Source organism: Nicotiana tabacum, chromosome 11, assembly GCF_000715075.1.
Source record: "Nicotiana tabacum cultivar K326 chromosome 11, ASM71507v2, whole genome shotgun sequence".
Lineage (NCBI taxonomy): Eukaryota > Viridiplantae > Streptophyta > Magnoliopsida > Solanales > Solanaceae > Nicotiana > Nicotiana tabacum.
This window is the reverse complement of record NC_134090.1, coordinates 107146697-107218785: the sequence shown is the minus strand read 5'-3', so window position 1 is coordinate 107218785 and position 72089 is coordinate 107146697. Positions and strand designations below refer to the sequence as shown.

General features: G+C 38.8%; 1 protein-coding gene and 2 long non-coding RNA genes across 8 annotated transcripts; 2 read left to right on the top strand and 1 right to left on the bottom strand.

Annotated features, from left to right (window-relative positions):
- Nucleotides 1-17124: 17124 nt before the first annotated feature.
- On the bottom strand, nt 17125-20083 carry LOC107804057 (uncharacterized). 2 transcript variants are annotated; one of them, XR_001652160.2, is made up of 4 exons: nt 19545-20083; nt 19393-19470; nt 18322-18584; nt 17125-17690 (listed from the first exon to the last, which is right to left on the bottom strand). It is a non-coding gene; the product is annotated as an uncharacterized LOC107804057 (long non-coding RNA). The 2 variants fall into 2 exon arrangements; XR_001652159.2 differs by having other exon boundaries at nt 17125-18584; nt 19545-20070.
- A 16674-nt stretch (nt 20084-36757) lies between these two features.
- On the top strand, nt 36758-49584 carry LOC107804059 (uncharacterized). Of its 2 annotated transcripts, XR_001652161.2 has the most exons (4): nt 36758-37189; nt 41835-44325; nt 48212-48279; nt 49326-49584. It is a non-coding gene; the product is annotated as an uncharacterized LOC107804059 (long non-coding RNA). The 2 variants fall into 2 exon arrangements; XR_012696673.1 differs by having other exon boundaries at nt 41835-48279.
- Nucleotides 49585-56058: 6474 nt separating this feature from the next.
- LOC107804058 (VIN3-like protein 1) lies at nt 56059-69578 on the top strand. Of its 4 annotated transcripts, none has more exons than XM_016627879.2 (8): nt 56059-56363; nt 62839-62893; nt 64403-64443; nt 64532-64572; nt 64667-64812; nt 66556-67173; nt 67745-68055; nt 68158-69578. In XM_016627879.2, exons 6-8 carry the CDS (start codon nt 66716-66718, stop codon nt 69333-69335), a joined length of 1947 nt encoding a protein of 648 aa, XP_016483365.1. In that variant the 5' UTR covers nt 56059-56363; nt 62839-62893; nt 64403-64443; nt 64532-64572; nt 64667-64812; nt 66556-66715; the 3' UTR covers nt 69336-69578. The 4 variants fall into 4 exon arrangements, with proteins under 4 accessions (XP_016483365.1, XP_075081456.1, XP_075081454.1 ...); XM_075225353.1 differs by lacking the exon at nt 56059-56363 and adding an exon at nt 62718-62740; XM_075225355.1 differs by lacking the exons at nt 62839-62893; nt 64403-64443; nt 64532-64572; nt 64667-64812 and having other exon boundaries at nt 56259-56363.
- Nucleotides 69579-72089: the final 2511 nt, after the last annotated feature.

The window sequence follows — 72089 nt, the reverse complement described above, 5'->3', positions numbered from 1 at the left end:
CTTTCAATTCCCATTCCTTTTCCCCCTTATATGTATTCTGAGCTTGAGACCTTGGTCTGGCAGTGTCCTAATCACTGCCCAGACCATAGTCTGACCTTCAATAGGTCTGTGCTCTTATTTGTTGGCTGAACAGGCTTGGTCAGGGGTGTGCCAGCCTACCTCGTGGCTAGGCATGACCACCAGCCTGCCATGGCATTCCCCAACCCCCTCTCTTGCACTTACACTCATTCTTAGAACCTAAGTTCTGCCCCTCTCTTGTGACTTGGACACCTCAGGGCTGGCTCTTCCACACTGCACTGTAACTCTTTCTAATTAACATCTTGGGCGTAAGCACTGCCTGGAGTTCCTGAAACTCCTTGGATCTCTGAAACACCCTAGCTAAGAGAAGGCTTTGGAAATCTGGATCTCGAAAGTGGTTCAATCTCATATTGTTAGATACTAAGTCTGCATTAGGTTGCTCGGATGTAGCTGTAATTTCTGATGTATTTTTAATTTCTGTCTTATTTTTTACTGGTCTGTAATAATTTGTATAAACTCATGGGATTTTAGTGATAAGGGGAGGGGTTACCATTCATGCACAAAAGGGTAGAAATCATGTCTATAGGTTTAATTTCGATACTGCGCAATTTCACACGTAGAGACCATGCCTATAGGATTTAACTTCTAAACTTTCTGCAACTATGCATATAGATACCGTGCTCATAGGGGTTTACATTTCTGCACATAATGATACCATTAGGCAAACTGTAGGCTTAATTATAAAGTTGCATATAGATACCATGTTTGTATATGCAACCATATAGAAAGCATGCTTATAGGAACTTCGAGTCGGAACTGTCTCATTTGTTCAGAACAGCACCAACCGTTTAAATTAATATATACTTTGGTAAAACTGGCAGTCTTCTGTGATTTTTTGAACCTCGTAAGTTAACAAACATTTTTTAAACCAAACTGGCATTTTCTGAAACTCACTTTTTTCTAATAAGGTTCGTGAAACTCTTTTTTTTTCCAACTAGTCTGCATGTCTTCTGAAGCTCCTTTCTTTTCTTTTAAATCTTTTTCAAAACAGTACATTCTTTTTTCTGAAACTCGTTTCACTTTGATAAAAAACTGGTAACTCTTCATAACCAGTTCGCTTTTCGAAATCGTTAGTTCTATCCAACACATAGCTGAAAGTAGACTAGTCCTTAAGAACTGCATTCGAGCGAGCCTAATGCGGACTTCCTGTCTAAAAGTAAGTGTTGAACTAGTCCGCTTATCGCTTTTATTTTAAAGACCAAACCAGTACATGCAAGACATGCTAAACTCTATGGCTTATCTGACTTAAGGAGGTTTACTTGAGCCTTACTTGCTTATCTGCTTCCCCTTTTACTTGCATTATGTGTTTTGATTGATGCCTAGTGTTTTGTTCTTTGAAAGATCTCAAAAGGCCCCAAATCCCTTTCCCTTTAGGATTAGTAGTCCTAAATGCCTCCGGGACTGATAGGATTGTGACGGGTACTAGCATGCAATAAGTAACGAAACTTTCTGCGCTTTAATACCTTAACGGGGTGGGATGGGTAGAATATGGATATGATGACCGGTGCGCTAATATCACGTGCGACCCCTCTTCTGAGTAGGACCCCTCTCCCCTTTACTTGTTAATTTTTAAATTTTCTTTTAAATTAATTTTCCAAACTCTCTACTCCTTCAACTCTTAAACTTGTTTGCAAAACTATGTGAAAAATCCTTTTCTTTTCTACTTGTTTGCTTAAAGTCACAATTGTAGCATGGCCGGAAACCACACCAGTGGATCTTGAGGGGTGCCTAACACCTTCCCCTCGAGATAATTTCTAGCCCTTACCCAACCTCTGGTCCTTCATCTCAATTCTTTCTTAAAGTATCCTAATGCACTATAATCATTAGGTGGTGACTCTTCAACTTATAAACCCAATTCTCGAAAGGGAATAGAGTTGTCCTCCCAAATGTCATATACCCGATTTCGACCCGTAGAAAAATGGGGCGTTGACATGTGGCAGTATTTGACTTAGTAAAAAATAAAGAAAGACTTTTAAAACTTGCGGTCTAAAATAAAACATAAATATTTGTGTGCCTTTAAAGTACTGAAATATCAAATCCAAAGATTTTATGTTTTATTATTTTTGTACTGAAAATAAACTTTACAACTTTACAAATCCTTACTGAAAATAATTTATCCGTATAATTCATGGTTTATTTTAGACCATAAGGGTAAAGTATAAATTTTACGGATAGATTATTTCTAAGTAAGGAAAGGTAATAATCTTTTTGAGACTGATTAAAAAGGAAAACAATACTTCATAAATTGAGACGGGTAAAATATTTATATAGTTCATGCTCCTGTTACACCCTATATTTTCGTGCGTGGAAGTACGCTATAAGTAAATTGATATAAGCTCGGAAATGAGATGTTACATTCCGTATTTTCGTAGGTTAAAGTTTCATCGTAAGCTAATCGACGTAAGTTCGGAAATGAGATTATTTTGAGATTATAAGCATTATTCTATTTCAAACAAGTGATAAGTAAATTCAGAAAGGTGAGGGTAAGCAAATCGAAGAAAGTGAATTTCGTCGAAATTTGATGTTTTGGGGTAAAATACGGTCATACCTCGTATTTATGGACTAGTGCCATACAAGGTATCACATGGCCATGATAGTGAGGTATATAAAGTGTATTAAAAGTGACTATCATTTTATGTAATTTGAGATAATTCTTAATTATGTGGATAATTGGTTAATTATTGGACTAGTGGGGGATTACTGAAGTGATTAAGGAATTAAGTGGATGACTTTGGATAAGTCTTATGACCAATTACGTGACAGCCCCCCCCCCCCTTCGATCCCTATGTATGACTCTTAAGTCATTAAAATATGTGGCAAGACTAGAACGTGAGAACTGGACAAGTCTTATAAAGTGAGTCATATATCACTTTGGAAAAAGAGAGCCATTATATGCCTTAAAGACATAAGAATCACATCTCCATTTTTAATTGACGTGAGATTTCAAGAATCTTAAGGAATTAAAAATATGATGTCCCACAACGCCTTCAACACTTTAAAACCCGAGATTTCAGAGCACCTTAATTAACGTGAGATTTTGCAATATTAAGGGAGTACGGTGCAATCTTTCTCAAGAACATCATACGGATTTTGCCCTACTTCGATCCACAGTTACGTGTTATCGAAATTGACGTGTGTTATAAGGATTGTCAAGAGAATCGACTCAAGCATGTTAAGACTATCCCTTCTTTCATTTTGGCATGATCCATACGATACAAACATAACGAGCAAATGCACAACTTCCATAAATAACTTTATTCATAGAAATACTAGAGATGCTTATGTTCTTGATTCCCCATATGTCATATTATTCTATCATTTGTTTATGGGTCTCACAAATATGTAAGTTGGTAAAGTTTATTTCATGATATTAATTAGAGGCATAATGGTATTATGACGTACTGAGAGATTTTATTAACGTATTTCATATGCATTTTATGCATTTATACATGTACATTGACCCATGACCAGATGGCGTTATATACACATATATTATATGTATATGGGATATGTATATGGGATATGGGAAAGGTTATGGCATTATTGTCACGACCCTAAATAACCCGAACGTGATGGCGCCTCTCGTGAAGACAAGTCCAGCTGACACAACTCCCAATTCATTTTAACAATTATAATAACACAATTTAAGTCATTAACATCATAATAATCCCAAAATAAGAGTGATTAATACAATTTGCGGAAACAAACACTGCCTGTCATTGGGGTGTCACCAGTCATGAGCATCTAACATAAGTCTAAGAGTTTGAAAGAGTTTATACAGTCTATTATATAACTATAAACAGAAAGCAAGATAGGAGGGAGAAACACTAGGCTGCGAACGCCGAGTAGCTACCTAGTGGACTCCAAATGGCTTGCTGGGATCAATCAACCCTCACTAGCGGGACTTGAAGCTCCTGAATCTGCACACAAGGTGCATAGAGTAAAGTGAGTATTCCAACTCAGTGAGCAATAACAATAAATGAAGACTGAGCGATAAGAAATCATGTAAAATACAACAACATGTTATAAAGAGGCAGTGTAAAACCAATAAAAATGCTATAAACAGTGAAATCTTGTAAAAACTTCTTGGTTCAGTATAAGCTTCTTTAAAACACCTTTTTAATAGTTAAACAAGTAAATGAGAAACAACTAGAACAGATAAATACATAAAATCCGCCCCTCGGTCACAATGCCAACAGAATCAGCCCGTTGGGTAATAACATTGAACAACACCAGCCCCTCAGGCTATATCTCATATCACAATAGGTATCCGCTCTCACTAGGGGTGTATAGACTCTGGGAAGGGCCCCTTACGATCCAAGCGCAATATCAAGCCATCTCGTGGCATAATTAATAGGCTCTCAGCCTCATATCAAGCCACCTTGTGGCGTACAATTCAGGCCCTCAACCTTATAATCATAATCAGCACAACACTGCTGCGACGTTAAGCCTGATCCCATAATAATCCTCACATCACAGGCCCTCCGCCCTACTTAGTCAGAAATCTCTAAAAGCCACTCGTGCATAGTAAAATATGATGCTCAGCACAAAAAGTGTTAAAATAGAGTAAACATGGCTGAGTTATGAAAATAATATAATATAGCATGACTGAGTACAGATATAAAATCAAACAATAAGGAAATAACAGTAAAAATCCCCTAAGGGTCCAAATAGTTGGCACGAGTCCCAACTATGGCATTCAGCCCAAAACAGGATGATAGCAAACAGTTTTCAATCAAATACGTGGTAAAACAATCATTCGGGTGGACTAAGTCACAATCCCCAATGGTGCACGACCCCACGCTCGTCATCTAGCGTGTGTGCCACCTCAATATAGTACAACGATGTGAAATTCAGGGTTTCATACCCTCAGGACAACATTTACAATCATTACTCACCTCAACCCGGTATGAACTCTGGCCTGCAACGCCTTTGCCCCTCGAATTACCCTTAACGCGTGTCGAATCTATTCAAAATCAGAATCACGACGTCAAAATATGCTAAGGGAACGAAGCCCATGCGAAAATAATCAATTTACAACATAAATCCTGAAATTAACCAAAACCCGACCCCCGGGCCAACGTTTCGGAATTCGATAAAATTTAAATCAATCGATTCCTTATCTCCCCACGAGTTCATACATATCAAAAGTCCCAAAATCCGACCACAAATGGCCCCTTAAATCCTCAAGTCAGGGTCTCTAATACCAAACCCTAATCCCCAATTTTTAACCCTTAATTTCAATTAATTTCAAGCCAAATAAGTGAAATAATGCCATAGGATCGATTATTAGGTTCAAAATTTTTACCTCCAGACGTTATCTCTTGAATCCCTCTTTAAAATCTCCCAAAAAGCTCCAAAACCGACTTGAAATGGTGAAGAACAACTCAAAAATCGCGAAGGACTTCTTTTATACCTTCTGGCCCAGGTTTTTCATACTTGCGACCCAAATCCTGCTCCTGCGGTCCCGCTTTTGTGGTCTATAGGACCGCACCTGCGGTTTTCACTTAAGTCCTCAATTTCCGCATATGCGATGCATAATCCGCACCTGCGCCATCGTAGATGCGGTTCCTTAACCGCTTCTGCGGTTCCTGCATTCCTTGCCTCCTTCCGCTTTTGCGATTGATCTTCAGCATCTGCGGGGGTCTCACCTATGGCCTCCCAACCACAGATACGGTTATGACAGCAGTCCTACAACTTCAGCTGCTTTTTCCAAATTCCTATCTTTTTGTCAACCATCCGAAATCACCCCGAGGCCCCTGGGACCTCAACTAAAATCACAAACAAGTCACATACCACCATCCAAACTTATACCAATCTTCAAAACACCTCAAACAACATCGAATCAACCAAAACACAACGGATTCAAGCCTAAGGTTCTCAAAATCTTCCGAATTATGCTTTTGATCAAAAAGTCTACCAAACCATGTCCGAATGACCTGAAATTTTGCACAAACATCCCAAATGACACAACGGAACTACTGCAACTCTCGGAATTCCATTCTGACCCCTATATCAAAATCTCACCTATCAACCGGAAAATGCCAAAATATCAATTTCGCCAATTCAAGCCTAAACCTACTACGGACCTCCAAAACACGTTCCACTCACACTTCTAAGTCCCAAATCACCTCCCGAAGCTATCCGAACCATCAAAATTCACATCCGAGCCCTTTTTCATATAAGTCCACATCCGATTGACTTTTACAACTTAAGCTTACTCAAAAGAGACTAAGTGTCTCAAACCTTACCAAAACCTCTTCGAACCCGAGCCAACCAACCTGATCATACATGGTACCGACAAACAAAGAAATAAGAAGCAGAAATGGGGGAAACAGAGCGGCAACTCATGAAATATATATGGAAAAAGGTTATGGCATTATATACGCACCGCCACCTGATCACCTGATATACGTTTATGATTTTCCCATAGTGACCGAGATGATATAATGGGATGCCCTCAGAGGCTGATGATGTTATAAAATATGTACCTATGCACGACATGCTATTTATACGCATATGCATGGCATTATACATATTAATGATTCACAGAGCTATTCAGATATACATATTGAGTCTTTTACTCCATGTTTCACTAATGTCTATTGTTTACTAATTTTCATTTCTTACATACTCAGTACATTATTTGTACTGACATCCCTTTTGCCTGGAGACGCTGTGTTTCATGCCCGCAGGTCCCGATAGACAGGTTGAGAGTCCTCCAAGTAGGCTATCAGCGGAAGATGTTGGTGTGATCCATTTGCTCCGGAGTTGCTTATTTGATTAGTATGATTTAGACATGTATTGATAGGTATGTCGGGGCCCTGTCCTGGCCTTATGCCGTTTATGTACTCTTAGAGGCTTATAGACATATGTCATGTACGAAAATGATTGTATAGATTTGTTGGCCTATGTTTAGTGTACAAGTGATTATTTTGGTCTTATAGGCCCGTATGTCTTATGTATAAGTTGGTATTACATGTTTGGTTCTAGCTATCCTATGGCATTCCTTCCGCCTCATTTACCTATGATAGCATGTGTGATGACCTTAAAAGGTCATCACTCCTTTTTAAAGTAAATTCTGTGTTCCGAGGCCTTGAAAACCTCTTTCAGTCTCACCTTGATTTGCGTGCCAGTCTATCAGGAGTTCATCCGGTCTTCCACGTTTCTATGCTCCGGAGGTATCATGCCGACTTGTCACATGTGTTAGAAAACAGCATGCTTCAGTTATATGAGAGCCTGGGTTATGAGGAGGAGCCAGTTGCCATTGCTGATAGGCAAGTTCGCCAGTTGAGATCCAAGAGGATTTTCGCGGTAAAGGTTCAGTAGAGGGGCCAACCAGTCGAGGAGGCGACATGGGAGTCAGAGGAGGACATGCGGAGCAGATATCCACACTTATTGAGGACTCCAAGTATGATTCTGAACCTATTCGAGGACGAACGTTTGTTTAAGAGATGGAGAATGTAACGACCTGACCGGTCGTTTTGCTTTATAGAACCCCGTTCCCCTAAATAAGACTTCTCGTACGTGTTTTTACTGTTTTATGACTTGTGGGGATGGTTAGTTTGGGATTTGGAAAGGTTTGGGTTGAAATCGGAACACTTGGTTCCTTAAGGTTGGCTGAAAAGGCTAAGCTTGACTTCAATCAAAATTTGAACAAACAACCTCGAAATCAAAATTTGACAGTTCTAATAGGTCCGTATGATGATTTTAGACTTGGGCGTATATTCGGATTAGGTTTTGGATGACCCGGGAGCATTTCGGCACCTAATAGTGAAAGTTGGATTTTTGAAGGTTTTAAAGTTCTTTAAATTTGGTTTGGAGTAGGTTTTGGTGATATCGAGGTCCAAATGGGATTCCAAGATCGGGAATAGTTCTGTATGGTGATTTAAGACTTACACACAAAATTTGGTGTCATTCCGAGTATTCTAAGTATGATTCGGCGCGTTCGGAGCGATTTGGAAACTTGAAGTTCATATTTTGATTCAATTTTGTTTTGGGGTGTGATTCTTTGTTTTGTTGTTGTTTTATGCGTTTTGAGAGTTTGATAAGGTCTGTATTATGTTTATAGACTTGTTTGTGTAGTTGGATGGGGTCCCAAGGGGCTCGGGTGTGTTTCGGACTGCCAGGAGGTATGTTTAGGAAACCAGATTTTTCCAGTTCTGGTTTCCTTCTTCGCGAACGTGGAAGGGCCATCGCGTTCGCGAAGAAGTATTTGGGGACAGTGGCAATTACCCTTTGGGTTCGCGAAGCCTTGTGAACATAGGCCTACGCGTTCACGAAGCCCCTCTCTCATTCACATAGGGGAAATGGGACCGGGGAGGGACAATACACTTTGCTCTTTGCGTTCGCGTAAGAGTTGTCGTGTTCGCGATGCCTAGGCACCTTAGGCCTTCGCAAACGGGAGGCTTCTTCCTCGTTCGCGAAGAAGGGGAGTTTAGTTGGGCAGAATCCATGTGTTAAAGATGGGACTTAGACCTTTTCTTCTCATTTTTCACACACTTGGGCGATTTTGGGGCTTCAAAAAGGGGGATTTCAACCTAGCTATTAATTTCTACCTAATGTGAGTTTAATACATAGGTTATGGATAAATTTTAACATGTAAATTTGTGGAATTTATGGGTTAGATGAAAAAACTAGGTTTTTTATAAATATGGGATTTAACCACGAAATTGGTTATAGAATTGAGTGAAAATCATATATTTGAGTTTGTGAGGTTATGGGTAATGACTTTCTTCAAAAATTTCTGGATTCCGGGCACGTGGGCTTGGGGTAAATTTTAGGAATCTTAAATTTAGGGTTGGGTAATCTCTTTAATAGTTGGAATATGAAATTTTGAACATGTATTGATTAATTTATATACCATTTGATTAGTCTTGGATTGTTCGACACTGAATTGAGGGTTTGAGCACAATCTCGGATCGGAAAGTAGGCTTTGAGATGAGGTAAGTCTCTTTTCTAACCTTGTAAGAGGAAATTAACCCCATAGGTGAATTGAATTAATATGTGCTTCTATTTGTGGGGGGTTACGTACGCACGAGGTGGCGAGAGCTCGTACGTAGCTACTAATTATGCTTATGTCCGGGTAGTCTGAGGCCCAAATCATGTTATGCTTGCGATGTTTGCATCCTACTTGTTAATTTAATTGCTTAATCATGTTGGAAATTGATAAAGGAATTGTAAAAGATTAAACTTCATTTACTGGACCGTTGATGAGAATTGGTATTTCTTTGAATATTTGCCCCTTAATAAATCTTGAATTGGATGTTTTACTATATTTTTTTCTCTTCTTGTTGAGCGGGACGAATGCCTCGGTAGCAGATAGATGCATCTATGGTTCGTGTCGTTCAACCCTCGGCATTGCACAATTTAAATATTTTATGTTGGATCAGGTCGTACGACCTCGGCATAAATTGCGCGTAATAAATCTCTGGAACTAATTAAAATTAATATTGCTTCATTGGCTTGAGATATAAATTGTTAAATAATGGAAACAGACATGGGATTTATTATTTGTGAGAGGATTGCCTATTATTTTCCTGTGATTTAGCTTTCAGCTATATTTATGTAATCCATGTTAGTTATAATTTTGACATTTCATTTTTAGCACATAGTAAGTGTCAAAGTCGACCCCTCGTCACTACTTCTTCGAGGTTAGACTAGATATTTACTGGGTACATATTGTTTATGTACTCATGCTACACTTCTGCACTAAATGTGTAGGATCTGAGGCTGGTGCATCTGGATATCAGTCCGGAGCGCATTCTTGATTCCTGAGATTTTGTGGTGAGTTGCCCCTTCTAAGCCCGTTCTGTAGCAGCCGTAGTCTTTTCTTTTGCTTGTATTTTCTGTCTATTTCACTTCAGACAATTGACTAGTGTTCTTTTATATATTCTACTAGTTGCTCATACACTTGTGACATCAGGTCTTGGCACACACTAGTAGACTTGTGGTTTTGGTTTATTTCTATTGTTATGATTGCACTCAGCTGCTTTCATTTTATTTACTTTAAATCTATTATTTCTTAAATATTTAGATTAAGGAAAGTCAAATTACTTGAAAATCTATTAATAAAATAAATCACGAGATTAGTTCACTGTTGGCTTGCCTAGCGACGGCGTTGGGCGCCATAATGACCTATAATAGAATTGGGTCATGACAATTTGACTGGAGATTTTGTTGATACCTAATTTTTTTCTATATATTTTCAATATGCAAAATACCTTCAAAATACCATATGTATCCATATATAAGCATGTCCAAGGGTTTTATTATTTTTCCATAATTTTAAAGGGTTTTTAATTGATTTATTTCCCCCTTTTCATCCATAAAATCCCAATAATTATTTCCAAAATTATTATTTTTGATAATTCACCTAATGGATTTTTATATTTATTCCAAAATATGGCTAAAGTAATTTTTACATATTTTTACAATTCCATTTAGTATTTTAAAGCTAAATTGTACATAATTGCAATATTAACCCTTTTAAGGTTTAATTAGGTTTTATATTCATAAAATTGGGTCCTTTATTTTTAAATTATTAATTTATAAATCACTTTAGTACTTTCAATTTATTTTTAGAAACTATTTACTATTTTTTTAAAATAAAAAGGGAAAATGGCTATTTAACTTATAGCCAAAATTGGCTTTCAAATCTAGCCCAAATTGGACCCCAAATCCCAGCCCAATTTTAATTTTAACCTGACCCACACCCTTTTTAACCCAAGCCCAAACTGGATCCCCACCTACCCTCTCTAATATCGATCGTAGATCTCCCAGATCAACGGTTCACGTTGCCTCTTACCAAATTAAACCCAAACGACCCCCTAACCTAATTCATATCCCACCAACCCGACGTGCTTGAATCCCCTTTCCTCGCCAATTCTCTCTGCAACCTTACTCAAACCCTAGCCGCCGCCGCCCAAACTAGCTCTAACCCCCTTCGATCCTCACTCAATTTATGGACTCTCATGGCTGTTTGAGATGTGTACTCGTCTCCTACGTCTTCTAGTGGACCGCTTTTGTGATTTCGTGGAAAGATCTCAAAGAGATCTAGCCCAGGACTTGCTCAACTTCTATCCATGGTCTTCTTCCGACCATCCATGGTCGCTCGAGTTAGATCCATGGCTTTTCCGGCTAGATCGGTAACTCTTCGAAGTTTTCTCACTTTTTCTGGGTTCCCTGAAACCCTAACTTTAAAAAAAATCGATTTTCTTTCAGATCTATCTTAGATATGTGTATGTTATGAACCTTTTGGTGTTTTCCTCAAAGATCTCTCCGATTTTTCAAAGCGGCTCTCCGTCTTCAAGATTAGGGTTTCTTAAACTCTTTTAAAAGACTTCTCCTCTGATTTTTTAGAATTATCTTATGATTTTACTATATTTAAACGGTTTGTTTATGTTTTTTCTTCTACCTGATTTATCGTGTTGAAAACCCTAAGTATCTTTGGATTTATCCGGGGTCCTGGAATTGTCCTTGTTTATTTTGTATGTATACTTGTTTGACTGGGTTCTTTATGGTTAGATCATTTCCTTTGTTTGTCTTGACTGATTCTGAGTTCTTACCGTTTTTAACCCAATTTTCTAAAACCCTAATTTCTTAAAATTTTCCTCACTTGTTACTGTGAGTTTTTGAAGACTTCCTTTACTTATTTCGGTATATTGGTCTGATCTCCTCTACCTGTTGCTATGTGTTAGACTGGTTTCTTCATTTTGATTCTATGTGTGAGCCATGACTACTTGACTTTGTTGATTACCATGCTTCGAGTAGTCCTTAGAGTATTCATGTCACTTCTGAATGTTTGTATTTATCTAGTTTGCTTCTTTTTGTCAATATGTTTGACCATGCATGTCTGATACGCCTGTTGATTCTTTTCTATTTATAAGTCAAAGTGCAGAATCATGACTCCTTCTTGATTGATCTTGATTTCCTTAAGTTATGGTTTGATTTCAAGGTTTTCTTATAAACCCCTAATTTTACTCGTTTGTTTAAGTTGATTGATTCCCTCCCTTTATTTACTGTGATGTTTCACCCCTGCTGAATCCTTTCCCCAAAATTAAGTATATTCTGTACCTAGACTCAATTATATACTCTATATTTTTACTATCCCTTATATGGTAAAAAATCAATCTTTCTCGAACTGATTCTCTTTCCTTAATTATCCTTGTAGTATCCGTTTGAGCTGTAACTCCTTGATTAAGGGGAAGTACTTGTATTAATTGATTCTGATGATGATTATTTTCATATTTGTGTTAAACCTTTACTTGTTACCTTATTTTCCACTTCTTTTCAAAGCTATAAATACCCTACCCTCTCTTCTTTAAAGACATGAACAATTTAGTTCAGAACACACACTTACACACTCAAACTCTCTCTTTCTCTACTACTACTTGTGCTACTGCTTTGTCTAGCCGGCTAAAAGCCAGGACTAGACTGTGGAACTCTAATTGCTTTACTTTTTCTGCACTTTGCTTCTTCAACTGGTATGTCCCTAGTTTAAATACTGAAACTCAACTCTATGTGTTCCCTTGTTTGTCAACCCCTGTCTCTTGCACTAACTTAATGGCTCATGCTGTTAAATTGTATTTCTTGTTCACTACTTTACTTTACATGCTTAAAATTCTGCCCTCCTTTTGTTCAAATGTAATCAGCATATTTACTTGTTCTTGTTTATGTCCCTCAACCAGCATGTCTCCTAATGTACTTGATTCATGATTAATTATGTGTTTCTGATTTGGGTCCTCTATGTCCCCAACCCCTACTCCCCTGCTTGTAACTGCTAAAGTTGTACTACTCTCTGAACTTATTCTGCATATGTTGATTGTTGCTCATATCCTTTGTCCCTTTCAAAACTATTTTTTCTAAGCAACTCTTTTGTTGTTGTTGCAAATTTATTTCAAACCAATCATTTTCAAAACTGTTTTACAACTCAACTCTCTTAAAACTGTGTCAAGCACTCTCACATGCACTCTTAGATCATTAGGTTCTGCCCCTCTTGTGTGAGCCTTGCTTTGGGACCCTTGATCTCCCTCTGAACCTGGACACACAAGAGTTGGCCCTTCCACACTGCACTTACTCTTGGTTATGCAATTTGGGTGTGAGTACTGCCTGGGATCCCTTGAGGTTCTTAGGGAACTCTGACACACCTAGATATGAGAAAGGCTTTGGAACAATATTGGCATTTGAGGTGGTTTATTACATAACTCAGAGAGGAAGTCAAAATCAGGCTTCTTATAGTTGTAACTTCTTATTCTTCATTTCTTATGTAATTCTATCACATTGTCTATAATAATTTGTAAACCGGTATTGGGGTGGCTAGTGAAAAGGGATGGGTAAATATGCATGCTATAGTTGTTAAGGATAGAAAACATGTTATTAGGTTTATGTTCCTAATTGCGCAATAGAAACCATGCTTAGGGTTCATGCATGCATTAGAAATCTTGCTCTTAGGTCTTATGTTTATTGTTTCAGCATGTGCACCTTTACAACATCATGTTTTAAAATTTGTTAATAATTAGCACTTTACTACATTCCTGCCATATGCACTTAGGAATCCTGCTCTAAGGAAATTCTGCATTCCTGCCATATGCACTTAGAAATCCTGCTCTTAGGAAATTCTGCATTCCTGCCATACGCATTTAGAAATCCTGCTCTTAGGAATTGTGCATATTAGATACCATGTTCTAGGACCTTGTTTGCATTCTGTTTAAAACGCCTAGCTAATTACTGATTCATGAAAAGGTAGTAAATAATGATTTTCACATTGTGATATTTTCTGAATAAAATTGGCAACAACCTCTACAACTAGAACAACATGTTTTATGTAATAAAAATAATCTCCAAACTTCCTTAATGACTTGGAACAACTATTGCATCTCGCTTTGCACCTAGGCAAGCCTTAGGTAATAACTTAAGTAAAAGTGGATTTGCCTTTATTTAATTATCAACTGTTAAAATCAGTAGGCAAACCTGATTCGGGCTTCTTTTTTGAGTCATGTAATAAATGTGGTTCTGATGTTACCACTTAAACACCCTGCTTTAGGATTTTAAATTCAGACATTAACTGTGTATAAGTCATATTGTCTATGTGCATTATTTGTGGAGGTATCACTGAGCCTTCTGCTTGTTTTCTGTGTCTTCCCCCTTTAAATGCAGTCCTACTTGTTTTGTATGTCGCCTTAGTATTTTGCCTTTAAATCTGAGGGTCTGCCTAGAACCTCATTATAGGATAGGAGTCCTAAATTCCTCTAGGACTGATAGGAAGGGATGGGTAACAGCATGCAATAAGAGTCGAGACCAATCTTCGCTTAATTACCTTTACGGGGCGGGAAAAGGTAGATATGGATATAATGACCGGTGCACTAATAACACATGTATCCCCTCTTTTGAGGAGTGTCATACCGGATATTGCATTAATGTGATCAATATTAAAAATAAACCTAGGACACCCCTTTACATTCATAAGCATGCTTAGATTGTAACTCTTTTCAAAATCTTGCTTTCATTAGTCGCTTGTGTACTTAAACCCCCTATTATTTGAGCCCTACTTGCTAATTGCACAAATTCAGAAAAACTGTGTGACCGGGAACCACACTAGCGGATCCTGAGGGGTGCCTAACACCTCCCCCTTAGGATAATTTCAAGCCCTTACCCTATCTCTGGTTATCAAATGTAGTTGTAGATAAACCTTGTAGGTGCCCTAACGCACCTTAAAAATCGTTAGGTGGTGACTCTTCAAAAGCACAAACCTCGTTCCCAAAAGGAATGAGTTGTCCCAAAAATGTCATGAACCCTATTTTCGCGGAAGGGGAAAAAGGGGGCGCGACAGCATGGCGACTCTGCTGGGGATATTTAGTCTTTTACCATTTCATACCGTTTTTTTGTGAATTTGTACCCCTTCCCTATGTGCAATTATTTGATTAATTCCTTTAAGCGTTCAATTTCTTTTTCAAAAGCAAAACTGACATATCTTTCCTGTTTCCTTCCTTTATAACTGCTTTAAATTATGAAACTACTGTATTTATCGCTTTCTTAACGTGCAAATACATGTCAACATGCTTTTAATTATTGCATAATCATGTTCAATATCATACTCCACTCGTGCCAAACAAATACTATAGCAATGCTTGATGAGTGGTTGCGCTCTTCCTATATCATTACCCCCTAAATTCGGAAAGACATATTTGCGGTAAAACTAGTCGATCAGCGGTGCAGTCGACAGTTCCGTGCCTTCCCCCTTGAGTTGTCCGCTCAAGGGTACCAGTCTAAAACTCCATAGAAACCTTACTCTGTTTAAATTGTGCATGCATCATGGTCAAACCTAGTCGGGTCAGTTATGTTGTCCACATAATTGTCTTTTAAGATAGCATTGTCCAAATGTCCACTGGGTTTTTCTAAACCAAATGGACATCATCAAATTCTGTGCATTTATTTGGAGAACTAAATGCTTCATGCTAATTCTTGATGTTGAATAGTCGAGTCTGGTGGGGGTAGGGTCTAACCCTTTTGGTTTTGCAGAAAATGAGGTACGAAGTCCCCAGATTCGGCATGGTCACCAACATCCACCCAAGATTGCTAAACTGGTGGAGAGATTTACACTCTAGTGACCAAACCCTCGTCAGAAAATATCTGGGCAATCTACCATCCCTCCGGAAGGTCTAACCTAACAACATGATAATAGAAGCTGCTACCTTATTTTGGGATTGTGAAAGGTCTGTGTTCCGCTTTGGGGACGTCGAGATGATACCTTTGCTAGAAGAGATAAGAGTACTGGCCGGTCTAGTGTGGGAAACTCCGGGTTTGCTGATGCCTGAGAACCGCAAAGGCAAGGGTTTCCTTAAAATGATTGGGTTTGAAGAAGAATGCAGAATTAGTATGCCTAAAGGAATCATACATCTCTTTTGACTACTTGTATGAAAGGTACGGTCACAGCAAATCATACCGTACCTACCCTGACGAGTTTGCCATCACGTCTTTGGGACACATCTATCGTAGGGTTTTCGTCTTCATGTTTTGCTTCCTGGGTCTGATCGTGTTTCCGATGAAGAAAGGGAGGATCCATACTAGGCTGGCTATGGTAACCAAGACCCTAATGGAGAGGATTGGTGGGCAGGCATTCGGCATTGTGCCCATGATCATCGCAGACATATACTGAGCCTTAGAGAAGTGTGAACGAGGAGCAAAACAATTCGAAGGATGCAATCTACTACTTCAGCTTTGGCTCATGGATCATCTCCAAAAGGGTGAATACCGACAAGAGATTCAGCGGAGGTACTGGGATGATCATGTCGCTTTCCACCACCCAAAGCGAATGAATTACATCCCCGACATGTTCGCTCAGCCTGAGATAGCCAAAGGATGAGTTGAGCTCTTTGATAATCTGACTGAAGAACAGGTTCAATGGATGTTCGAGTGGTTTTCGACAGAGGAATTCATCGCCCGATCCAGAGATGCACCTTTTCTGATACTGATTGGTCTAAGAGGAACATACCCTTACGTCCCTCTTCGAGTTATGAGGCAAGCAGGTAGGAAGCAAGTCATACCCAGGGTCGACAAGATGAGCCATTTCCGAGCTGACTTCCAAAATGATGACAGTCCTTACAAGTGCCAAGCACAACACATGTGCACTACAAGAAAAAAGGTCTTTACCGGCATAAAATGTTGCCGCTAAACCATTTACCGGCAATTATTAATTTGTCGTTGAATGCAGCGTCGCTAAAGGCTTTAGCTGCAATTCTGCCGAGTGCTGGTAAATATACCAATTATTGCCGTTAAAAGTCCTTACCTTTTAGCGGCATTAATTTAGAGGCAATTAAAATGGCCATTAAAACTACGTAAGAAATGTTCTAGCTTATACATTCAACAGCCTTTATTATTGTCAGTTAAGACCAATAATATACTGGTAAAGGGGACTCATTTTAGCGGCAAATGTAATGGCTACTAAAACTACTCTTGCTTTAGTTTTTATTTATGTCTTCTCTGGCTTTTGTTATAGCTGAAAAATTTAAATGTAAATATACAAAAGTTTGTAATGAAACATGCTAGTATCCATTCTTAAAATCATAATGTACTTCATTAAATCCACAATAAACAAATACAACTTCTAATCCATCGTTACAAAGTGTGAACAACCTAAGAAAAAAAAATAAACCATTTGAATCAAATGATATTTCAAGTCTAATAAAAATCTCTCTTCGAACTCTTAAATCATATTGAGTTCTTCCACATGAAATTCCAGTTTGAAGATTCAATTGTGTGCCAGTAAGATAGGCTGAATTGTATCAGATCAAGTTGCATCCAAGAACTCATCCAACTTACAACTCAAATCTTCGCCGATATATTGTAGCTTTCAACTAACCTTTGAAGAGTCTCACCAAACTATAATCATACTTCAAAAGCAGTCAAAAAGAGCTTCACATAATGAACAAAGTCAGTGTAGAATTACTAGTTGTTCGCATTGCACAACCATTTTTGAAGCTAAAATATTCCACAAGCAGCCATAGCCCAAAGTAAAGCAACGTCCCTAGTTCTTGTTAAAGGAATAGATGCACCAGATTCTTTTATGGAATCGAAGGTAGGCATATATGCATCTTGCGTAGTGCAAGTATTTCCTTCACATCGTGAAAAATAAACTTTTTTAAGTAACTCAAACATCACTAAACAAGCAGAGTTATAAAGCAAGACAATGACTGGCTGATATGCATATATAAAGTACATCCGGAGAAGTTTTCTATAATGACGAGAAGTTAAGATAGATAGTCTTGGTATTTTTGTGTGACTTAATACTTGAAAACTAGGACAACGTGAAAGAAATAGTAACCATAAAGTGTGTACAAACTTAAAGAAATCGAAATAAACTATCAGATCAAGTCATTTAGTTAATGTAGCATGTTAAGCCTATGGTGATCATGCTAGCTTTTAGTGCTGTTAGATAGCCAAATTCTGTATGATAGATTATGATTTGCACTTAAAAAATTAATTTGAAGGATGTATATAATAGATATTGTAGTAGAATGTACGAATTACTAGACACTATTCAACATCTACATGTTTCAAATCCAGTTTAATTTTTTATCCAAAACCCCCATTCAACACATAAGAACATATAAGCTGCAGAGCACCAACAAGAAGCAATTTTATCACCACAAGAACATAACATAACCAAGTAATTGAAAATAACAAATCAGGTTCACTGTCAATTAAAGAGTGCATCTCATAAATGAGTCAAAGAAAGAAACGTACTATAGAGATTTGGAAGGCAACAACAGAGAGCGAGGCTTTGTTAACCATGTGAATGTAACCACTACACATTATACGTGTTCTTAGTGTTTGCATGAATACAAGGCATAATAGATAAAAATCTAAAAAAAATATCAAGAACTGCAAGGAAGTGCAAAATTTAATAGGAACAAACAGTTGTATGTCGATCTAACTTGACTCTAGTGATTCCAAAACTGTATCCACCTCACTCTTAAAGCTCTTAAGTTATCACCTTTGTCAAACACCTAAATAAAGAAAAGAAAACATCACAAAAACGTAGAAGTCAGAACCTAAGGCAAGAAAATATAAGGAGAAGTACCTCTTAATAAGCTAAAATATAACAAAAATGTTTGCACCTTTATTGTACCAATCAGTTTCCTATCTTTGTCTTATTTTCTCCAATTTTCACCTCTAAACCAAAAGAAGTTCACATTATCTCTGCTTATGCTATAGACGTTGCATCTCCTTTATTCTCATTATACATATATTTTATTGCATCTCTCCTTTGTACTTTTATTGCATCTCCTTTGTTCTCATTACATATTTCATTCAACCTCTATTTCTCTGTTTGGGATAACAGATATTTCAAATGAAAACATTGATGAAGAATAAAAATATAACTTAACAGCCTAATTAAACTCAGAGGTAATTCTATTATTCTTCAAAATTTAGCATGTAAAGAGAATCTACCCTAACTCATAAACAAAGGAATTAAAACTAATACGAATGTGTGAAACTGATATCTGATATTTTAAAGATTTAAAGACTACTTGTTAACAATATTGTCATTATATATAATTTGTTCAAGTGACATCACCTCTGTTGTGGCATTTTATCAAACACCAAATGGGCTTTGTCCTCTAGAATAAAATACTTTAAGTACTACCGCAAATTAGAACCAGATCAAATCATGAGTAATACAAAGAAAACAAATAAATCATCCTTATCTCCTATGATTACAAAATGAGTACAAAGAAACGCCAAAATAAATAAATTAAACTAACATATATCATTGTAAAATTGAAAAGGAAAGAACATAGAGAGTGTACTTACTCCAATGTGACGATTGACATAGAGATGGATGCAAGCCGAAGCAAGTGTCGACAAAAAAAGTATGAGGAAATAAGATACCTATTCACCCATAAGAAAAATTTAAAATATGCACACAAAAATTTTCCTTAAATTGATGGCCATTCAACCATTACCTTTACTGCGCTTTCTACAAGTACCTTGATCTTCAAAATCATGGAAGTTTCAAGTTTTAAAGGGTAATCAAAAAACAAAAGAAAGATGAATAGGAAATAAAAAAAGCTATTGGGCGCGATTAGCTAGAGAAAGAGAGGGAAATGAAAATATATAGGGTTAACTTTTGGAGGGAAGTTAAAAATGAAAATTGGCTCTTTCACTGACCATTTCCACTAATTGCTGAGAAAAATGAATTTTTCTTGGCCAAAGTATGTTTGCCGATAATATTTCATCTTAGCGGATAAATTAGTGACAATTAGCTTATCGCCACTAAATATATGCCATTAAAAGCCTCTTTTGTCGTAGTGGTGGCATTGCAAGATCGTAATGGGGAGAGACACCATCCAGCCAGACCGATATCATGCTGGTTGCACTTCTTTCTATTCAGGTTGGTTGGAAGACAATCATGATGGTCTGGGCCATCCAGGGTTCGTTCGAGGTCACAGAATTATAGATGAAAAGGCCAAGGCGCAAGTCAAGTACAACCAGCTGCGCAAAAGGATACGTGAATGCGAAAGCGAACACCGTGAGATATAAGAGTCCAACCAGAAATTGATTGATGAATGGAAGGATATGGCTATCAGTGCCAACAAAAGGCTAGGATACTTGGAGTAAGGCATAGTAGAACTGGAGAGAAAATTTCTCAAAAGGGTTGAAGGGACCGAAGGCGGACATCTAGCCAGAGCATACCTGTTGCTGGGACTTAGCGAATTGGGGAAGTTGTTCGATGGAGCAAGGCCGAGTCTGGGGAAGGTCCTTCTTGGACCAAATAGATAGGAGTTTATCTTTTTCTCTTTATGAATGTAATAAGGCCAATGGCCATTAGTAACTTTTATTTCTTGATTATTTAGTGTCATTTTGGGATTCGTCTATTTTTATCAATAAAATGAGGCATTTAGCATTAAAAGTTCTCCAAATCAATCTGTCGATAGGCTTACCTCTGGTACAAAGAGGTTCCCAAATTAGGACACGTTTTACATTCCCGCACTATGTGTTTAAATATTGTAATACTTTTTATAATTCTCACTAACTCGATTACCTTTTGTTTTTATTTTTGTTTTTTATATTTCCCTCCCCAAAGGTTAGTTTGTGCACTCTGGCATCATCATCTTATTTCACATGATCCAAGGGCCCTCCACCCACTTCTCCTCTTAGTCCTATTAAAGGCAAGAACAAAGGCAAAATGGAAGATTTAAGAAACATCAGGAAGGTGAGCACGACCGAACGGGTAGAGGCCACTAATAGCCAGGGTATTCGGGTTCCAAACGAGAATGTGTCGCAGCTTGAACAGAAACTGTTAAAGTTCCAGGAAGAGCTCAATCAGGTTCGGAATCTAGCAAACTTGTTATTTTCCCTCAGCACCCCAGATGTCAACTTCCCCAACACTTAAAACCCTACACCTCCTCAAAATATCCCAAAACAACATAATCATCCCGCTCCTCACCATCACGTTGCTCCACCAAAGAACCAATGTAACACCTGCCATACCCCAAACAACACTCCACTACTTATCCCAGAACCTCAAAACTCCACAAACGACCGTTTCCACACCCATACACCAGGCCACCATAACACTCCTATCTACGTGGAGGCCATGCCACACTCCACCCAACCTATCTCATGCACACCTGAGTCTGATGAAAAGGATCTGCTTATCAGGAACTTGGCCGAGGAACTTAAGAAATTGACCAGCCAAATTCAAGGCGTTGAGGGAAGCAAAGGAATCGAGGGGCTGAACTATGAGGATCTCTGCATACAACCTAATGTCGAACTGCCCGAGGGGTACAAACCTCCTAAGTTCAAGATGTTTGATGGTATGGGTGATCCAAGGGTCCATATGAGATATTGCGACAAGCTGGTTGGAGTAAGGAAGGATGAAAGAAATCGCATGAAGTTGTTCATGAGGAGTTTGAAAGGAGATGCATTATCTTGGTAAATCAGCCAGGATCCCAAGAAGTGGTCAAGCTGGGTAGGCATGGCATCTGACTTTATGGATAGATTCAGGTTTAATACAGAGAATGCACTAGACGTGTTATATATACAGAATTTGAAGAAGAAGCCCACGGAGACATTTCACGAGTATGCTACTCGTTGGAGGTCCAAAGTTGCTAAGGTCCGACCTGCCTTGGAAGAGGAGTAAATGAACAAGTTCTTCGTCCGGGCTCAGGACCCACAGTACTATGAGCGGCTGATGATGATCGAGAACCACAAGTTCTCCGACATTATCAAATTAGGTGAGAGGATTGAAGAAGGTATCAAAAGCGGTATGGTTACAAACTTCGAGGCCTTGCAAGCTACAAATAAGGTCTTACAGTCCAGTGGTGTGTCTAAGAAAAGGGACGTAAGGGTCGTGATGGTTGCACAAAGTACCAAGTCTCCCCTCAAATACCAAACCTACCCAACACCTCCACTCACATACCAGCCAACTCCAAATTACCAAGCACCCTCACCCTCATACCAAGCTCCACTTACCAACTTATCAGTCATCTTCACCTCCTACATATCAACCTACCTCACCCAAATACTCTCAATCCACTCATGTCGACCAAACCTATAATGCTCAACCATCCCACTATCAATCACCCCTACACGCCAAAACTTCCCTAGACCTCGACCTAATTTTGATCGCAGACCTCCAAAATAATATACAGCCATCGCTAAACCCATTGACCAGCTGTATGAGAGACTCAAAGTTGCTGGCTATGTCACCCTTATCCCTACTACAACCCCTGAGAATCCTTCCCAGTGGGTTAACCCAAACAAATCCTGTGCATACCACTCTGGCATGAAAGGGCACGCCATCGATAAATGTCGTTCCTTGAAAGACAAGATCCAGTCTTTGATTGACAACAAGATCATTATGGAGAAAGAACCCGCTCCAAATGTCTGCAACAACCCTCTGCCAGACCATAAGGGTGAAGGTATCCACATGATTGAAATAGAAGATGACTGGGATCCCGAGGGATCAATCAGGTCGATCGTAGAAGGTGATGACCCAAAGAAACCAACAATTACTCTCAATCCTATCATAGTCCAGATCCAACTGTCTGAGGACGCTGAGGTGAATATGTCTATACATCTTGAGTTTGAAGCAGTGCCATCTGCAAAGACATCGGCACCAATTGAGGTTGAATTCGTGTCTCCAGTAAATGCACCCGAACCATTTGAGGTTGCAGTCTTGCCACCCAAGGCACATGTTCCATTCGAAGTGAGGATAGTCGCGCCGATCCCAGTGGCGATGTCAACCATGCCACCATTCTATACAAATGTTGTACCATGGGACTACACAGCCGAGGCGAGAAGGAAGGGTAAGGTCAGAATTGAAGAAACTATCACAGCATAGGGTATGACGAGAACTGGTAGAGCCTATACCCCTGAGCATCTAGCTGAATCAAGCAAACAGGCCTCCAATAGGCCACCCCTCATTGAGACAGGTCCGGACGACCTTTGGAGGAAAATACATGCCAAGGAATATTCAGTCGTCGACCAGTTAAACAAGACGCCAGCACAAATATCCATTCTCTCTTTGCTGCAAAATTCTGAGGCGCACAAGAATGCTTTGTTAAAGGTGCTGAATGAGGCATACGTACCAAGTAACATCACTAGCGGGGAAGTGGCTAATATGGTAGGACAAGTTCTGGAAAGCCATAAGATCATTTTTCATGAGGACGAGCTGCCACCTGAAAGGCTGGGGCACAACAAGGCATTGTATATAGACATGTGATTTTTGACCCTCCCCAAGATTTTTCATAGTTTTGCATGTAAATGTTTAGTTTAGGCCTAACATTGCTATTTAAATTAGTTTTAACCCGTTTACTTTATTTTCTCACAAAAAATGAAAATTACAAAAAATAGTTTCATTAAGGTTTTGTAGTCATTTTTAATCTTGAAAAAATACCAAAAAATAGTTTCGTTTTAACGGTCAATCTTATTTTAATAATTATTTTTACTTAAGTAGGGCTAATTAATATTTTTAGTAATATTTCTATATGGATAGTTTTTAGTTAATTAAGCTAATTTTTAGCAAAGCTAGTCATAAAGGCCCAAGTTTATAGTCCATTCCTTGAGCCCAATGCATTCTATAATGAAGCACTAAAACCATTTAAAAGCAGTAAAACAGTGGAAAGTCAAGTAAAATCCTTTTTCAACAAGTAAACAAGTAATTAAGATAAGGCAACCAAATAGAAGTTCCCCCCTCGGGTGCAGTATCACCACATCCGCCCCTCGGGCAACATCTCAGAACAATAACAGCCCCTCGGGCTCAATCTCACATCATAATGGGTACCTGCGCTCACTGGGGTGTGCAGACTTTTGGAGGGGCCCCTTACGTCCCAAGCACAATAACAAGTCATCTCGTGGCATCAAATCTAGGCCCTCGGCCTCATATCAATCAATCCACCTCGTGGCGTATATATCTCAGTCCCTCGGCCTCAAATCAGTATCAGTGTTTCCTCACAACTAGGCTCTCGGCCTTACTCAGTCAAAAATACTCACAAGTCACTCGGGAAACAGTAAAACAGTGTTTCTCAGCCCAAACATCATTTAAAATATCATTTAAGTAATAAATACAAACTCACTTTGACCAACTTTTCCTCTATGCTAATGCGACACGACCATCACGAACGCGGTGCTTCCTCTACCGTACTCATCGCGAACGCGCTCACTCTTCTGCGAATGCGGTGCTTCCTCTACCGTACCCATCGCGAACGCGCTCACTCTTCCGCGAACGCGATGAACACTTGATCTCGAACTCATCTGCCCAAATTCCTCTACGCGATTGCGAATGCAAAGGCTTAATCCTTGCCTTCCTCAACTGCCTCTTCGCGAACGCGAAGGGTAAAATCCCAGCAACAGCTGAACAAATTTTTCTGCAATTTTCTAAACTCCAAAATGATCCGATTGACTACCCGAAACTCACCCGAGGCCCCCAGGACCTCAACCAAAGGCACCAACATATCCTAAAACCTTATTCAAACTTGTTCCAATCATCAAAACACCTCAAACAACATCAAATTACCCAAAACACACCGGATTCAAGCCTATATTCCTAAAATCTTCCGAAATACGATTTTGATCAAAAACCCAACCAAACCACGTTCGAATAACCTAAAATTTTACACACACATCCCAAATGACACAACGAAGCTACTGCAACTCTCGGAATTCCATTCCGACCCCTATATCAAAATCTCGCCTATCAACCGAAAATTGCCAAAATCTCAACTTCGCCAATTCAAGCCTAAATCTACTCCGAACCTCCAAAACCCTTTTCGGTCACGCTCCTAAGTCGTAAATCACCTCCCGAAGCTAACCGAACCATCAGAACTCACATCTGAGCCCTCTAACACATTAGTCAACATCCGGTTGACTTTTCCAACTTAAGCTCCCTCAAAAGAGACTAAATGTCTCAAACCTTACCAAATTCCTTCTGAATTCGATCCGACCAACCCGATATCACATAACACGGATAAACAAAGTATAAAGAAGCAAAAATAGGGAAAATGGAGCAGTAATTCATGGGACGACTGGCCGGGTCATCACACTTCTTCAGCACCTTAGACCCCTAGAGACAAAGGCACATCAGTCGTATAACACCAAGGGATCCCCCTCCCCCTCCGTTCTTCTTCTTCACCTCGCTAACCAAGGACCTCGGCCATTCCATCCATTAGATTTTGGTCGACCAACAATACCAACCGCCACTCCCTCACCTCTATTAATCTCTAAGTGAGCCATCACTACTGACCCACTAAACCAGCCACCAGCCTTCGCCAGAATCCGACCCCTCCAACCAGCGATGCCGCTACCAGTAGACCCGGTGAACACACAGACATCACTGTCACCATTTCGTTCGCTCACATCTACTACTAATCCGAAGTGGGCGAAATCCAGCAAAAGCATTGAGCATAAAATTCCTAGAGTTTTCCGGCACTATCGAGGTTCGATTTGAAATCGTTTGCTCTTTGTTTCCGATTTGAGGTTGAGTTTCAATTTGTTAAAAGGTCCGTTCCCTTTTTGTTAGTATCAGTGATGTTTATGGCCATGATTCAGTCATATTTTGTTAAATTGTATATTTCCTGTTAGCTTTGTTGAGTATGAATTTTATTGTAATACTTTGTGCCTATTTGTTTTGGAGAAATTTGCACGTTTTTTTGCAATTGAGGCAGAGAAAACAGCATAAACAAGAAAAAAGAAGCCATAAAGGAAGTTTGGACAGATTAGTGACTTGCTATTTCAAATAGTTTCAAAAGTCGGGTATGATTTTCTGTTGCTACATGTTTGTAGCTATTATTGCTTCCCTTAACATTTTATGTGAATTTCCAAGTTTCTTCCAAGCTCCCAGAATTCCATCCTAGCTAGGAAAAGAGAATTTACTGCTCAAGTAACATCAACATGCACTACTTGTGGTTATTTTTTGCAGAATACACTGTGAAATAACACAGACATGTATAAGCCACATCGTTAGGTCCATACTTCAATGCCTTCTGTAATCGCAAATTGGTTCAGAATAATAATTAATAAACATTCGTATTTTGCTTTAGGCACGTAATTAAATCATTGTAACTACGGGCATCGGTTTCCGTGGTGTGGTTGTGATACCTAAATTAATTAGTTGTAAAAATGAATATCCGTAGTTCACATAGTTGAATGCTTTTCCTTTAATAAAATTGAGGTGTGCCATCCAATCACCTAGTCTATGGCTCTCACATCGATATCTTAACTAGTGTAGAAAATGCCTTGAGATCTCGTAGTTTGCTTTAGGCACGTTAATTAAATAAATTATCATAGCTATGGGTATGGTTCCAGTGACGTGGTCGTGACATTTAATTTCTAAAAAAATCGAGGGTACATTTATGTGACCCGACCACAATTTAATCTTGTTGATAAAAATAAACATGTTGTAGATCGTGGGTACGGTTCCTGTGACATGATCCGCAATATGTAACACTAATTTATTAAAAGCGGTCTAAAAAGAATAAAATGCCCATAGGTTTCAAAGATGTTTTAAAATCAAATAATTAGGCCAATAATAACAGTTGAGCGAGCTAAAATCAAGGAACTCGGGAATGCCTAACACCTTCTTCCGGGTTAACAGAATTCCTTACCTGGATTTCTGTGTTCGCAGACTGTAAAACAGAGTCAACCTTTCCTCGATTCGGGATTTAAACCGGTGACTTAGGACACCATAAATTATCCCAAGTGGCAACTCTGAATTATAAATAAATAATCCCGTTTCGATTGTCACTTAAATTGGAAAAACTCCCTTATATCCTTCCGGGGTGTAAAAAAGGAGGTGTGACAGCTCTGGCGACTCTGCTGGGGACAAGAACCCAACTTCTCTGGTTTAGGGTTCAAGAATTCGAGCTTAGAATAATTGTTATATTTGTCTTTATTTATTATCTGGTTTTATTACATGTTTGGGCCTAATGTGCTAAGTGCCGATTTTTACCGCTTTGATATTATCTGAACTGTATATAAACTGCTACGAAACCCTTCTCTTCTCATCTTCGGGGATGTGCATGCTGGCGTGACTCCTCTTCTGTTAGTGTCATACCTTAAATTAGAAAGAGGCTCGGACAAGTTACAAAGCTGGATGGCCTTTTGGTTCCCGGTACATAGCCACCCCCAACTCGAGTTGTCCAATCGGGTGCACAAGTCTAGAACAACATACCCCGGTTTTGAACCTAGAAAAACACAACCTCATGCTGGATCCCTAGTAGGAACGTTTGTTTGTATCATGTGCATTTGACTTAGGGGACTCAACATAGGGGTTGGGTCCGTCTAGGACAGGTGTACCCAAAATAACAGACTATCTTGATGCATCATATGTGCTACATGTTGCATTTCTTAAGGGTAAAAGGGTCATTTGGCGAACTAATGATAGTTGAGGGCAAATGGGGAAAAAAGAAAAGGGAAAAAAAGAGGGTGAAGTGCGAAAATAAAGCAAGTAGGGCCCAGTTATGTTTTCTGTCACATTTTTGTTAAGAAAATAAAACATGAAAAATTCAAAAAAAGGATTTTGCACTTTTTCATCATTTTCCGAAAATCAAAAAATCAAAAAAAAATCCAAAAAGAGTTTACATGTTTCATCATTTTTCAAAAAAAAAAAAACAAAAAAAACATATTTTTCTCTAAATTAGTTGTTGTTTTTTTAATTCTCGCCCGTATCTAATCTGCTCAAACTACGCATACCTGATTCTCGTCTTTCGGGGTGTGATACGTAGGCAACCCACATAGGGTCCGGTCTTTCTAGTGAATATTAGGTTCTTGGCTTTGCAGGGTCTTAGCCAAATCTTGCATTTTTAGCCACCTTTAGCCACATAGGTTAGTTTTAGAAAAATAGTCAAAATCGTGTCTTGCATGTATCCAACAGGGAGTATTATTATCTCACATAGCGTTCTAGGTCTTTAACTTTATTTGGTCTTAATTTTCTCATACAGGTATTGGTCTACTTATCGGAGTTTGAGCATGACAGACACCCCGGGACCATCCAGTCAGGATCGCTTATTTAGGAGTTGTTTAAGAAGATTTTCATTTTTATTATTATGTTTTGAGTTTGTTTTTCTTTTTATGTCGTCTTTTACCTTCTAGTTTGTATAATAATGTCGAGTCTTTTGTTATTATACTTTCTATTTTGTATTTGAAAAAGTGTTTTATAACTCAAAAATCAAAAAAAAAAAAAGAGATTTTGCGCTTTTATATTTCCATTAGAAATTTTCTTTAGAATACTAATTCTAGAAATGAAAAAAATTGAGGTGATTTTTCCTTTAGGGGATTAATATCTAGAAATAAAAAAAATGCGTTTATATTTCCTTTAGTATATTAAGACTAAAAATTCAAAAAAAAGAAGAATTTTATTTTAGTACCTCTTTAAAGGTTTTCTTTAAGATATTAATTCCCAAAAATCCAAAAAGATTTTTTTTTGAGGTTCTTCTTTGTGAAATTAATGAAAAATGAATTTTAAAAAAAAGTTATTTTATTTTCATTAGAACTTTAGGATATTGTACATAGAAGAAAAAACAACACTCTTTATCTTTGGTTTATCTTTAGATTTTCTCCCTTAGGTAACAAAAACTGAAATCCAAAAAAAAAAATTACCTTTTTCATTACTTGTTTCGAAATCTTTTTTCAGGATATCCAGTGAAAATTCAAAATATTTTTCTTTGGTTCATTCTTTAGATTTCCTTCCTAAAAACAAAAGAATCAAAATAAATATTTTTTTCTTCTAGGTTTTTTTTCCTTAATAATTTGTCATAGAGTATCTGTTTCAAAAAAAAGAGAAGAAAAAAATTTGCTCATTTAAGCTTGAGTTTAGAATAGGATATAGAGCATTAAGTCTAGAAAATTCAACAAAAAAAAAGTTTTGCTTCTCTTTTCTCATCAGAATAGTCATTAAGGTAATAAAAAAGAAAAAGAAAAAGAAAAAGAGAATGTTAGTTTGTTTCCTTTATTCCCGATTTTTCCGAACTACGCAAAGATCTGATTCATGCGGCGTCATGATATGTAGGCAACTTACATAGAGTTCGATCGAATCAAATTTTTTTTATTAAAAGAAAAATAAAAAAAAAAGAAAAAAAAGAGGATGAAGTTGTGGGATGTGAGAAGTGAGAGGAATAAAAGAGTGATGATTAGAAGAAAAAGAGGAAGGAAAATGAGCAAGTCAAGAAGTGTTAGAAAAGAAAAGAGAATATTCAAATGGACAAATTGGGATGATGCCAAGTGACCTTGTGACCCTCGAAGTCCTTCTAGAACCGTTAATTGTTGCTAGGTGCATTGCACACAATGTGATATTTGCAACTGTTAAATGCCCTAACGCTAACATGGTGGCCTCATTTTGTTCCTTTTTGTTATCTCCATTGAGCAGAAGGGTGGTTGGTTTGTGGTTCTTAAGGTAACTCATCCATACAACACAAGGGCAAAGAGCAAGGTAGCCATGACTGGCAAAGAGTTGGGCACAGGGGTTATTGATCCGTCTAAGTGAATTGTTGAATCAGAATCTGAGTTGAAAGAAGAGGTCTTAAGGTTGAAAGGACAGATGGCCAAAATATACTAAGCCTGGATTAGTGGGCGTCCTCCACCATCAGTTCCCACTAACTACACTAAAAGCCTTGTTACCATTCCGCCATTGTCACAAGTCCAGGATATCTACTTGCAACCTTTTCACACTCCACCCGCCAAAACCACCTCATATCCCGCTCCTTTGACCACTCATACTTTTGTAGTTCCTCCACCAGCAACTTTTCCTCGATCCTCTAATGAAATTGTGTTCAAAATCTTCGATGCCCAACACTGTGCTCCAGAACCAATTTTCAAGGTCTCGGGTCCATACTCTTACGCTCCTCATTTTGAGCCTCCCGGTGAGATTGCAAAGCCCGCTAAGATAGTGGAGCAAGATGAGATATCCAGAAAGTTGAAAGGGTTTAAGATGTCGAAGTTTAATTTGTATGATGGGCGGGGAGATCCAGTAGCCCACCTGAGAGGTTATTGTAGTGAAATGAGAAGTGTTGGCGGGAAAGATGAGTTGTTGATGGTGTATTTCAGTGAGAGCTTGACTGGGGCAGCTTTGGAATAGCATACTCGTCAAGATGTCGGTAAGTGGCATACATGGGATGACATGGCTCAAGATTTTGTGCGACACTTTCAGTACAATATAAACATTGTCCCAGACCGCTTCTCCCTATCTCAAATGGAAAAGAAACCCAAGGAAAGTTTTAGGGAATTTTGGTTCAGATGGAATGAACAAGTTGCTCGGGACAGTCTTCCCATTGATAGAAAAGATGTTGCTGAGTCTCGCCAACGACAGGATCCAGTGAGCATTCCTGCTAAACGCTTTCAGCCTCAATACCTACCCCATGAATATCCCCGAGCTCCACATAATACACCTCAGTATTATCCTCCAAGCAATGTCCGGTCATCTGTCCAACCACCGGGTCACTCCTTATGGCGAGCGCCAGCACCGCATAATGCATTCTTGCCTTTCCAACATTTTCGAGAACCCAACAACCCTAGAAAATAGGGGCAGGGAGGGGAACAAAGGCAAAGAAATAGTTTCACGCCAATCGGGGAGTCCTACACAAGCTTGTTTGAAAAGTTAAAGCATTCTGGCCTGATTGAGCCGCTCCTCGGCTATACTCCAGACCCATATGCAAAAGGTTTTGATCCTACTGTACGGTGCGTGTACCACTCTAATGTCCAAGGGCATAGTATTAAAGATTGTCATGCTTTGAAAAGGGAAATAGAAAGAATGATTCAAGAAGGAATAATTGTGATCAAGGACAGTGACAGGGAGCATGTGAATCCTCATGGGAACTTGCTGACTGAAGTTAATGATATTGAAGTTGTTAATAGTCTTGGAAATATTGATATGGAACCCAGTGGCTAAGATGTCGTGCTTGGTAATTGGAAAGACGCTCCATTTCTTGGTTAGCCGGGGAGGAGTCTTGGTGGTTTATTTTGTTGTCATTTCTGTTGTCCGGGTTAATTTAAGGTTGTAATTCGGATATTGTCTTGTGACTCAAACCCTTCTATTCTTTTATTTTTCCTATTTCCTTTAGTCGTAATAACTAATTTAGTGTTATCTAGGTTTGTTCCAGGGTTGTACCGTAGTTTATTTTGCTTGTTTTGTTGTTCAAACCCTTTCACCATCTGTCTAATGCAATTTTTTGTCTTTTGTTATTTCTTGTCATTTTTGTTTAGTTCTCTTCTCCTTTTATAGTTCGTTTCCTACTGGCTCTAGTGACATGACATGCACGCATAATTCTAAGCCTGGTTTTAAAAGTTAGTTTAATCATGAAACGATGAGACAATTTTGAAGACGATAGGGACACTTGAGGGAAATATGTACATATTGGACATTTTGAGGTCATTTGAAGCCCGAACCATGTGAAACTAGGGCAGAGGAAGTTAATAGGGTGACAAGAATTCGTTAAAGGAGAGTGCATCCAAGACAATTTGAAGCAAGCAACTTTGAGTTCAAGTGCATCTCAAGTTACAAGATAAAGTCAAGAAAGTTTTCTCCAAATTGACGAAGGGTATCCATTGTGAAGAAGAAATTTCCCAACGAGGGTTCTGTACTTGACAAGGCGCTAACGAAAAGTGAAAGGCATGTCAGTGATAACAATTCCGAAGCTGCAAAAGAAATGGTGTGTGTGCTCTTCAATTTTCATCCTCAAGTTGCATGTGTTGTACTTGGCATTTTCAGGGATTGGGAGGCCCTCTTCTAGCTACCCAAAACACTTATACCATTCGATACCCTTTTGAGCCTGTACTGATTTCTTTGACCTCTCCTCTTTTGGAATCAAATTAGAGTTATAAAAAGGAAGAAAAAAAGTTCATGTCCCCATAGGTTTATTTTAGAAAGTTCATCCCAAAAGAAAAATTCAAAAAAAAAGAAAAGAAAAATAGAGATAAAGAAAAAAAAGGAAAAGGAAAGGAAAAAAAAGAAGGAAAAAGAAAAGGAAAAAAAGAAAAAGAAAAGGAAAATAGTAACAAAAGGTAGTCTTGTGAACTACGTTTGACCTGATTCTTGTCACCACAAGATACGTAGGCAGTCTTACGGTTCGGTCATACCAAATAAAATATTTCATAATCCCATGAAGTCGAGAGTGGGAAATTGAAAAAAAAGAGGGAAAAATAGATTCAAATTCCCCTGTTTTAGAAATTGGGGCAAAGTTTTTAGAATGGATTCCAAAAGTTGCAAATAAATTAACCTCGTTCATAGTCACTTTGAGCGTTTATGATATCCTTTCTTTCTAATCATGTCCAAAAGACACATTACAGTCTAAAAAAGACCTCCCAGATAGTCTTTGAGAGTGTTGAGTTTAGACATGCCAAGGGTATATGATGTTTTTACCATGGTTAATGTCTTGTCATCTGCAGAATCAGAGGAAATAAAAAGAAAAGAACAAAATGAAAGAGTATTATTGGTGAAAACCTTCACACGCACCATAAGGCGATGGTGAGTTGAGAGAAAGAACAAAATAAGAGAGGCTTGATGGTGAAAACCCTTCGGGCACTGCAAGTCAAATAAGGATAGTGAATTATATTGGATAATCAGAGCATTGAAGCCCAGTTTCACGGTTTAGGGGTATAACAAGAGTTGAAACATTAGACTTGCTTGACAGATTATGCCACTTAATCTAAAGGTTCATGTCATGGTCGTTAGAGTTGGTATCCACATCTGATAAGTTTCTACTTTGTAGTTTTCTTGTTAGGAATCATCTCTTTCCATTGCCCTTTACTCTGTTCCTTTTGTCTTGTTTATTTCCTCTTCTTGAGTCTATTTGGTCAGAATAAGTGAGAAATGACTTCAAAATTTGCTACCAGCTTTTCAATTGCATAAAACGGGATCTGGCTAGCACATCAGAGTGGCATAAGTCAGGAAAGAACAGCATGCACACTGAGTTGGTAACAATCAACGTGCTTTGGGATTCATGTAAAATACAAAGGTTCGGTATATGTCAATTCATGAACAATCCAACAGATAGAGGGTATTGGGTTTGAACAAATCAAAAGTATTTTCTGAGATAAGGTTGACGGAGAAAGTGGTTAACCAATAAAAAGCAAGGTCTTCCAGGTGGAAATCAAAGTTATCATGGCAAGTGAAGGAGCCATAGACCTCAAGGCTAAGGCCAGTGGCATATGTTAGGAAAGAGTAGTACACGCACTGAGTTGGTATCAATCAACGTAATTTGGGATTCATGGGGAATACAAAGGTTCGGTAAACGTCAATTCATGAGCAAAATACAACAGATAGAGGATGTTGGGTTTGAACGGATCAGAGGTATTTTCTATGAAAAGGGTGGCAGAGAAAGTGGTTAGTCAATAAACAAGCAAGGTCTTTCGAGTTGAAATCAAAGTCATCATGGGAAGTGAAGGAGCAATCGCCCTCAAAGTCAAGGCCACAAACCAACCACCATATTTACAAACTTACAAGTTTTCTTTGTTTGAAAGAGGGATGAAAATTGTGTCCAGATCAAAGCTTGGAAGTTTGAATTTTTTTCAAGTGTCGTGCCCAAATTTTGTCAGCATAAAGGCGGTTTGAGAAGGAGAAAGAAAAAATTGTTCGATCTATAGGAACCCTCCATGAGGAAAAGCATGGTTCATGGGCAAGGAATTTTGTTCGTTCTATAGAGATCCTCCAGGAAGAAAGCATGGCTCAGGTAAGTTCATTCTCGGCTTTTCAGGACCCTTCTGGATAATGAAATTTAATTTAAAATTTTCAGGACCCTCCTGGATAATGGGATTTAATTTAAAGTTTTGAAGACCTTCCTGGATAATGGGCTTTAGTTAAATTTTAAGACCTTCATAGTTAACAAGATTTAGTGTAAGTTCTACCTTTAGGAAACATAGTTTAGTGTTAAAGTTTTCACTCTTAAGATGAGATTTAATTTGAAATTTTCAGGACCCTCATGGATAATGGGATTAATTTAAAGTTTTCAGGACCCTCCTAGATAATGGGATCTAGTTTTAAGTTTTTAAGACCTTCATAGATAATAAGATTTAGCGTAAGTTTTACCTTTAGGAAATAGAATTTAGCTTTGAAGTTGTCACTCTTAAGATGAGATTTAATTTTAAATTTTCAGGACCCTCCTGGATAATGGTATTTAGCTTTTAAATTCTTAGAGCTTTGGGTACCATGATTCGATTAACACTTACAGATGTTCCCGCTATCAAATTGGGGCAGAAAAAATTCTTTTGTTTTGTCGGTTTTGTTGTAATTAGGTTCAAAGGAAAAGCAATTTTAAGAAGAGGACAATTCAGGTTCAGCAATCAGGCACCCACCTGGAGAAACAAGGGAAGACAGTTCCAAGGAAAAGCAGTCTCAAGGGAAAGCAGTTCAAGTGTTGGAAATCAGGAGCCCACCTGGAGAACAAAGAGAAAGCAGTTCAAGTGTTGGAAATCAGGAGCCCACCTGGAGAACAAAGGGAAAGTAGTTCAAGTGTTGGAAATCAGGAGCCCACCTAGAGAACAAAGGGAAGGTTCAAAGGAAAAGCAGTTTCAAGAAGAGGACAATTCGGGTTCAGCAATCAGGCACCCATTTGGAGAAACAAGGGAAGACAGTTCTAAGGAAAAACAGTCTCAAGGGAAAGCAGTTCAAGTGTTAGAAATTAGGAGCCCACCTAGAGAACAAAGGGAAAGCAAATCAAGTTCGGCAATTAGGAGCCCACCTGCAGAACAAAGGGAAACAATTCAAGTCTCAAGGAAAAACAGTGCAAATGTTGGTAATCAGTTACCTACCTAGAGAACAAAGGGAAAGCAGCAATGTTCAAAGGAAGACGGTTCAAGTTCAGCAATCAGGAGCCCACCTGGAGAACAAGGGAAAACAAGTCAAGTTTCAAGGAGAAGTGGTGCAAGTGTTAGAAATTAGGCACCCACCTGGAGAACAAGGAGAAGCAATTCAAGTTTCAAGGAGAAGCATTTCAAGTTTTGGCAATCAAGCGCCCACCTGGAGAGCAAGGGAATACAATTAAAGTTTTGGCATTCAGCGCCCACCTGGAGAGCAAGGGAATGCAGTTAAAGTTTTGGCAATCAGGCGCCCACCTGGAGAGCAAGGGAATACAGTTGAAGTTTTGGCAATTAGGCGCCCACCTGGAGAGCAAGGGAATGTAGTTAAAGTTTTGGTAATCAGGCGCCCACCTGGAGAGAAAGGGAATACAGTTAAAGTTTTGGTAATCAGGCGCTCATCTAGAGAGCAAGGGAATATAGTTAAAGTTTTGGCAATTAGGCGCCCACCTGGAGAGCAAGGGAATACAGTTAAACTTTGGGCAATCAGGCGCCCACCTGGAGAGCAAGGGAATACAGTTAAACTTTTGGCAATCAACCGCCCACCTGAAGAGCAAGGGAATACAATTAAAGTTTTGGAAATCAGGCACCCACCTGGAGAGCAAGGGAATACAGTTCAAGTTTTGGCAATCAGTCACCCACCTGGAGAACAAGCAAAGTAGTTCAAATTTCAAAAGAAGACAGCGCAGGTTTCAAGGGGAAACAATTTAAGGTAATAAAGGGAATACAATTCAGGTTTTGGTAATCAGGAGCCCGCCTAGAGAATAAGGGAATACAGTTCAAATGTTAGCAATCAGGCGCCACCTGGAGAATAAGGAAATTCACTTCAGAACGCAATTCAAGTCAGCAACAAAAGAAGCTCGCGACAAGAATGCGAGTCAACAGTCCGAGATGATCAATGGAAGTTAGTCACGATCCAGAATAAAAAGGAAAAGCAAGAAGTGAATCCAAATGCAGAAGTTGATGAAGGATGTGAGTTGCTCAAAACATGGCTGAGGTCACAAGCATTGCATGTCCGGTCTTGATCTGAAGAAGATTGAACTAGTACCTGCAACTAGCAAACTTCAAGGTTCAAATCTAAAATCTACATGAAAAACCATTCAAGACTCAAGATCAAGCTTCAGAAGACTTATAGATAGGAATCTTGTAACTCATAGTTGGCAGGCTTAATTAGTCTTTTTCATTTTTGATTTTGATGTAATAATAGGACCGCAGACTGCAACCTCGACGGAATGGCACCTCGATCGGCTCTCCACCTCGGTATACTCCATCATCTCACTCACTTCTGAACTACACGTGGCCTGATTCCTTTATAGCCAAGGATATATAGGCAGCTCAGATACCAGGGCTCAGTCACATTCTCCTTCCTCTTAGTTTTTGGTCTCCTTAAATAAGGGTCGAGTCAAAAACCTGTCTAGTCGTTCTTTGTCTAAAAATACTTCGTATTCCCAGTCAAAGAGGGGCAGCTGTAGACATGTGATTTTTGACCCTCCCCAAGATTTTTCATATTTTTGCATGTAAATGTTTAGTTTAGGCCTAACATCGCTATTTAAATTAGTTTTAACCCTTTTACTTTATTTTCTCACAAAAAAAACGAAAATTGCAAAAAAAAATAGTTTCATTAAGGTTTTGTAGTCATTTTTAATCTTGAAAAATACCAAAAAATAGTTTCGTTTTAACGGTCAGTCTTATTTTAATAATTATTTTTACTTAAGTAGGGCTAATTAATATTTTTGGTAATATTTCTATATGGATAGCTTTTAGTTAATTAAGCTAATTTTTAGCAAAGCTAGTCATAAAGGACCAAGTTTCTAGTCCATTCCTTGAGCCCAATACCCTTAAACCCAAATAATAACCTAGACCTAGACATAAAATAACACTAGAACCTAAGGTTGAGTCTTCAGCCGTTTCACCCTAAAAGGTCATGTTCTTCAGCACCTTAGACCCCTAGAGACAAAGGCACATCAGTCGTATAACACCAAGGGATCCCTCTCCCCCTCCGTTCTTCTTCTTCACCTCGCTAACCAAGAACCCCGGCCGTTACATCCATCAGATTTGGTTGACCAACAATACCAATCGCCACTCCCTCACCTCCATTAATCTCCATATGAGTCGTCACTCTTGACCCACTAAACCAGCCACCAACCTTCGCCAGAATCCGACCCCTCCGACCAGCGACATCGCTAGTAGCAAACCCAGCAAACACACACACACACCCACTGTCACCATTTCGTTTGCTCGCATCTGCTGCTAATTCGAAGTGGGCGAAAATCCAGCAAAAGCGTTGAGAATAAAATTCCTAGAGTTTTCCGGCGCCGTCGAGGTTTGATTTGATATTGTTTGCTCTTTGTTTCCGATTTGAGGTTGAGTTTCAATTTGTTCAAAGGTCCGTACCCTTTTTGTTAGTATCAGTGATGTTTATGGCCATGATTCAGTCGCATTTCGTTAAATTGTATATTTCCTATTAGCTTTGTTGAGTATGAATTTTATTGTAATACTTTGTGCCTATTTGTTTTGGAGAAATTTGCACACTTTTTTGCAATTGAGGCAGAGAAAACAACATAAACAAGAAAACAAAAGCCATAAAGGAAGTTTGGACAAATTAGTGACTTACTATTTCAAATAGTTTCAAAAGTCGGGTATGATTTTCTGTTGCTACATGTTTGTAGCTATTATTGCTTCCCTTAACATTTTATGTGAATTTCCAAGTTTCTTCCAAGCTCCCAGAATTCCATCCTAGCTAGGAAAAGAGAATTTACTGCTCAAGTAACGTCAACATGCACTACTTGTGGTTATTTTTTGCAGAATACACTGTGAAATAACACAGACATGTATAAGCCACATCGTTAGGTCCATACTTCAATGCCTTCTGTAATCGCAAATTGGTTCAGAATAACAATTAATAAACATTCGTATTTTGCTTTAGGCATGTAATTAAATCATTGCAACTACGGGTATCAGTTTCCGTGGTGTGGTTGTGATACCTAAATTAATTAGTTGTAAAAATGAATATCCGTAGTTCACATAGTTGAATGCTTTTCCTTTAATAAAATTGAGGTGTGCCATCCAATCACCTAGTCTATGGCCCTCACATCGATATCTTAACTAGTGTAGAAAATGCCTTGAGATCTCGTAGTTTGCTTTAGGCACGCTAATTAAATAAATTATCATAGCTATGGGTATGGTTCCCGTGACTTGGTCGTGACATTTAATTTCTAAAAAAACTGGGGGTACATTTATGTGACCCGGCCATAATTTAATCTTGTTAATAAAAATAAACATGTTGTAGATCATGGGTACGGTTCCTGCAATATGTAACACTAGTTTATTAAAAGCGGTCTAAAAAGAATAAAATAACCATAGGTTTCAAAGATGTTTTAAAACCAAATAACTAGGCCAATAATAACAGTTGAGCGACCATGCTAATACCACGGAACTCGGGAATGTCTAACACCTTCTCCCGGGTTAACAGAATTCCTTACCCGGATTTCTGTGTTCGCGGACTGTAAAACAGAGTCAATCTTTCCTCGATTCGGGATTTAAACCAGTGACTTGTGACACCATAAATTATCCCAAGTGGCGACTCTGAATTATAAATAAATAATCCTGTTTTGATTGTCACTTAACTTGGAAAAACACCCTTATACCCTTCTGGGGGTGTGAAAAAGGAGGTGTAACAATGCACATCACCGTGCAATGCGAAGATTATTTCATCACCAGAATTCTGATCGATGGAGGTTCCAGTCTTAACATTTGTCCGCTGGTAACACTCAAGAAGTTGGGTAAAGGGCTGCATGAGATAAAAGAGGGAGCGATCAATGTGAAAGCCTTCGACGGTTCTCAGAGGTCCACCATTGGTGAGATTAGTCTATGCTTGCAGATGGGACCGACCTGGTTCGAGGTCGATTTCCAGGTAATAGATGTACCAGCGTCTTATAACATGTTGTTGGGACGACCATGGATTCATGCTACTGGGGCCGTAGAATCAATGTTGCATCAGGAAGTAAAGTTCGAATGGAATCACCAGGAAGTGATCATTCACGGCGATGGTAGCAACCCTATATACAGTTGCCAGACCATTCTAGCGATCGAGGGAAGAAGGAAGCTGGGTGGAGAAACTTACAACCACATTGAAAGGGTCAATGCTATCAACAAAGACAAATAGTGGGATAGCAAAATCAAGAGTATACTAAGTTGGAGTGGGTATGAACCTGCCAAAGGGCTCGGCAAGAACCTCCAAGGAATCTCTAAGCCCATAAAACTCAAGAAACATGGCACCACCTTTGGTCTGGGATATGATTACACCTGGGAAGAATTTAATAACCGGTCACCACCATGGCGCGGTCCATACTACCCACTAGAGCAGCCAATACCGCATCTGGAGCAGACTTTCCAATAGGCTGACATCATTTATGGGTCGGATGAAGAAGAAGAACTTATGGCAATGAAGAACTTATTTTTAGAGGACAGTGATATGGACTGTTGTGTTATTCTCGAGGAGGAAGGGGAGGAAGGCCCTTCCATACAGGCTATGAACAGAGGTGCACATCTAAATAATTGGACCATCAGGACAACCAAAGCCCGACGAGCTTCGGGGTAGCAAGGCTAAAACAAGCATTACTCACTATTTTATTTACTAAATGATTTTCTTTGCGCATTTTTAATTCCCGAAATAAGATCTTTAATGCTCAAAACAGTTATTCCATTTATCAAAAGCATTTTCAATTTTTCTTATGAATTAATATTTGTTGCTATCATTTTCTCTTTTTACTTAACTAATACAGCATTACTATTACTTATCTTAATGAACCAATGACTGTGGCATGCAATGAGACAACGCAACAAACGGATATTGATGCGGAGGAAGATGACATACTTGACGAGATATTCAAAGACGTTGAGAACTTTGAGAACAAACCTAAGTCCAACCTGGACGAGACCGAAATTGTCAACCTGGGAGATGTAGAAAACGTCAAGGAAACACATATCAGCATTCACCTATCGCCATTAGAAAAGAAAGAATACACAAAATTTCTAAAGGAGTATGAGGACATATTCGCCTGGTCGTATGATGACATGACTGGTCTGAGTACGTCTATTGTGGCTCACAAACTGCCAACCGATCCAATTTGTCCACCGGTAAAGCAAAAGCTCATAAAGTTCAAACCTAATATGAGTTTGAAAATCAAGGAAGAAGTCAACAAGCAGATCAAAGCTAAGGTTCTCAGGGTAGTGGAATACCCGACATGGTTAGCCAACATTGTGCCAGTGTCAAAGAAAGATGGGAAGGTCAGAGTCTGTGTCGAATACCAGGATCTCAACTAGGCCAGTCCGAAAGATGACTTCCCTTTGCCCAATATACACATCCTGATTGACAATTGCGCCAAGCATGAACTACAGTCATTTGTAGATTGCTTCGCTGGTTATCATCAGATCTGGATGGATGAAGAAGATACTCTGGGCTGGTTACTTTTGGATAACTATGGAAACGGACTACATCCAGTATGTCAGGAAATTCCACTGCTGTCAGATACATGCAAACATGATAAAGGTACCTCCGAGCGAGCTCAACACAACAAGCTCACCATGGCCGTTCGCCGCTTGGGGAATGGACGTTATTGGACCAATCGAGCCTGCTGCCTCCAACAGACACAGGTTTATCCTGGTAGCCATAGACTATTTCACCAAATGGGTCGAAGCAGCATCTTACAGAGCAATAACTAAGAAAGTCGTGGTAGACTTTGTCCGTGACCGCATTGTTTGTCGATTCGGGGTTCCAGAGTCAATCATTATTGATAATGGCTCCAATCTCAAGAGAAACTTGATGAAAGCTATGTGTGAAACTTTCAAGATCAAACACAGGAATTCTACAACTTACAGGCCTTAGATGAATGGAGCTGTAGAAGCCGCCAACAAGAATATCAAGAAGATATTAAGGAAAATGATAGAGAAGCATAAATAGTGGCACAGAAAGTTATCATTTGCTCTATTGGGGTATCACACCACAGTCCGCACATCAACATAGGCAACCCCTATATGCTGGTCTATGGTACAGAGGCTGTCATTCTCGTTGAGGTAGAAATTCCTTCCCTAAGGATCATACAAAAAGCTGAGCTCGACGACGCAGAGTGGGTAAAAAGCCGTTATGAGCAACTATCCCTTATAGACGGAAAGAGAATGAATGCAGTCTATCATGGTCAACTCTACCAGAACAGAATGTCCAGAGCCTTCAACAAAAGAGTCAAGCCCAGACAGTTTACACCAGGGCAGTTTAAAGAAAAATTTTCCGCATCAAGATGAAGCCAAAGGGAAATTCTCTCCCAACTAGAAGTGTCCATACATGGTTCACCGGGTTCTAAAAGGAGGAGCCCTCATACTTGCAGAAATGGACGGAGAAGTCTGGCCAAAGCCGATTAATTCAGATGTAGTCAAACGTTACTATGTGTAATCTTTATGCTTTCCTTATATGATGTAACTTGAACTACGCCTGACCTGATTCCCGTTTAAGAGGGGATACGTAGGCAGCCCTATGGGTTCGGTCACAATTCAATAAAAATTTCATTCCCCCCCTCCCGGAATTGGAAACTGGGCAGAATTTTAAGGAGGACCCTCAAAATTGTGAAGTAATTTAAGTCGATCGCCGTACGAGGAACAGTCAGAAACGTCAACCCATCAAACTGGGGCAGAATTTTGAGGAGGACCCTCAAAATTCCGTAGCTAGAGAGGTTGCAACGTCCTGAACCACGTCACATTTGTCGGTTTATTTAAAAGTTATTTTTTAATTATACATTTGTGTCATACTTTTACAAAATAATGCATGTTTATTATTGAAATTGCTTTGTTTAGCAATGCTACCCCAATGATATAGACGGTATCACCAAATTAAAGTCGAACGAGTTAAGTAAAGCCAGCGGGGATATGAACTAACCTTCCCCTTTACAAAACTCACGATTTTTCTTTGGATGCAGGCACTGGGGTTGCAAAATCATTAAACATACTATACGCCCATGGAACAAACATTGTCCAAGAATATGACTCTCTGAACTGTTGCACTTGCCAACACTTGCTATCAGCACATGCCAGTAATGTCCTGTATGTCACAATGCTCCCAATAATCACGACGCCGCAATCTGCCATCAGCTAAGAGAACTCTACTGTCATTTGTTATTTTATTTCTTGCATAAGGTTACCATTCTGCCTTTCGAGACTAAATGTTGTCTCCATCTGCATCTGCATTGCTTAAGACTACCATTCTGCCTTCCGAGACTAAACGATGTCTCCATCTACATCTGCATTGCATAAGGCTACCATTCTGCCTTCCCAGACTAAATGTTGGTTCCATCTGCATTCTTGCATAAGGCTACTACTCTGCCTTCCAATTTGCATAAAGCTACCATTCTGCCTTCCGAGACTAAATGATGTCTCCATCTGCATTCTTGCATTATATAAGGCTACCATTCTACCTTCCGAGACTAAACGTTGTCTCCATCTGCATTCTTGCATAGGGCTACTATCCTGCCTTCCGAGACTAAATGTTGTCTCCATCTGTGTCTGCGTTGCATAAGGCTACCATTCTGCCTTCCGAGACTAAAAGTTGTCTCCATCTGCATTCTTGCATAAGGCTACTATTCTGCCTTCCGAGGTTAAGCCCTACCTCCATCTGCATTCGCATCCTTGCATAAGGCTATCATTCTGCCTTCTAAGGCTAAGCTCTGCCTCCAATTTTCTTCGAAACTAAGCGCCATCTCAAGCACTGTTTATTTCACTTTTCTTACGGGCTAAGCTTTGCCCTTCAATTCACAAGACTAAGCTTTATCTTGTCTGTATCATACTACTGCATCTTTCATGGGCTGAAATTTTGCCAACTCATCCAAAGGCGTCATCGTTCGGAGGCACCATCTTCATAGCCCAAGGACACCATGTCATGGCCTGAGGATCTCTTTTAATCTTTTACATATCATTATTCAAAGGCGTCATGGTTCGGAGGCACCATTCGCATAGCCCGAGAACATCATTTCATGGCCTGCTAATCCCTTATCATATGCTTCATGTCCTAGGACGTCATCCTGACCGTCCAAAGGCAACATTCATGGTCCAATGAGAATTTGCATCATGTTTAAATTTATGCATAATATGCGCTTATATTATTTCTAATTGCAGGTAAACCGGCAAGTAATGACTACCCTCAGCAGGAGTGATCCCGCTCCAGTTCCCGTAGCCATATCAAACCTAACCATTCCCATAAACCGTTCACTCACCCAGCCCTAGATACTGCGTCCATTTTTGAAAGGTCTTCATCGGTATACTCCGCCGATGGATCCTGAACTACATACGGCCCGATTCCTACAAGACCGGGGATATGTAGGCAGCTCAAAATCCAAGGTGCAACCTAACTTCTTTAAACCGTTTCGTTTGATCAAAATTAGCCATCATTTCTTTACCCAAAAACTCTTTCATTCTTCCCGGATAAAGAGGGGCAGCTGTTGATACCCAATTTTTCTTTATATATTTTCAATATGCAAAATACCTTCAAAATAGCATATGTATGCATATATAAGCATTTCCAAGGGTTTTATTATTTTTCCATAATTTTAAAGGGATTTTAATTGATTTATTTCCCCCTTTTCATCCATAAAATCCCAATAATTATTTCCAAAATTATTATTTTTGATAATTCACCTATTTGATTTTTATATTTATGCCAATATATGGCTAAAGTAATTTTTACATATTTTTACAATTTCATTTAGTATTTTAAAGCTAAATTGCACATATTTGCAATATTAGCCATTTTAAGGTTTAATTAGGTTTTATATTCATAAAATTGGGTCCTGTACTTTTAAATTGTTAATTATATATTATAAATCACTTTAGTACTTTCAATTTATTTTCAAAAACTTTTTACTATTTTTTATAAATAAAAAGGGGGAAAATGGCTATTTAACTTGTAGCCAAATTTGGCTTTCAAATCTAGCCCAAATTGGACCCCAAATCCCAACCCAATTTTAATTTTAACCCGACCCACACCCTTTTTAACCCAAGCCCAAACCGGATCCCCACCTACCCTCTCTAATCTCGACCGTTGATCTCCCAAATCAACGGTCAACGTTGCCCCTTACCAAATTAAACCCAAACGACCCCCTAACCTAATTCATTTCCCACCAACCCGCCGCCCTTGAATCCCCTTTCATCTCCAATTCTCTCTGCAACCTCACTCAAACCCTAGTCGCTGCCACCCAAACTAGCCCTAACCCCCTTCGATCCTCACTCAATCCATGGACTCTCATGGCTGTTTGAGACGCGTACTCGTCTCCTACGTCTTCTGGTGGCCCGCTTTTGTGATTTTGTGGAAAGATCTCGAAGAGATATAGTCTAGGCCTTGCTCAACTTCTATCCATGGTCTTCTTCCGGCCATCCATGGCTGTTCGAGTCAGATCCATGGCTTTTTCGGCTAGATCGGTAACTCTTCGAAGTTTTCTCACTTTTTCTAGGTTCTCTGAAACCCTAACTTTAAAGATTTTTCGATTTTCTTTCAGATCTGTTTTAGATCTGTGTATGTTATGAACCTTTTGGTGTTTTCCTCAAAGATCTCTCCGATTTTTCAAAGCGGCTCTCCGTCTTCAAGATTAGGGTTTCTTAAACTCTTTTAAAAGACTTCTCCTCTTATTTTTCAGTATTATCTTATGATTTTACTATGTTTAAACGGTTTGTTTATGTTTTTTCTTCTACCCGATTCATCGTGTTGAAAACCCTAAGTATCTTTAGTTTTATCCGGGGTCTTGGAATTGTCCTTGTTTATTTTGTATGTATACCTGTTTGATTGGGTTCTTTATGGTTAGATCTTTTCCTTTGTTTGTCTTAACTGATTCTGAGTTCTTACCGTTTTTAACTCAACTTTGTTAAAACCCTAATTTCTTAAAATTTTCCTCACTTGTTACTGTGAGCTTTTGAAGACTTCCTTTACTTATTTCGGTATATTGGTCTGATCTCCTCTACATGTGCTATGTGTTAGACTGGTTTCTTCATTTTGATTCTATGTGTGAGCCATGACTACTTGACTTTGTTGATTACCATGCTTCGAGTAGTCCTTAGAGTATTCATATCACTTCTGAATGTTTGTGTTCATCTAGTTTGCTTCTTTTTGTCAATATGTTTGACCCTGCATGTCTGATATGCCTGTTCATTTTTTTCTATTTATAAGTCGAAGTGCAGAATTATGACTCCTTCTTGATTGATCTTGATTTCCTTAAGTTATGGTTTGATTGCAAGGTTTTCTTATAAACCCCTAATTTTACTCGTTTGTTTAAGTTGATTGATTCCCTCCCTTTATTTGTTGTGCTGTTTCACCCCTGCTGCATCCTTTCCCCAAAATTAAGTATATTCTATACCTAGACTCAATTATATACTCTATACTTTTACTATCCCTTATATGGTAAAAAAATCAATCTTTATCAAACTGATTCTCTTTCCTTAATTATCCCTGTAGTATCCGTTTGAGCTGTAACTCCTTGATTAATGGGAAGTACTTGTATTAATTGATTCTGATGATGATTATTTCCATGTTTGTGTTAAACCTTTACTTGTTACCTTATTTTCCACTTCTTTTCAAAGCTATAAATACCATACCCTCTCTTCTTTAAAGACACAAACAATTTAGTTTAGAACATACACTTACACACTCAAACTCTCTCTTTCTCTACTACTACTTGTGCTACTGCTTTGTCTAGCCGGCTGAAAGCCAGGGCTAGACTGTGGAACTCTGATTGCTTTACTTTTTCTGCACTTTGCTTCTTCAACTGGTATGTCCCTAGTTTAAATACTGAAACTTAACTCTATGTGTTCTCTTGTTTGTCAACCCCTGTCTCTTGCACTAACTTAATGGCTCATGCTGTTAAATTGTATTTCTTGTTCACTACTTTACTTTACATGCTTAAAATTCTGCCCTCCTTTTGTTCAAATGTAATCAGCATATTTACTTGTTCTTGTTTATGTCCCTCAACCAGCATGTCTCCTAATGTACTTGATCCATGATTAATTATGTGTTTCTGATTTGGGTCCTCTATGTCCCCAACCCCTACTCCCCTGCTTGTAACTGCTAAAGTTGTACTACTCTTTGAACTTATTCTGCATATGTTGATTGTTGCTCATATCCCCTGTCCCTTTCAAAACTATTTTTTCTAAGCAACTCTTTTGTTGTTGTTGCAAATTTATTTCAAACCAATCATTTTCAAAACTGTTTTACAACTCAACTCTCTTAAATCTGTGTCAAGCACTCTCACATGCACTCTTAGATCATTAGGTTCTGCCCCTCTTGTGTGAGCCTTGCTTTGGGACCCTTGAGCTCCCTCTGAACCTGGACACACAAGAGCTGGCCCTTCCACACTGCACTTACTCTTGGTTATGCAATTTGGGTGTGAGTACTGCCTGGGATCCCTTGAGGTTCTTAGGGAACTCTGACACACCTAGATATGAGAAAGGCTTTGGAACAATATTGGCATTTGAGGTGGTTTATTACATAACTCAGAGAGGAAGTCAAAATCAGGCTTCTTATAGTTGTAACTTCTTATTCTTCATTTCTTATGTAATTCTATCACATGGTCTATAATAATTTGTAAACCGGTATTGGGGTGGCTAGTGAAAAGGGATGGGTAAATATGCATGCTATAGTTGTTAAGGATAGAAAACATGTTATTAGGTTTATGTTCCTAATTGCGCAATAGAAACCATGCTTAGGGTTCATGCATGCATTAGAAATCTTGCTCTTAGGTCTTATGTTTATTGTTTCAGCATGTGCACCTTTACAACATCATGTTTTAAAATTTGTTAATAATTAGCACTTTACTACATTCCTGCCATATGCACTTAGGAATCCTGTTCTTAGGAAATTCTGCATTCTTACCATATGCACTTAGAAATCCTACTCTTAGGAAATTCTGCATTCCTGCCATACACATTTAGAAATCCTGCTCTTAGGAATTGTGCATATTAGATACCATGTTCTAGGATCTTGTTTGCATTCTGCTTAAAACGCCTAGCTAATTACTAATTCATGAAAAGGTAGTAAGTAATGATTTTCACATTGTGATGTTTTCTGAATAAAATTGGCAACAACCTCTGCAACTAGAACAACATGTTTTAGGTAATAAAAATAATCTTCAAACTACCTTAATGACTTGGAACAACTGCTGCATCTCGCTTTGCACCTAGGCAATCCTTAGGTAATAACTTAAGTAAAATTGAAATTGCCTTTATTTAATTATCAATTGTTAAAATCAGCAGGCAAACCTGATTCGAGCTTCTTTTCTGAGTCATGTAATAAATCTGGTTCTGATGTTACCACTTAAACATCCTGCTTTAGAATTTTAAATTCAGAACTTAACTGTGTATAAGTCATGCTGTCTATGTGCATTATTTGTGGAGGTATAACTGAGCCTTCTGCTTGTTTTATGTCTTCCCCCTTTAAATGCAGTCCTACTTGTTTTGTATGTCGCCTTAGTATTTTGCCTTTAAACCTGAGGGTCTGTCTAGAACCTCCTTATAGGATAGAAGTCCTAAATTCCACCGGGACTGATAGGAAAGGACGGGTAACAACATGCAATAAGAGTCGAGACCAATCTTCAGTTAATTACCTTTGCGGGGCGGGAAAGGGTAGATATGGATATGATGAGCGGTGCGCTAATACCACGTTATCCCCTCTTTTGAGGAGTGTCATACCGGGTATTGTATTGATGTGATCCATATTACAAATAAACCTAGGACACCCCTTTACATTCATAAGCATGCTTAGATTGTAACTCTTTTCAAAATCTTGCTTTCATTAGTCGTTTGTGTACTTAAACCCCCTATTATTTGAGCCTTACTTGCTAATTGCACAAATTCACATAAATTGTCTGGCCGAGAACCACACTAGTGGATCCTGAGGGGTGCCTAACACCTCCCCTTAGGATAATTTCAAGCCCTTACCCTATCTCTGGTTATCAAATGTAGTTGTAGATAAACCCTGTAGGTGCCCTAACGCACCTTAAAATTGTTAGGTGGCGACTCTTCAAAAACGCAAACCCCGTTCCCAAAAGGAACGAGTTGTCCTAAAAATGTCATGAACCCTATTTCCGCGGAAGGGAAAAAAGGGGGCGCGACAGATTTGATGTTGGATATTGATAAATTTGGTATGGTTAGACTCATGGTTGAATGGGATTTCAGATTTTGTGACTTTTGTCAGATTTCGAGACTTGGGCCTGGGGGTCGGCTTTGAGCTAATTTCGAATATTTGAGTTATAACTTCGTAATTTCTTGTAGAATTGATTCCTTTAGCCCGTATTGATTTTATTGTACTGCTTGTGGCTAGATTCTAGATGACTGGAAGCTGATTTAAGAGGTAAAAGCGTGTTGGAGTAGAGTTTTGCTCGGATTGAGGTAAGTAACACTTCTAAACATGGTTCTGAGGGTTCGAAACCCCAAATTATGTGTTATGTAATTGGTATTGAGGTGATGCACATGCCAAGTGACGGGCGTGCAGGCGTGCACCGTGAGAATTGTGATCTAGTCGATTCCATGGCACTGTAAAGTGGTTCTAACTTGTTGATATCCGTGTTTTCATCATGTGAAATAGTAATTGAGCTGTCAATCATGCTAGAGATCATGTTTAGGATATATGTCGATACTGTTAGGACCCATAGTGGTCGTTTCTTGTTGTTGATTTACAGATTTCATTGATATTTTGTACTCAGTCACATTCATTCATTTCATAACATATCTCATTCTATGTTGTTATTTATTGATACATCATATCATCATGTTCGGGATAGTTTCATGACATTGTGAGCCCATGAATGAGATTGGAGAGATTGATGACTGAGTGACTGAGAGCCTAATTATGAGTGGTATTTATGGGATCGAGCTGCACTCCACAGCGGTTATACTGATTTATATAGCGCTTGGGCTGAAGGACCCCTCTAGAGTCTACACACACCTCTAGTGAGTGTGGTTGATTATATTGAGGGATGGATCTTCCCTGGACATGGATCTTGTCTGATGCATTATATACCTGGAGATGGATCTTCTCTACGAGCTGGATTAGCCCTACTTAGTACTGGGTGACTGATGGTTAGTGATGTATATATTCCAGGATGGATCTTCCCTGGACTATATGGGCCATATACAGTACTGAGTGATTGAGCATTTGAGAGTGTGAGCACATAAGGCTATCAGCATGGATCATCACATACAATATGTGCATTGACATGTAGAAGTAGAGGAATTATATTCTTCATATCATTCAGATTTGATCTATTTTACTGTTTTGAGTTATCTATTGAACTTGAAAGCATGCCTACGTTTCTACACTATTATTTCTATATTGAACTATGCCGGTTGAGAGCCCGTTTGAATGGACTTATTTGTTGGATTTGTTACTTATTGAGTTGGTGGTACTCACGCTATACCCTGCACCTCGTGTGCAGATCCAGGTGCTTCCGGTCACGATGGCTGCTAAGTGAGGAGTCAGGATCTTGGGAGACTATCGAGGTAGTTGCATAGCGTTCGCATGCCTTAACTCTTCTTCATTATATTTATTTGTATTTCAGTTCTTATTTCTTAGTCATTGTAGTAGACTGTATCCCGGTGTAGATGCTCATATACTCGGTGACACTTCTATTTTGTGAGAGAATTGCATTGAGTTGCGAACTTATTTCTGCTTTCAAAAGGTTTTGTTTCAATATTAGCTGCTTCCGTATAATTTTTAAGGATTTTATTTGGTTGAATCTATTGAGTAGTTGGCTTGCCTAGTTCTATGATAGGCGCCATCACGACGGTTGGTTTTGGGTCATGACAAGTTGGTATCAAAGCCTAGGTTAACATAGGTCTCACGAGTCATGAGCAGGTTTAGTAGAGTCTTGCGAATCGATACAAAGACATCTATACTTATCTTTGAGAGGCTGCCGAACCCTTAGGAAACTTCACATTCTTGAATTCTTGTCATGCAAATTTGATGATTCTGGTAACTAAACTTCTGTTATTCTATTCTCTCATAGATAGTGAGGATACATACTATTGGGCAGGATGGATAGCCACCAGTACCACCAGCTAGGGCCGTGAGAGGTCGAGGTCACGGTAGGGGAAGAGGTGCAACTCATACATCTGCAGACCCACCAGTCACTCCAGCTCAGGAGCAAGTACCAGATACAGTTGAGCCGGTGGGGCCAACTTAGGCACCAGCTGTGCTCGTTGTGATTTTAGGCCTTCAGGAGGGAAGTACTCAAACTCCCGCTGCCCGTACACTAGAGCAGGTGATGCAGGGACTCTAGACAGCATGGGCACTACCAGCCCAGCCAGTTGCAGCTGCTCAGGCCTATGTGGTTCCTGTTATGACTAATGATAAGCAGCGGAGACTAGAGAGCAGGTATTTTAGAGACCACTGGGGTCTCGTTCACTACTTTTTAGTTTTCTAGGGCTGCCTTCAAATTGTGGGAGGCTTATGAGAGGAGCAGGCCGATCGGTGCAGCACCACTTACCTAGCAGGAGTTCTCCGTTCTCTTATTGGAGAAGTTTGTGCCGTAGTCTCGGAGAAAAGAGTTGCATAGATAGTTTGAGCAGTTATGTCAGGATGACATGTCTGTGATACAATATGAGATGAGGATTTTTGAGTAGGCACGTCATGTAGTTTGGATGGTTCCCACTGATAGGAGAGTATCAGGAGGTTCATTTATGGCCTCACATATCAGCTGCGGTTGCTTATAACTAAGGAGGGGGTATTTGGTGCTACTTTTGATGAGGTGGTAGACATTACTCGGCAGATAGAGATGGTCCGCAGCCAGGAGCGGGTTGAGAAGGAGGCCAAGAGGCCTCGTGGATCAAGTAGTTTTAGTGGTGTTCCCTCTGGAGGTCAGTTCGACCACGGCAGGGGTCGACTTAACATGCTTAGATGGCTCATCCAGTTTACCGTGGTGCATCATCTGGCCATGGTTCACACAGTTCTCAGCAGGGTCACTCATCTCTTAGCGCCCTCCTAACTCAAAGTTCATCTCATGCACCATCAGCTCAGGTTCATCTATGTCGGGTTCTTCTAGCAGTTATCCTGTGCTCGGGTCTCCCTTTAGTCCCCACCGCCATTCACAGGGAGATGTTGCTTTGAGTGTGGAGATTTGGGTCACATCAAGAGGCATTGTCCCCACCTTTCAGGAGGTTCAACTCAGTAGAGGAGGCAACCTATGACTTTAGCACCCGTTACTTCACCACCTGCCCAACCAACTCGGGGTGGAGCTTAGTCAGCTAGGGGTAGACCTAGAGGGGGAGGCTGATCAGGTGGCAACCAGACCCGATTCTATGCACTCCCTGCCAGACCAGATGCTATTGCTTTAGACATATTGATCACATATATTGTCTCAGTATGTCATCGAGATGCTTCTGTATTATTTGACCCTAGTTTCACCTATCCATATGTATTATCGTATTTTGCTCATTATTTGGATATGCCCCATAAGTCTTTAGCTTCATCTGTTCATGTATCTATGCCGGTGGGCGATATTATTATGGTGGACCATGTGTACCGGTCGTGTATAGTGACTATTGGGGGATTGGAGACTAGAGTTTATCTCTTGCTGCTTAGTATGGTCGATTTTGACGTGACCTTGAGTATGGATTGGTTGTCTATATTTCATGTTATTTTGTATTGTCACGCTAAGACTGTAACGTTGGCGATGCCGGTATTGCCACGAATTGAGTGGCGATGTACTTTAGACTATGTTCCCAATATAGTGATTTCATACTTGAAGGCCCAGCGGATGGTTGGGAAGGGTTGTCTATCTTATTTGGCCTTTGTGAGAGATGTTGGTACTGATACCCTAACTATTGATTCTGTTCTGGTGGTGCGAGATTTTTTGAATGTGTTTCCTGTAGACCTTCCGGTCATGCTACCTGATAGGGATATTGACTTTTGTATTGACTTGGTGCCGGACACTCATCCTATTTCTATTCCTCTACACTTTATGGCACTGGCTGAGTTGAAGGATTTGAAGGAGAAACTTCAAGAACTCCTTGATAAGGGGTTTATTAGGTATAATGTGTCACCTTGGGGTGCACCAGTTCTGTTTGTGAAAAAGAAGGATGGTACTATGAGAATGTGCATTGATTACAGGTAGTTGAACAAAGTCATAATCAAGAACAAGTACCCTTTGCCGCGTATTGATGATCTATTTGACCAGTTTCAGGGAGCGAGGGTGTTCTCCAAGATTGATTTGAGGTCTAGGTATCACCAGTTGAAGATTTGGGGCTTGGATATTCTAAAGACAGCATTCAGGACCCGTTATGGTCATTATGAGTTCCTTGTGATGTCTTTTGAGCTGACCAATGCCCTAGCAACGTTAATGTATCTGATGAAACAGTGTGTTTCGGCCTTATCTCGACTCCTTTGTTATAATGTTCATTGATGGTATCCTGGTGTACTCTCGTAGCCAGGAGGAGCATGCCTAGCATTTGAGGGAGGAGAAACTTTATGCCAAGTTCTCCAAGTGTGAGTTTTGGCTTAGTTCGGTGACATTCTTAGGGCACGTGGTGTCCAGTGAGGGTATTCAGGTGGATCCAAAGAAGATAGAGGCGGTTCAGAGTTGGCCCAGACCGTCCTCTACTATGGAGATTCAGAGCTTTCTTGGTTTGGCCGGTTATTATCGTCGCTTCATGTAAGGTTTCTCGTCTATTGCATTGCCCTTGAACAAACTGACCCAAAAGAGTACTTCTTTTAGGTGGTCGGATGAGTGTGAGGAGAGCTTTCAAAAGCTCAAGATTGCCTTGACCACAACTCTAGTTCTAGTTTTGTCTTCAGCTTCAGGCTCTTATATAGTATATTGTGATGCTTCTCGGATCTGTATTGGGTGTGTTTTGATGCAGGAGGGTAGAGTGATTGATTATGCTTCGTGCCAGTTGAAGCCGCATGAGAAAAACTACCTTGTTCATGATTTGGAGTTGGATACCATTGTTCATGCATTAAAGATTTGGAGGCACTATCTCTATGGTGTGTCTTGTGAGGTATTACATATCACCAGAGCCTCCAACACTTGTTCAAATAGAAGGATCTAAATTTAAGGCAGCGGAGATGGTTGGAGCTACTAAAGGACTATGATATTACTATTTTGTATCATTCGGGGAAGGCCAATATGGTCGTTAATGCCTTGAGTAGGAAGGCAGTGAGTACGGGTAGTCTTGCATTCATTCTGTTGGTGAGAGACCTCTTGTAGTTGATGTTCAGGCCTTGGCCAACCAGTTCGTGAGATTAGATGTTTCGGGGCCCAGTCGGGTTCTAGCCTGTGTGGTTTGATCGCATCAAAGAGCGCCAGTATGATGATCCTCATTTGCTTGTCCTCAAGGACAAGGTTCAACACGGTGATGCTAGAGCTGTTACTATTGGAAATGATAGGGTGTTGAGGATGTAATATAGATGGGCTACTTGAGTTTATTCTTGAGGAGGCCCACAACTCGCGGTATTCTATTCATCTAGGAGCCGCGAAGATGTATTAGGACTTGAGGCAACACTGTTGGTGGAGAAGAATAAAGAAGGATATATTGGGATTTGTAGTTTGGTGCCTTAACTGTCAGCATGTAAAGTATGAGCATTAAAGACCAGGTGGATTGCTTCAGAGGATGGAGATTCCAAAGTGGAAGTGGGAGCGGATCACCATGGATTTCGTAGTTGGGCTCCTGCGGACTTCGAGGAAGTTCGATGCTATTTGAGTGATTGTTGATCAGCCGACCAAGTCCGCGCACTTCATTCCAGTTGGTACTACTTATTCTTTAGATCGGTTGGCTGAGATTTACATTCGAGAGATTGTTCGCCTTCACGGTGTGCCAGTGTCCATCATTTCAGATCGAGGCACACAATTTACATCGCAGTTTTGAAGAGCTGTGCAGTGAGAGTTGGACAGCCAGGTTGAGCTGAGTACATCATTTCACCCTCAAATGGACAGACAGCTCGAGCGCACTATTCAGATATTGGAGGATATGCTACGCGCTTGTGTCATCTATTTCGAGAGTTCTTGGTATCAGTTTCTGCTGCTTGCGAAGTTTGCCTACAATAACGATTACCAGTCGAACATTCAGATAGCTCCGTATGAGGCTTTGTATGAGAGGCGGTGTAGATCTCCGATGGGTTGGTTTGAGCCGGGTGAGGCTAAGCTATTGGGTACAGACTTGGTTCAGGATGTATTGGACAAGGTTAAATTGATTCAGGATCGGCTTCGCACGACAGAGTCTAGACAAAAGAGTTATGTCAATAGGAAGGTCCGTGATGTTACTTACATGGTTGGGGAGAAGGTTCTGCTGAATGTTTCACCCATGACGAATGTTATGAGATTCGGGAAGAAGGGCAAGTTGAGCCCTCGATTTATTGGTCCGTTTGAGGTACTACAGAGGATTGGAGAGGTGGCTTACAAGCTTACCTTGCCACCTAGTTTGTCGAGTATGCATCCAGTATTTCATGTTTATATGCTCCGGAAGTAAATCGGCGATCCATCTCATGTTTTGGATTTCAGCACGGTTCAGTTAGATGGTGATTTGACTTATGATGTAGAGCCGGTGACTATTTTGGATCAGCAGGTTCGAAAGTTGAGATCAAAGAATATAGCTTCAGTAAAAGTGCATTGGAGAGGTTAGTCAATTGAGGAGGCTACTTAGGAGACCGAGCAGGAGATGCAGAGTAGATATCCACACCTATTTGTTACTCCAGGTATGTTTCTAGACCCGTTCAAGGACGAACGTTTATTTAAGAGGGGGAAGATGTAACGACCCGACCGGTCGTTTTGAGTGTTGTAGCCTCATTCCCCCATTTACTGCTCCTTATGTGCTTTATAGCTGTTATATGACTTACCGGGTTGGTTGGTTCGGGTTCAAAGAGATTTGGAGTGAATTGAAATACTTAGTCTCATAATGAAAAGCTTAAGTTGGAAAAGTTGACCGGATGTTGACTTATGTGTAAACGACCCCGGATTTGAGTTTTGATGGTTCTGTTAGCTCCGTTGGGTGATTTTGGACTTAGGAGCATGTCCAAATTGTGATTTGGAGGTCCGTAGTGGAATTAAGCTTGAAATGGCGAAAGTTGTAATTTCGGAAAGTTTGACCAGGAGTGGACTTTTTGATATTGGGGTCGGATTGGATTTCCGGACAAAGTTGAAACGTTTACAATTTTTTAAATAAATTTGAAACTCCAACAAAGTGAGAATTGTCCAAAAAATTTATATGTGTTAATTAACTATTATGCCACTTATCATCATAACATTTCTTTGCTTCTCCTATTATATATAAATAAATTATTACTTGTTTCCAATATAGAAATATAATATTTGGCTAAAAACAATGGGTGCTTAAACACCCATAAGGTTCAATGTAGATTCCCCATTCACGAATTGTTGATAAGGTTTTCCATTCTAAATGAGGAAAATGTAGTAATCAAGATATATCCACCCACTCTACCCCAAATAGGAAAATGGCTTTAACCAATAAAAGTTTAAAAATCACATTCATTGGCTAGCAAGTAACAAATAACCGATATCACCATTGGCCTTTGCGGAACAAGAAGATTCGTGGTTCGTCACATGCTATTTTCTCTTCCTTTATTGAGAAGATTATATTCTATATATGCATTATGCAAGATTTTTCTTTTCAAAATCAAATATATCCTTCCTTTTTGCATTATAATAATATACCAAAAGCATTTTATTAAGTTGCTAAAAGAAAAGATAGGAGAAAACTTAATTCAATTATATAGACGTAAGAGCATTTTGTGGAAAACATTGCAATGGTGAGGGTTTAGCTAAGATTCACATTCCGGGACATTATTCAAAAAAATTAAAGCTACACGACAAAAGAATTATCAAATGGAACAATGAATCGACAAGCAAAAAAGAAATTATAAATCCTCAATAAGATAATTTCATGTTCAATATATCATAATTTATATTATTGTACATGAATTTGAATTTTAGTGGAGATGTGAGCATTTATGATTTTAGTCGAGCCTATCATATTCTTTCTTAATTTTGTAAAATCATACGATTATGGTTCCATGGACGTAATTCAACTTTCCAACGTGTATAAATGTACAATTGCGAAATCAATTTATTTAGGTATGAAAAAGCACATGCATGATATAAAAGTGAACTACCCCCAACAGAGAATATGTTAAGAAATTCAGGTTAACCTTATCTTCACGCTCGATTCCAACGCGTTTCAGACATGAGCGAAATGTAAAACAGCCAACTGGATCATGTACTTTAGCATCAACCACTGCGCTTTTCTATAAGATTCACCTGTACAACGCGCCTAACCTACGCGTGAGTTTCATCTCTTTCGCCTCCCAAACCAATTAGCGTGCGTGAAACAAATCACCAGCTAACATTTAACAGAGGAGCGAAGTTTCCTTTAACACAGGATTTTTCGCAAAACCCCTTCAAACCCCTCCCTTTGATAACCCTAAAAATTTCTCTCCTCTTTTCTTGCATTGTTTTTCACGCAAGGTACTTTCCTCAGATTCCTCTGTTTTCCCCATGTTTTATTTGTTTCTTTTTTATTTGTTGTTAGCTGAGTGTGTTTGCTTTCAGATCTGTTACTCTTCTTCCCGTATTGTGTTAGTTGATTATTTTTGTGAAATTTTATTAAAGCTTAATTGTTTTTTTGGTGCTATATTTATTTTTGGTTTAAGTATTTTCTTGTTTGTGATGAGTTGTTAAGTTCTGGAGGTTGCTGGGTATTGTTTGTTTTCTTGTTGAATATCGGCAATGTGAGGAACTACGACACCACTAATTTTAAAAATAGCAAAAATTGTTCTTCGCATGGTGTTTGGTTTTTGGAGTCAACGGTTTCATTATTTCTTGTTGGGTTAGCTGGTTTTTCAATTAGTCCCATGTTAGTTTCGCATGTTCTTGCTTGAATGTTGATGCATGTGCTGGTTTTTGTGCGTGTGATCGTGGGTTTGTTGCCAGGAGAAGTATTATAAATCTCGGCGCCTTTTTCGTTTCCTATTTTCTTCTTTGTTCTTGTATTTTCGTTTCCTATTTTCTTCTTTGTTCTTGTATTGGTAGGGGGCAGGAGGGAGCAAGGTGGGGTAGTAGAAAATGCGGATAGTTTAAGCACGAATAAAATAATATCATGAAATTTATGGGGCAAAGAACCTGACAAAAATATGGTGATTAAGGGAGGTCGTGAAATGACGATTCCCCTCCAGTGTTTTCTAAGAAAGAATGACAAAACAAGTAACATATGCAATAGTTTGAAGAGTGTGGAGTATAAATGGATGGGGACCAGTCTTGAAGAGTGTGGAGTAACAAATGGGTGGGTATGAACCAATCTTGAATCCAGAGGAGTAGCGGGGGAATTATTGGTGGTTTAGGACAATGGGAACTGTTCTTATACTGGGTTGTTGTTGTTGTTGTTGTAGGACAATGGGGAACTGTTCTTGTTAGATACATTTTCTCAATAAATCTTATGTCAATTCAGATAAAGCTAGTGTTGTCAAAGGCAAAAAGTGTTAAAAAGCGCTCCAGGTCTATCAGGACTTTAAGCTCAAAATGCAATAAACATGTGGGCTTTAGTTAAAAAGGCACAACGAAGAAAAAAGCAAAAATATGTATTTAATATGAAAAAAGAGTAACAATTTCATTCATTATGTTATTTCGTAACAATTAATGTATCTTTTTGGAATCATATTAATTGTTTAGTAGATAATTCAAGATGGAACTTATGGGCGATGAGGTGCACGCCTTGGGTGCCTTACCTACATTGGAGCGCAACCTAAGTGACGCGAAGCGCATGCCTTAAGTTTCTCTGAGCTTCAAGGCTTTAGCGCTCCTTATATGAGCCTTTGACAACACTATAGCGACGAAGATGTTGAGTGGATTCTCCTAGCTTTCGAAGATTGTATATCTAAAAATACAACACTATGGGCAAAGTTGCAGGAGGCAAGACGTAAGTGGTGGGAACCTTGGATGATAGTTTCTCAACTTAGTTTTCTATTCCTGTAATGGGTTTGGATATCACGTGAGTGATTGGGGGCACATTAACACCATTAGGGTTTTGAATGAAAGGATGGGAGGTAGAGCAGTGTGTAAGGCAATGGAGTTCTCGAAGTTGATCAATAGGCATTTTCTTATTGACCTTCCTCTGAAAGACTGGATTTACTTGAGCAAGGTCAGTTTATTCAACCTCTAAATCAAGACTTGACAAATTCTTAGCGTTTACCACATAAAGGCATTGGTTCTGAAAGTATTGCAAGTCATATTGTCCAAGGTGATTTTGGATCACTTGTTAGTCATGCTAGATATGAAGGAATTCACGACCCCTTTTATATTTGAGAATGTATGGTTGAAAGCGGCAAACTGTGGAAATAAGGTCTTTGATAGGTGGAGAGTGGAAATGCTAGAAAGTTACAAGTAGATCATCATTCCAGTTGGCAAAGAAGCTCATATACTAAAACTGGACATAAGCATGTGGAATAAGGAGGCTCTTGGAAGGGTAGAAGTATAGATGAAGGAACTTACGGCAAGGTGGGAGTGCTAAAGGTAAGGGGGTTATAGTACAGGGTGAAAGAAATGGAAGAGGACATAGCTTTCTTGGCAATAACATAGGAGAATAGCGACAATGAAAATCGAGTGCCTTATGGAGAAAGGAAACTCAAACACAAAAAATTTTCATAGGATAGCAAGGATAAATAGGAGAAGTAAGTTCATACAACAATATGAGTATGTGAATGGCATGGGTTATAAAGGCGAGGAGGGGTGAGGGACAATTACTGGATTTTATGAATTCCTGTATACACATGGACGTGAGTGGTTAGAAACAGAAAAGAAAAGAGGTGAGGGAGGTGTTATAGAGTCATGCTTCAACGAATTTACCTTGGTTTTGTTTCAATCTATGTTGCCAGTTCTCTTCGAAAATGTCACAGGGTGCGTGTCGGATTCTCCAAAAGCAGTATATTTTTAGAGAATCCGACACAGGTGCGGTAGTATTTTGGAGTCCCCGCAATATAGGTTTCAATAATGCTAGAACATGATCAATGAAGATTTATTGGATACTATTGTTGCTTAGCAACAGAAGAGTCTGAAAGGAGTCTATTGTGCCAAAAGGGAGGAGCTTTGTGTATCAAATACTACATGCTTATTAATCCAGTGAGAATCATCTAATATATAATTTTTAAGGTGCTTTCCAACAGTTTATCACTTAAGAAGATGGTGGACAAGACAATGTCTACATTCTAAAATGTGTTTGTTGAAGGAAGGCAAATTCTTGGTGCGAAAATGGGTGCAAATGAAGTGGTTGATTGTAGAAGTAAGAAAGGTGAGCTAGGATATTATGCAAGCTAGACCTTCAAGAGCCTACAACCATGTAAATTGGGAGGTTGTGGATATTGTTATGATGAGGATAATACTTGGAGATAGGTGGGAGAGTGGATTACGAAGTGTTATCAAAGGCACACTTTAGCCTTGAAGCGAGGCTCACAACATGTTGAGCGCTTTGCATCGCTTAACGTGTGCTTCAGCATTGTCATCAAGGCTCTAAGGCATATTTTTCCTTTCCAATGAGCGTACTCCTAAAGAGGCGACACTAAATAATTGATATTTAACTTTATCGTAAATTTTCTGTAATTTCCTTGTCCATATATTTGGTATTCATGCTTATAGATATTAGTCTTTGACTACACATACATATTTGTGGGTTTTCTCCGTTTATGCCTTTCTTCATTAATTTGTGTTTTGCGCTTAAAGCTCCAACAAACCTTAGAGAGCTTTTGCGCTTTTTGCCTTTGATAACACTTAGGTTTTGCATATAGACAATTAGATACTCAATCCTCGGGAATGTTTGTGCAAACTTTTTGGGAATTCGAGGGGTTTTAGACAAGAGATCCTTTATCAACCATGTTTCTTTGCTTCGGTAATGAAAACTAAGCAAGATGATGGATAGAACGGCCACAGGAGGCAACATGAGGAGTTTTGTTGCGCTTGTCTAGGGATAAACATCGTAAAAATCTCACATCTCCTATTTCCTACATACTCGAGGCCCGTATTATTTAAGAGAATCAACTTTGGTCGATTTATATGGCATGTGCAATCTTCACCTCATAAGCTATCTTTCGTGGTGGAGTTAGACCTGAGGTCATCTTCTTATGATGGTACCAAAGTCTAGCCTTGGACGTGCGCTAGGTGTTGAAGCCCGGTGTGACCCAACTGGCACGCTCAGAACATTTTCATGTGGTTTTGAGCGGTGTTAGAACTCAAGATCAACCTTAGGAGTTCGAGATCATGCCAATGGAAGAGGTGGACAATTGGGTTGCCGTTGATTACAGCAAATCAAAATCAAGAATCATAGAACCTGGTCATTAAAAGAGCTGAGAAGATGTTAACAGGGTGGCAAAAAAGAAACTTGTCAAAAGGAAGTACTAATAAAAAAACACACCATCAATACTTCATAAAAAACACACTATTGTTCATCTACGCATACTATGTCATTGTTACAGCACTAGCTAGTGTAACTGCTTCATATGAACTTATGGGATGCAACAGATAGGTTTAGGAAGCACCATCTTGGCTGCTAGGAGGTGGTCATTTGGGTAAAGCACCTTAAAGTGTTTAACATAGCGTTGCTGGAAATTATTTGTGGAGGTTCAGAACCGAGGAGAGGGCTCTATGGAGGGAAATGCTAGTAGCAATATGGAACCTTGGACAAGGGATGGAGAACTAGGAACATCTCTTTATTTTTCGGCTGTGGACTGGTCTTTGAAGGAACATCATAGGGAATGGGACGCCTTCAGTGACAACATTTCATTTCGGGTGGGAGATAAAACATAATTAATTTCAGGGTGGGTTCAGAGAGAATGTGTTGAAGTCCATGTTACATAATACTGTGTTTGATAAGTCAAAATGTTACCTAATATTATAGAATGTCAAGTTACGGTACGACAAGTCAGGTGGTCAAAATGAGGATGGAGCTCTGTGGAACATGAGATTCAGGAGGAGCTTGCATGGCTGGAAAGTGTAACTAAATTTCAAAGTCTGGTGGAACAACTACAAGCATAATTGCTTACACACTAGCCGCGATTCGTGGATGTGGGTTAAGCAGAGATGGAATGTTTACTCCTAAGTCATAAATTCCCATAAGCTGTTGGTGGAAGAGGAAGCCAGTTTCTCCCATTCACCAGCTTGGATACTAGAGCGCCTAAAAAGATTTGCTTTGCTTGGGTAGTACTACAAGCATAATTGCTTACACACTAGCCGTGATTCGTGGATGTGGGTTAAGCAGAGATGGAATGTTTACTCCTAAGTCATAAATTCCCATAAGCTGTTGGTGGAAGAGGAAGCCAGTTTCTCCCATTCACCAGCTTGGATATTAGAGCGCCTAAAAAGATTTGCTTTGCTTGGGGTAGTAGCAAGGGGTGCCACCCTGTCAGCTGAGAATCTGAGAACGAGGAGAATTGCATATGCAGTGTTCTCTGTGTAAATGCTCAGGTGAAGATATGAACCACCTCATATTGAATTATGTGGCAATGCTACTGTGGTGAGAAGTGTTAAATTAGTTTAGCGCACGTTGGGCGATGCCAGATACAGTAACCTAGATGCTACATAGTTGGGCCCACAAAAGAAGAGAAGGCTCTACTTTTGTTGTTCTCTACAAAGAGGGATATGAGAGCCTATTTTTAATGGGTTAGAATCTGACTTTATGCATATGCAGAATAACCTTCTTTTCTAGGGTTTTTTAGGTGCATCCACGCGGTTCCACTTTGTATAGAAGACTGGGTGCGCTTTGTAGAGAACCATAATTTTTTGTGTAGATTTTTAAGTTTTTGATATATATATATATATATATATATATATTTTGTATACGGGGTGTTTCCCATGTTCAATAATATTAATTTTTACCCTATCCCATAAGAAAAGGGATATGAGGAAGGTGTGGAAGAATATCTGGAGTAGTAAGGCGCTGAAGATAGTAGCAGAGGAAATGAATTGTAATGAGTTGCTATTACTTGTGCAAGGAATAGAACGTGAATAGAAACCACCTGCTGTTGCATACCAAATTTACAGGACAGATATTGACCATAGTATTCTCGTTCTTCATCTCGGGGTTATTATCGGATACAATGGATGAAGCAATGACGTAATGAGGCTACAGAAGATTGGGAGTGAAAGGGAAATAGCTTTGGGAATAGCACCATTATATCTATTTTTTGGACTATCTAGATATATAGATTTAAGGTTTTTTCTTAGTAGGGAGAGAGATATAAGAAATATCTGAAGGTCATTTCATTCTGTTCATACTAATGGTGAAAAGAGAATTTCCAGTTGCTAGATAGTTTGGTTGATTTGATAAATGACTGATATATGCAAAGAAAAAAAAGGTTTTGGTGTAAACAAATGTACCCATTTTGTATGAATTAGTTTGTTTTATGTATCGAACTAACATTTTCTTGTTTGCAAGTTTAAATAACACTCAAAAGGATAGGGGAAACTGGAAAAGCGTGCCAATTTGCTAACATAATGATACACAGCATTTTATTTGAATTTACCTTTCTGAGTGCATTCAGCCTACTGATTTCAGTTTCCCATCTCGCGAAATTTGGGAAACTAATTGTGTTGCACTTCTGCAGCTACATTATGGTATCTTCTGCTCTTAGCAAAACTCATAGAAGTTCCTCTTGTTTGCTCATTTGTGAAAAGTCATATATGATCCTTCTCAATGCAATATAACAACATGTTGTGTTTGGTATGAGTAGTCCGTAAAATTTTAACTTTGCAGCTCATTGTGTGTTTGTGTTTCTGTTGAAATTCTGAATCTCGGTATACATCTTGTCAAAATTCTGATCATGGAAATTTGAAGGCCTGTTCCTAAGATGTTGTTCACAAGGGTAATCAATATTTCACGAAACTGTTTATAGCTTATTTTAGAGGCCTGAGCTGCAGATATGCATCATCAGTTATGCATCTTAACATCTGATTGTGTCAGGGAGGGGTTGCTGCTGCTACATTCATGTTTGGCTTTCTTTCGTAGATTTCTGGAGGTGAGAATTTCCACTTAATCTTATTGCTTAAGTTATCTACCTTGTCCCACCTCAGCAAGATAAACTGCTTTAAAATAAGGTTGTATTTTTGTTTTGGGATCTGTAGATTGCTCGTTAAAATCTTATACAGACCTCCGGGGTATTTGGGTAAGATATCTAGAGCTATTCCTCTTTTAAAAGAATAGTCACAGTAATTCCTGTATTTACTGTTCAATTCTTGTCTTGGGATCTGTAGGTTGCTCGTTAAAATCCTATCCAGACCTCCGCGGTACTTAGGGGTGTTAAAGCTAACCCAAACCCATTTGACCCGCCCAACCTGCCCAAGTTTTAATGGGTTTGGGCTGGAATAGTTTTGAAGATGGGCTATTTTGGACTAGCCCAAGTTAACCCATCACAAATCATCAGCCCAAATGGACCCATGATGATTCCTAACCTTGACCCATTAAAATGCTCAATCTTAGAATTCTACCTTGACCCATGTTATAGCTTGAGTCTCTTGTTCAGTTATTCGTTTTACATTCTCATGCACTTGGTAATTAATAATTTTTTATTTTGTTTCTCCAAGTTTATATATATATATATTTTTTAAGAAATACTTTTTTTATTCTATTCACCAAAAAAGTGAGAGTAGTACATTAACTTATATACATGTATATTATTATAGTAAACAGGGATGCATAACAGTTGAATTTTGAAAACTATGACAGCTTCTGTATAATGTTCTAATAGGTTTATTTTGAGTATTTTACAAAGTGGACTGACATTAATTTTATTAATAGAGAAAATTATTTAACTACATTATAATTAATCACCAAATAGAGATAAGTGAAGAGAAGTTGTATTAGTCTTCAAATCAAGGTGATGAACAACTAACCAAAATGCTACAACGGTTGAATTTTGAAAACTGATATTTTGTGTAAAATGTACTAATAGGTTTATTTTGAGTATTTTACAAAGTGGACTGACATTAATTTTATTAATAGAGAAAATGAATTATTTAACTAATTATTGTTGATGAAACCAATCATCAAACATGAAAAAGTTTGAAAATAAAGCAGAAACATATTAACACAACGGAGAAAATAACAAACAAAATTTATATCAATAAAATAAAAGACGGGCACTAGGCTATTTTTGAGGTATCGCAATATAAATCACAACATATCATTATTTGAGTCAGAGGAGATTATTTGTGAATATATTTTTAATTTTTTCTAAAAATATTGAATTTTGATTTGTAAATGTGAGAATATTGAAAAAATTTGGGTCAAGTTGGGCGGGTTGGGGTACGACCCATTATTTAGCCCATCTTGACCCAAATAAACTTTGGGCAGGGTTGGGCATTAACCTATTTATTTACTCAGCTCATCTTGACCCGCCCAACTTCAGCCCAAATAGCCCATTTTCCACCCTTAGTGGTACTTAGGTAAGATATCTAGAGCTATTCTTCTTTTAAAAGAATAGTCACAGTAATTCCTGTATTTATTCTTCAATTCTTGTTATCTGTAGGTTGCTCGTTAAAATCCTATCCAGACCTCTGCGGTACTTAGGTAAGATATCTAGAGCTATTCTTCTTTTAAAAGAATGGTCACAGTAATTCCTGTATTTGCTCTTCAATTCTTGTTTTGGGATGTGTAGGTTGCTCGTTAAAATCCTATCCAGACCTCCATGGTACTTAGGTAAGATATCTAGAGCTATTCTTCTTTTAAAAGAATAGTCACAGTAATTCCAGTATTTACTCTTCAATTCTTGGTTCCATTCTTTCTGTGGCAGGATGTACTTTAACAATTCTTAGCCCAAGGCTTGCAGTCTTAACCATGGGAAGGCGGGGAACCAGATCTTTTGGCCTGTATCCAATTTAACTTCCCATTCTGATTTCGTTTTCACTCATTTCGAAGTGGATAGCGCTCTAGTTTTCAGTATGTATGCTTTAAATTTGTCATGTTCTATTTGATTTAAGTATAACTTCAGAAGCTCTATAAGACTGAATTGAGGATGAAACTTCTCCAAAAACCACGTATGTTGAAGTTGTTTGCTCTAATATATGTGTTACTGTACTTGTAAAACAAGTGTAAATGATAACTGGATAAAACTAAGAAATAATGCTCAATAGATGAAGGGAATTGTTAGATAAAGAGAAGTTTCTGTTAGTTGAGATAACTTTCTTACTGATGTTATATTAAGGGTTGGCATGATTATGAGCATAGTTTGATTGTGAATATCTTTGCCTTTGCTGGGGTTTTCAACTATCCTGTAAAGGCACTGTTTTTCTACCAGATGACCTATAAAACTTGGTGTCCATCATATGATAAACATGACGGGGTGCAATTAACATTCTTGGGGTCACATCAACATATTTTATGGAACATTGAAGTCCCACTTCAGTCAAATTGTCTCTATATATTTGCATGTTTGTCTAAAACAATTATGGATGTGACACCAACATAGATCCAATGTTTTATTACAAGAACTGGAATTCCTTACATTTTTCCGATAACCATGTTTTTATTAACTTAAACAACAGCCGTTATGCAGTTTTTACGAACTGGATGAACAATATGCTATAATGGAACACATTAGATCTACCTAGGTCGTGAATGTTAAAGCAGGTTCTGCATGGATTAGATGATCGATAAACCGATAAGGAGAGTAAAGAAGTATGAAATTGTGGCCTATAGTAGCAGTAAAACAAACCATAGCTGCATAGGACACTTCATAGGCTTTTGCTATTGTTCCAGGCACAAGTTTGTGTGGCCTGGTTATCTGGAACCCAGATATGAAGAGCCGGAGAAAGGTGGCTTCTTTTGGTGTAGTTTTGGCTTTGAGAGTAAAACTGCCTAGGATATTGCCAATGGTATGAATAATAGGAGAGATTTATCCCTTATTTTTCGATAGATTCTTTATTAAGATGGGAAAAAGATGGCTGTCTGTTGCCATAGAAATATAATTCTTCTAGTTGTCTGATGCCATGCCTGTAGCTCTTGGAAACTACCAAAGGAAGATGGTATCTTGTCTCTCTTTATGAAACAAATGAACATTGACATCTAATGTACGATAAACAGGAGTTTACCCTGTCAATTTGTGATCGATAGTAAACATTGTTAGACCTATTATTTTGCTTCATTACCTTTTGGGGGTCAACCTGCAAAGGAAAAGTGCTAAAATTTATATGACCAAAGATGTGACACTATAAGATTCTTCTCCAATGTCGATGCGAGTAGTTTCAAATAAATGATAGAATAAACTTGGATTCCCTTTTAAGCTCACAAGTTTCAAGTGTCATGCAGTTTTGACTTCACCTTGAAAAGGGATCAATGTCAGTTACAGTTAAAAAAAAAGCATGAAATGTCAGTTATTGGCACTCCAAACCAAATGAAAATATATCTTTTCCTGACTCACTTGTGATGCAGATGTGATAAGCACCAAATCATAGCAACTTTTTTTTACCTAAGGCATCTATGGTGGACTCTCATATGGAAGTTCATTTATAGGGATCTCATGAGCAAGATAGGCTTCAGTGTCTGAGATCTACTTTAAATGCAAGAATGGAAAATCGATACAAATCTTTGTGTCATATCTTTTGGTCAGATCCACGCATTTTTTCTGTTTTCGCCACCGCTGTAGATTCTCTGTATGCTATCTCATATGTTTTTTATATCCAGTTTTCGGTGTTCTTAGTGCTTCGTCCAGTGAGAAAAGAACTACAGAGAAAAATCAAGTTTAGAGGCACTCCAAAAAGTCCTGAAATCTGGTCCAGGGAAAGATCTTTCAGAGTTCTACCAGGACAAGGAAGGGAAGCAATTAATCTTATCCAAGTGCAAAATGTCTGAGCAACTCCCAAAGTTTAGTAAAAAGCAATTTAAGACTCAAGAGCAAAAAAGAGCATCTTCAAGTCCCAAGGATCATTCTTCTAGAAAGCAGCACAGGAAAGGGGAAAACCCTCTCCGAATCCCACCAGCTACAGAGCCGTGTGAAGATGTGAAATGTTCAAATTCATGGATCTGCAAAAATGCCGCATGCCGGGCCACTATTTCGATTGATGACAATTTTTGCAAAAGGTGCTCTTGTTGCATTTGTCACTTATTTGATGATAACAAGGATCCTAGTCTTTGGTTGGAGTGCACATCTGAATCTGGTCAGGGGGGCTCATGTGGCTTGACTTGCCACATTGAGTGTGCCCTCCAACGTGAGAAGGTGGGAGTTGTTGATCTAGGACAACTGATGCAGCTAGATGGGAGCTATTGTTGTGCTTCTTGTGGTAAAGTCTCAGGAATTCTTGGGTAAGTTTCCTTTAGAGAAGTATAATATTTTTCACTTTTCAATATGCGTGTGTGATAGACAGATAGAGGACTTATTCCCTTGTCAAAAGATTGTGCGGAAGGATCAGTCTTGAAGCTATCTCCTTCTGAATTCTTTTATAAGCTTCCTGCTACCAAGTGTCACTTTGCAGTGTTGAAGGTGTTAATTGTTTCTTCTCTGTTCAATCTTGATTAGTTATTTATGTATTAAAGGTAGTACTGTTATTGAATTCTTTTGGGTTGATTAGAATCGTTAATAGCTCATTTTGACTAACAGCATGTTAACCTTAAGAAACGTTTCCACCTAGTGATGTATAGACAGTAGTTTGCAGAATGAGCAATCATTTTGAGTGAATTTTAGAGTGTCAAGCTATGGCATTTCCAAAAAGCTAGATGTTAGAAATCCTCTTTATTGGCAATAACTGTACAGTAATACCCATCCACTTTTGGCCCTCCTGCATGAAGAGAAGCATCGGTTATCTCCTTGTGTATAATGCTATTAATCTCGTCGTGTTTGTTGAACCTTTTTCTCTTCCACTATGGAATTTGGTAGGTTTTGGAAGAAACAGCTTTGTGTAGCTAAGGATGCTCGTCGTGTTGACATCCTCTGCTACAGAATATACTTGAGTTACAGGCTCCTGGACGGGACATCCAGATTTAAAGAGCTCCATGAAATTGTTAAAGAAGCCAAGGCCAAATTGGAGATGGAAGTGGGCCCAGTGAATGGAGTATCATCGAAGATGGCTCGGGGAATTGTTAGCAGACTTTCTATTGCCAGCGATATTCAGTCATTGTGCTCGATTGCCATTGAGAAAGCTGATGAATGGTTGACAACAAAGACTAACAAACCTTCTAATTCCTCAGGTACCATTTCTTATTTTATTCTTCAGAGGTGGCACTGACTTGTAGCAAGTTGAATCTAGAGTACTTTATTAGTAATACTTTCCTGTTGCTACTTCTTGCCAGAGGGTTCACTTCCTGCAGCGTGCAAATTTCTTTTTGAGGAAGTGACGTCAACTTCGGTTGTAATTGTTCTGATAGAAGTATCCGCTGAATCTTCTGAAGATGTCAAGGGCTACAAGCTCTGGTACTGCAAGGCCAGAGAAGACACTTATACACAAGAACCTGTTTGTGTCTTTCCAAGAACTCAGCGAAGGATTTTGATATCGAATTTACAGCCTTGCACAGAGTATTCTTTTCGGATAGTTTCCTATACAGACATCAGTGATGTGGGACACTCTGAGGCGAAGTGTTTCACAAAGAGTATTGAGATAATACACAGGAAGTCTAATTCAGTAGCAGGACACAAAAGGAAGGTGAATCAGGATACTGGAGGAAACTCTGGCTCCAAAGAGGGCTACTACACTGGAAAAGACATTGAGTTTGATTCTGGATTCAAGGTCCGAGACCTTGGTAAAATTCTAAGACTGGCATGGGCTCAACAGCAAGGATGTTTGGAGGGATTTTGTGGACCTTCATTTGCAAAATGCTGTGAGTCTTGTAGTACTGTTAAGCCTGAACCTGTACAGGAAGAGAGGAAGCCATCTACTTCTCGCCAGCTTGACTTAAATGTTGCTTCAGTACCCGATTTAAATGAAGAGTTAACCCCCTCGTCCAGAGATGAAGATAATGGCTGCACTTTAGGGCAGACTGTTGAAGCAGTTGATGATGCCACCTCTCATGACAATGAGAGGAATGGTCTTGCCGGATCACATGGTAGCGGAGATTCCCAGAACTGGAACCAGGGGAAGAATGGAGATGTGTCTGCTGTTGGTTCTCAGATGGAAGATTTTCGGAAGAGGGGAACTAGCAATAATCGTGAGGCACATGACTCTGATAGCACCTTGGTCAATGGTTCACCTATCCGAATTCGTACAGGGGGCTTGGATGAGAACTTTGAATACTGTGTTAAGATCATCCGTTGGCTGGAATGTCAGGGTTTGATCGAGAAGGAGTTCAGGTTAAAGTTGCTTACTTGGTTTAGCTTGAGATCAACGGAGCAGGAGCGTAGGGTGGTAAATACCTTCATTCAAACACTAATTGATGATCCAGGTAGCTTGGCTGGTCAACTGGTTGATACCTTTTCAGAAATGATATCCAGCAAGAGGCCACCGAATGGTTTTTGTTGTAAGCTTTGGCATTAACTTGTGAAGCACATAAAGGATAAAAAACTGGTACCCAGGTTCAAAATTGATTCAGACCATAGTCTTCGCAGACCATCTTACTCTTCTGTACATTTTTTTCTCTATATTTTGTAGTGAAATGATTCATTCATGTAGGGACAAACCTGTCCAGCTACAAGATTTGGGTTGTTATTCATGTGGGCAGTTCATGACTTTTTCTCCATGGGGGAGAATTAGATTTAATGAATTCACATTTGTAGGAAACAATGTCTCATTTCTCTTCTTTGATTGCATTTGAGGCATTGACTTTTGGTACTTATTCGGGATGCAGATATAGCGACAAGCAAAAAAAGATGAGCGATGATGGGAAGTTGTCTTCGGTATTTCGGCTTTTTAATTACATTCTTTTAAGCCATCTTTTCCCCTCCTTCCCTTTTGTATTTTCTTTTAAGTTTTTCAATGAAATACAAATTACTAGCGGAAAGCATATAGTGAATGGATCTTGAACTGCAAACACTATTTGGGGAATGCTTTGAACTAGTTAAAAAGTGCACAAATACCGTAAAAATTGCATGGAGTGCCCTATTTGGTCGCCCCTTTTTAACTTATATCCTTTTTGTTTTTCCGTTTGCATCTGTACCCATTTTTTTTTGTTAAAAGCGTTTTATAAAGACGATATTGTTCTTTAATAAAAGACTATTGATAAACTGCCGGACAAAAATTTAAGCATGTTTAGGCTGAAGTTTTAGCAATTGAACTAAAATACTTCAACTTGTTTAAACTTAAGTTTCGGATAAAACTCAGGACAAAACTGTAGACTGCATTACAAAACTTCAGCATGTGTTGGTATGAAGTTTTAGCAAATGAACTAAATAACTTCAGCATGCATTAGCAAAAATTCTTTAGAAAATTACATACTGTAAGACAAGATCTTAAGCATGTTTAGTCTGAAGTTTTAGCAAATGAACTAAAAAACTTATCTTAAGCATGTTTAGTATGAAGTTTTAGCAAATGAACTAAAAAACTTAAGCATGTTTAGTCTGAAGTTTTAACAAATGAACTAAAAAACTTTAGCATGTTTTTTATGAAGTTTTAGCAAATGAACTAAATAACTTCAGCATGCATTAGCAAAAACTCATTAGAAAATTACATACTGCAAGACAAAAACTTAAGCATGTTTAGTCTGAAGTTTTGGCAAATGAACTAAAAAACTTAAGCATGTTTACTCTGAAGTTTTAGCAAATGAACTAAATAACTTCAGCATGTTTACACCGAAGTTTTAGCAAATGAACTAAAAAACTTAAGCATGTTTAATCTGAAATTTTAGCAAATGAATTAAATAACTTCAGCATGTTTCGACTGAAGTTTCGGTAAAAACTCATGACAAAATTGTAGACGCCAGGATATAAAACTTCAGCATGCATTAGCATGAAGTTTTAGCTTCAATGTGAAACAACTTCATGCTACATTAGCATGAAATTTTAGCTTCAACATGAAACACCTTCATGCTACATTAGCATGAAGTTTTAGCTTCAACGTGGAACAACTTCATGCAAGTGTGATTCTGAAGATGAATCTGGATAAGTTTTTAATTTTTTGATAAAGCTGCTGAGAGGAGAGAAGGAGATCTTTTTTCACGAATGAGGTTGCAGATCACGCAATTAATGCATGATGAAGGTTTTATATCTTTTGTATCATATTATTACGGATTTTTTGTCAGATGGCTACAAAATCAATAATTTTTAAAAATAGGGTACAAATTAAAAGGTGCACAAATATAAGGTACGACTGCAAATCCCCCACAAATACCCAATTTTAGGGCCACTGTTTAAGGTGTACCTTAAGTTCAATTTCTTTTTTGCAATTTTACCAACTTAGGACGTACGCACTAAAGCATCACAATCAATGTCTAAAGTTACAAATTTTGTTTAAAGTTGGGGACTACAGATGAAAATATTTTAAGTGCATACAATAAATTGGCTGCACTTCAGATACATACATCTGAGCTATTTGGGTTTCCAAAGCTAACTGATATATAGCTTAAAATATATATATATATATATATATATGTATATCGCCTCACATTTTATTCGTGTTTCGTAGATTTTGAATGTGAAATGTATTGATTTATGCTAATTCGTGGTATTTTTATGTGTAGAAATCATCTGAAGGCAATATGGGGCGAAAGGTGCGAGATTAGAGCAAAAAAGGAGCAAAATGGGAAAATGGCCATTTGTAGCGCCACAAGTAGCGTGGGGATCTACCTGTGGCCCAGTTTCCAGAACCTCAAAAATCCTAGCGCCTGGGCTAGCTCCCCGCGCTATCTTGGGCGCTGGGTGGCGGAAAAGTATCCTACTTCGTCTGGGACAAGGTTATTTCGACCCAAGATGCACCCAGCTCGTATAAAAGCAAGTCTAAACTTATTTTGGAAAGGGAACCGCCACTTTGAGAGGAAAATACACGCACAGAATACTCGGGAGCAAGGATTCTCAATTTTTCTTCATATTCTCTTCCTTTAATCTCATAGTTTATTAATTTTAGAGTTTTGGGTGCTACATGAATGTTATAGTTTGAAGCTTGAATTATTCTTATTATTTTATTATATTGGTTTATTTATTCAATCTTGCGCTTAAGTATTTGATTGCTTGATAACCAATCGAATACTATCTACGAATCTAGGATTGAACTCGGGAGAGGGAATTCTAGATTGCATATAAGATTGAGTAGAGCGAGATCTTGATCTTGAGTATCGGGAACATATTTGCTATTAGGATA

Excerpts from the sequence above, each read along its gene's own strand:
- LOC107804058 (XM_016627879.2), top strand. The coding sequence starts at position 66,716 with ATGTCTGAGCAACTCCCAAAGTTTAGTAAAAAGCAATTTAAGACTCAA. Across the intron at positions 67,174-67,744 it reads AAAGTCTCAGGAATTCTTGG|GTTTTGGAAGAAACAGCTTT; the intron begins GTAAGTTTCCTT and ends GGAATTTGGTAG. Across the intron at positions 68,056-68,157 it reads CAAACCTTCTAATTCCTCAG|AGGGTTCACTTCCTGCAGCG; the intron begins GTACCATTTCTT and ends ACTTCTTGCCAG.